The sequence below is a fragment of the Diceros bicornis genome, chromosome 34 (assembly GCF_020826845.1).
Source record: "Diceros bicornis minor isolate mBicDic1 chromosome 34, mDicBic1.mat.cur, whole genome shotgun sequence".
NCBI lineage: Eukaryota > Metazoa > Chordata > Mammalia > Perissodactyla > Rhinocerotidae > Diceros > Diceros bicornis.
The window spans coordinates 20,137,123-20,196,407 of NC_080773.1; the positions used below are offsets into that span (position 1 = coordinate 20,137,123).

Here is a 59,285-nt window from a genome sequence, read left to right on the forward strand (position 1 = left end):
TTTAGATCCCGAAGTCAGTGGAAGTAGGGGGCCCTTCCTTGGAATGGATCGTTGCTAGTATTCAATGTTCTCTGATATGTGAATTTTCTTCTCCTTGGATTCCTGGTCTCCAAGGATTCTTTCCTTCCTAGGTCAGCCAGAGGCAAGATTAGGCTCAGAGGGGGCCTGGATGGGGGTAACAGTGGCAGCTGGGGGGACCCTCCCTCTGCTCCATCCCACTCCAGCCTCTCCCTTGCCATGCTCGTAGGTCCCCATGATGCGGAGGGTAGCAGATGGCCTGGGGTGGATAGGGTGGCCGCCCATCTGTCCCCTCCCCCCCACTGTCCTCAGAGCCAAGGGGAATGGGAGGGGGTTGTGGTCCACTGCAGTCTGGATCCTCCCCCTCCATCTTCCTGGAGGGAGCTGAGGAGCTGGTTGCCATGGAGACAGGAAGAGGCAGAGAGGGATGCAGGGAGATACTGGGGTCAGGCTGAAATCCACACCTTAGACCCTTTGAGTCACATACACTTACACCACACAGGTACATATCCCAGCATCTATGGAGTCAGGTGTGAAGTCCCCCCCCCCAACACACACACATACACACGCACACAGTCACACTGGCCCTCCTGCAGACACACAGGTGCACACTCAACAGTTTCGCACAGCACACTCCAATGTATGAAGAAGAATCATGGGGGACAGGCACACACACACACACTCACCCGTAATGCATAACGCACATTCAGTCATGCAGACCCAAAGCCACATCACAGGCACTCACACACAAATAGACAGACACACATCTAATATCCGAGTATGTCCCAGGTGCACATATTCAGAGCCAAAACAACTCCACACTTGGCCACACACCCTAAGAAGTTACAAGTACATGATCACAGCCACAAGACATACATAGCCTATGTTACATAAGGCATACGTGTTAGTGACATGTGATATACAGACTGACAAACAGACTCAATAGCATCTTCCACACAAATTGGGTAATCACACACATTTAGATACGCGGCCCACGTAGTCTAATGCACACAACGCACGGGACCTCACAGGCCACTCAGCGACACACGCAACACACATGTAGTCCGCTGCGCTGCTCAGCCCCCACCCCCAAGTCATGTGTGCAGCCCCAGCTCCACATCACCCCCACCCAAACCCACCCCTTTGGACACACCACAGCATGGTCGGTCACGCACTCACACTCACACACAAACACAAACCTCCTCCTAGATATTTTTAAACCCAGGCTAGTTCTGCTGCTATGGCAACCACCCCAAACCCATTGCCATAGCAACCCAACGTCAGCTTCCCAAGCACCAAATCCTGGGGGATTGCAGGGCCCCAGTCAGAAACTGGCGGAGGGGGCTGCCGCACCCTCTGCCATCATGCGAGCCACCCCAGTGCCCCCACTCCAGAGCCTTCAGGGGAAGCGCCACCCTGGGCTGGGCAGGGGCTGGATCCAGGGATACAAGACCCCCAGACCCAGCTGGGACGAGAACAGCCTTCAACCTGCTTCTTCTTCCTGCCCCGTCAGATCTTTACGGAGGGGCTCACAGGGTAAAGGTCAGCCTGCACCTGGACATGCACAAGCCTGGGTTCGAATCCCAGCTCTGCCATTTACATGCTGTGTGACTTGGGCATGTCCTTACCTTCTCTGAGTCTCATGTTCCTTAATTTGGAAAATGTTGTTGCTGTTAATACTAAAACCCCAAAGGACTATTGTGAGTTGGTGGTTAAAAGCACAGGCAGATTTGCATCCAAATTCTGACTTGCCCACTTTCTAGCTGTGTGAACTCAGGCAAGGGCCTCCCCCCTCTATGACAAAGTTGCGGGGGAAATAGTAGTCCAATGACATAGGGCTGTTGGGAAGATTCTCAACAGAGAGGTGTGGCCACTGATCTAAGAATTTTGCATGTATTCTAACTTATTTAAGTTTTAAGCATGGCTTGTGGGTGGGTACTATTATTATTATTATTATTATTATTATTATTTTTTGTGAGGAAGATCAGCCCTGAGCTAACATCCGTGCCAATTCTCCTCTTTTTGCTGAGGAAGACTGGCCCTGGGCTAACATCCATGCCCAGCTTCCTCCACTTTATATGGGACGCCGCCATAGCATGGCCTGACAAGCCGTGTGTTGGTGCGCTCCCAGGATCCAAACCCGGGCCGCCAGCAGCGGAGCGTGCGTACTCAACCATTACACCACTGGGCTGGCCTCAGCTATGAAGTTTTGAAGAATGGGATTTGAACCTGGGCAGTCAAAGACACGTCCTCAGCCATTTCTCTCTCTTGCCTCCCAAAGAGGAGAGTTTGGAGAAGGGTGATAGACTGGTGGATCCTCGGAAATGCTTTCTCGCCTGCAAAATGGGAGTTCAAACGTTACTGCCAAAAGGAGGCAGCTTGCACCTGGGGGCTCTGAGGATGGGCTGGTACCCCTGAGTGTTTCGATTCAGTTGGGAAAAGATTGGAAGGGGCAAGACAAGTGGGCAAGTTCACAGGCTTAGAGGGGAGCTTGGCTGGAACTCAAGCCCTGCTTGTCTCCTTCCCAGCTGGGTGACCTCAGGTAGGGGCTTTCTCCAGTCTGGGCCTCAGTCTCACCATCTGTCAACTGGGAATCATCACAGTGCTTGGGGTGTGGCGAGGAGTCCAAGAACCAAAGCAGGTAAAACCACTTGGCATGTGTCCCAGCGAAGAGAGAAGTCTGAGCTGGTATTAATATCACCCATCCAGTCTGCACAGGGGATTCAGGAGAGGCAGGACTGGGTAGTGAAGGGTTTTGCAAACTTTTTTGACCCACAGTAAGAAATATACTTAACATCACGATTCAATGCGTATAACACTGAGAAAAAAGCTTCATGAAATCATACTCCACCTATGCCTTAGTCTATACTGTGTCTACACTCTGTGCACAGACTCTGATCTTTATTCTATTCAAAATGTTGGTTGATTTCACAGTCCACTAACCAGTCGTGACTGACAGTATGAAAAACCCTGGCGTGGCGGTTACGAGGTGGAATCCTGGAGCCGTTGGAGGATTTTAAGCAGGGGAGTGACAGGGGCAGCGAAGGAACGATGGAGGGGAAGGGACCAGGCTGGGGGCTGGGATGGAGCCAAAACAGACTCTAGGAGGAGGGGCTGTTTGTCTGGACCCAGCAGGGGCAGAGGAAAGGGAGAGATGCAATCAGAAGCCAGCACATAAAGCAGTTAACGCAGTGTATCCCACACAACATATAGCGGTTCCCAGCATCAACCCCGAAGGCAGATCCTTACGCATCCATCTGACAAAAATATTTATTGAGCGAGTTACTATGTGTTGGGCACTGTTCTAGGCACTGGAGATACAGCAGTGAACAACTAGACACAAATTCCTGACCTGATGAGCTCACATTCTAGGGAAATAGAAATAAACAAGCAAAAGAACATATAGTATGTTAGATGATGGTAAGTGCCATGGAGAAAAAATACTTCAGGGAAGGGGGATGAGGGATCAGGGTGCAGGGGGGCAGAGGGGGCTGCAGTTTTAAATAGAGTGGACAGGGGAAGCCTCACTGAGGAGGTGACATTTGAGCAGAGAGCTGAAGGAGGTGAGGGAGTGGGCCATGTGGGTCTCTGGAGGAAGAGCGGTCCAGGCAGAGGGAAGAGCAGGTGCAAAGGTACTGAGGCAGGAACGTACCTGGCATGTTGGAGGAGGGAGGAGGAACCCCAGGGAAGATAGACAAGAGTAGGGGAGGACGGAGTGGGAGGCACGAGGCCAGGGAATAGTCAGGGAGCCGACTGTGTCTGCCTTGTGGGCCACTGTAAAGACTTAGCTTTGACTCTGAGTGAGACGGGAACAGTGGGAGAATTTTGAGCAGAAGAAGGATGTGAGTTGACTTAGGTTTTATCACACGAACCTTCTGGCTACCCCTGAAGAACACGGTGTCTGGAGGATGGGGTAGAAGTAAGGAGCCCAATGAGAAGGTGATGGTGTTCATCCAGGCGAGAGGTGCTGGTGGCTGGACCAGGGTGATAGATAGCAGTGCAGGTGGGGACACATCACTGGAGTCTTGGTTCTCCCATGTGGCTTTGGGCAAATCATTTCACCTCTCCAGAGCCTCAGTTTCCCCATTTACAAATGGGGCTGATAATAAAGCATCCACCTCTCAGGGCTCCTGTCTGGTCTCAGCGTGGTGGAGTGTGGACAGCCCTTGGCACAGCATGTGTGCTCCACAAATATCGCCAGCCATCGTCACTGATGTTATGCCCCAGGCTCCCAGACCAGAGAAATTCCGTGTCCTGTCCAGTGGGCCAGGGATGGGCTTTGGGAAGAGGATGAGAGAGGTTTGACTTTGAATAATGATTGTGTGTTTACCTGACCCTGGGGATATTTGAGCCAGAGAATCTTGGAGCAAAAATACTTGCCCTGAGAGGAACTTTAGGGGTCTTTTATTCCTAACAACCTCTTTGTAGGATGAGGAAAGGGAAGTCCAGAGAGTGGTTTTATCTTGCTCAGGAGCCCACAGTGAGTTGGGGGCTGAGCCAGGGCTAGAATCCATCCCGTGCCCTGTCTCTCAGGCGTGTGATCCCGACCGTGGCTGCCTCCTTGGTGATTATGGCAACTGACTGCATCCCCTCCCCGCCCCCCCCCCCCCCCCGGAGCTCCACATCTTCCTGTGACTTCCTACTGCCTCTGGGATAAATTCCAAACTTTTCTAGTTGCTCAGGCCAAAAACCTTGCCTTCGCCCTTGACACCCCCCTCTTTCCCTCACACCCACATCTAATCCATCAGCAAACCTTTGCTGCTGCACCAAATCTGACCCCATCTCGCCACCTCTGTCAACACCACCGAGGCCCAGGCCCCGATCAGCTCCCACCTGGACCCTTCCAGGATCCTCTTTCCTGGGCTCCCCGCTTCTTCCCTTGCCCATTTTTGCCAACCAGCAGCCAAAGTTATCCTTTTAAAAGGCAAGTCAGATCATACTCTGTGTTGTATCCAAGAGAAATAAAAATAGGATTTCTGTAAGAACATTGAGGAGCAATATAGATTTCTCACCTCAGGTTTGTGGAGGAAGAAGGAACTTTCTGGGCATCTCTCCACAGGGTGTGGCTTTACAAATATTAGGGATGGGGAAACTGAGGCACAGGGCGGCTAAGTCACTTGTAGCAGAGCTGGGATTCGAACCCTGGCAGCCTGGCTGCAGGGGCTACCCTCTTAATGACTTTACCACACTGCCTCTCTTTCTCACTTGTCCCTCTCCTCTCAATAAAGATTCTCCAAGGTTCCTGCCTACTCCCCCATAATCTCTCCCTTCCCTGGGAATCTTGATGCTTCCCTAGCTTAGAACCACAAGTGCGTAGACTTGGGCTGATTCTGTGCAATCATCTTTGGTTGAATTTAATTTTCCCTCCTTCATCTGCCCCCCTCCCAAAGTCACCGACTCTAGCGTGCTTAATTTTTGCTCCCTTTTTCTATTCTTTTATTAAGATCCATGTGTATCCTTACAGTTAGTTTTACTGTATGCGTGTTTTAAATTTGGAAAAATATGGTTGAGCAACAAACCTCATTATCTTTCGTTGCGCTTTTTGAAAGCTCTCTGCGTGGCTACGCTTATTTCTAACTCATGATGAGTGCGGCTTAGAGACCTTGAAGAGGCTGCCTGGGATCAAGTCCCAGCCCTGCTGCTCAGTAGCTGAGTGACCTGGGGCAAGTTACTTAACCTCTCTGGGCTTCAGTTTCTCCATTTGTGAAATGGAGGTTGTTAAATAATGATATCTTTCTCAGAGGATGGTTGCAAGCTGGCATCTTAAAGCACTTAGCATCAGGCATTTCCTAAGCATTGCACTGGCATTAGCTTCTCCCTCTTTTAGATTGCTCTGGAGCATTCCAATTCTCTTTTTTTTTTTTTTTTGTGAGGAGGATCAGCCCTGAGCTAACATCCATGTTAATCCTCCTCTTTTTGCTGAGGAAGACTGGCTCTGAGCTAAGATCTATTGCCAATCCTTCTCCTTTTTTTCCCCCCAAAGCCCCAGTAGATAGTTGTATGTCATAGTTGCACATCCTTCTAGTTGCTGTATGTGGGACGCGGCCTCAGCATGGCCGGAGAAGCGGTGCGTCGGTGTGCGCCCAGGATCCGAACCTGGGCCGCCAGTAGCGGAGCACGGTGCACTTAACCGCTAAGCCATGGGGCCGGCCCGGGGAGCATTCCACTTCTTGAGCCTTAATGATGGACATCAAATTCCCTCTAACTCTTTGTTACCTAAACTGCACTCAGTGATAATCCTCATACATACCTCATTTACAGGCCTGTTGGAGGGCGGGGAAATTGGGTTGTCAGGCATCCTCATACTTAATTTCTCAAAGTATTGCCAGATTACTTGCCAGAAAGGCTGCATCTATTTATAATCCTGCCATCAGTGCCGAATGACCCGTGCTTCCATATACTTCTCCAGAACTTGGTGGTCTTAGACTGTCTAATTTTGGCCAATCTAATGGATGCGAAAGTATTGCTTATTAACTTTGTTATGTAGACAGTTTAGCTTCTTTGGGCTTCTTTAGTCTTCGTCTCCACCCAGAATTACCAGAAACTAACACGTGTCTCCCTGTGTATGTGTGTGTGAGACTTTGAATATCAACACTTTAATATTTTAGTCTCTTTAGTAAACAAGGGATCATAATAGTACCTCCCTCCTATATTGTTAAGAGGATTCAATGAGATGATAATGGCCACTGTTTATTGACAGTTTATTGCACGGCAGGCACTGTGCTAGGTACTTGACACGTATTAATTCATTTATTCCTCGCAAAACCACTATGAGGCACACGCTGATGTTATCATCCCCACTTTACAGATGAGAAAACTGACATGTGGAGAAGTTGACTCTAAGAAGCAGAGCTGAGATTCAAACTCAGGCGGACAGGCTCATTAACCACCTCGCTGCCTCTCAGTGAGATGATGCAGGAAACGCATCAAGGGCTTGATGAATGCCATCTGTGATCACAGCTGTAATAATCAGGGCAATCTGGGGGCGGGGGCTTGGGGAACGTTAGCTGATTGCCTCAGCAAATCTGATAATGGGTTTAGCTATTGGGACATTTTACAAGCATGATAATAATAGCACCTCACATTAAAAAAAAATCCTGCTAGAGTGTGTGAAACATGGAAGGGACTCACCTGGTCTCTGTTTCCCCATCTGTAAAGGGATAGGGTTGGACAAGACCCCGATCTCTACCCTTTTCACAGCCCCTCCATTTTCCAAATTCAAGGCACTTGTCACTATCATAGCTTCCCTCCCTTCCAGCATTCACCGGGTGCCAGGTCCTGCTCCCAGCTTTTATGTGAATGACAGTGGCAGGCAATCCTCTCCCAACTCTCCTCTGAGCCTGAACCAGCTGAACATGGCTGGACGAGAACACACACTACAGTGAGAGTGGACTCACCAGAATTTCATGATCACTCACCCAGGGGGCTGCCCGGAAGCCCTGTTTGTGTCCATTCACTCTCCGACGCTCCTGGAAGACGATTTCACATCTTGTCCTCCCTCCTTCAACCTCTACCACCTCCTCCCCATCCTCACTCACCTTTGATCCTGCTCCCGTTTCACGGAGAGAAGAGAAGCCATCAGAAGAGAAATTCCGTAGGTTCCCAATACATCTACCCCCGCTACCTGCCCCTGAGACCCTTTTCTCTGCCTTCCCTCTTGTTAATGACGGAAACACTTCTAGCCAAGGCCACTCCTTCACGTGTGCGCTGCATCCTACCCTTTCTCGCCTACTCAGGGACATAAATCCAGCCATTACCTCCCTCTCTCTGGTATCATCAATTCTCCCCTCTCTTCTGGGTCATTCTCATTGGCGTAAAAATACGCTGTAATACAAACGTGTTTTATTAACATTGTCCAGCTGCAGACTCAAAGTTCTGCTGCCTTTTACAACAAAACCCTTCAAAAGAGTTATCTGTACTAGTGTCTCCAATTCCTTTCCTCCAATCCTTCTTGAATCACTCCAATCAGGGTTTGGCTCCATCACTTGGCCAAATCACCTCTTGAGGTTAACCGGTGACCTCCACGTGGCTCAACCCAATAGTCCATTGACCTGCCCTCATGCTACTTGAGCCTTCCCACTGTAGTCGCAGAAGTTTATTTTCTTCCCTTGGATTCCAAGACACCCTACACTCATGATTTCCTTTTTTTTTTCAGTGGCTGCTGCTTCCCAGTCTCCTCTGCTGTTTCTTCCTCATCTTTGGGGTCTTTAAACATTGGAGGGTCTTGGGGCTCAGTCCTGGGTCCTCTTCTCTTTTCTCTCTTCACTCGCTCCTTTGGTGATGGCCTCCCAAATTTATATATATCTCTAGTTGGACCTCACCTCTGAATTAAGACTCATATATTCACCCATCCTCTCAACCTTTCCACTTGGAAGTCTATTAGGTACCTCAACATGTCCAAAACCAAACTCCTGATCCCCACTTTCCCCCCAACCCCACCTGCTATTCATGTAATCTCAATAAATGGAAACTTCACCTTGGCAGCTTCTCAGATCAAAAAACCTTGCATTCATTTTTGACTCCTCTCTCTCTCCCTCCCAACATCCAATCCATCAGCAAATTCTGTCAGCTCTACCTTCAGAATATACAGATTCTTACCACATCTCACCACCTCCACTGCTATCACCCTCGTAAAAGCTACTATCATTTCTCATTCGAATTATTTTTTTAATCTTTTGCCTTAAATTTCTTTTTTATTGAGGGGAAAGCCACATAACATAAAATTAACCATTTTAAAGGGCATAAGCCAGAGGCATTTAGTACATTCACAATATGAAAGCATCATCTCTATTTAGTTCCCAAACATTTTCATCATTTCCAAAGGAGACCCCACATCCATTAAAGAGTGACTCCCCATTTCTCCCTCTCCCAGCCCCTGGCACCACTAATCTGCTTTCTGTCTCTATGGATTTGCCTATTCTGGACATTTCATGTGAATGGAATCATACAGTATGTGACCTTTTGTGTCTGACTTCTTTCACTCAGTATAACGTTTTCAAGGTTCATCCATGTTGTAGCATGTGTCAGTACTTCATTCCTTTTTATGGCTGAATAATATTCCATTGTATAGATATACCACATTTTGTTTACCCATTCATCTATTGATAGACATTTGGGGTGTTGCCACCTTTTGGCTATTATGAATGGTACTGCTATGAATATTCATGTACAAGTCTTTGTTGGAACATCAGTTTTCAATATATACTTGAGTATGTACCCAGAACTGGAATTGCTGGGTCATATAGTAATTCTATGTGTAACATTTTGAGAAGCTGCCAAAATGTTTCCCATGGGTTGCACCATTTTGTCTCATTTGAATTATTTTAACAGCCTATTCTTCTTTTTTTTTATTTGGCTGGGGGGTGGTGGCGTGGTGTGTGTGTGTGCGCGTGCGCACGCGAGTGCACGTGTGGAATTGCTCTGAGTGGCAGGGAGGACAGAGAGGAATGGGATATGGAGACAAAGCCACTTCTGTTATTAATATAACAAGGCTAGGGAGTCCTCAAACCCTCACGTGGTGGCTGCAAAGACAGAGAACCTGTGTCTACAGCACAGGGCAGGAAAGCTCTTCTATGTCCAGTGGTACTGGTGTCATGTGTGTCAACGATGGCTCATGGATCGACTATTATCTACATAAACATTACTCGACGCCTTTTGATATCTTTGTTTCCCAAATGTGTTCTAAAAATCTACATTAAAAGTAATATTCTTCTTATATAAGAAATAAATATCATAATTTATGATGAGGAGTAGATTGTGAAGTGCACATGAAAACATAGCTAATCAAAACATGCACCATTGCTGCTACCAATTTTGCTACTATTATTTTTATTAAAAAGCATGCACGGGGGCCAGCCTGGTGGCATAGTGGTTAAGTTCGTGCGCTCCGCTTTGGCAGCCCAGGGTTTGAGGGTTTGGATCCTGGGCGAGGACCTACACATTGCTCATCAAGCCATGCTGTGGTGGCGTCCCACATACAAAATAGAGGAAGATTGGCTCAGATGTTAGCTCAGGGCCAATCTTCCTCACAAGAAAAAAGGAAGAAAAAAGCGTGCATGTGTGTGTTCAAACTCTTTCTATCTTCTGTACTCATTCCTAAACAAGATCATATTCTGTCTCAGGCTTGCGACTAACATAAAAGAAATTGAATTTAAACGTCAGATTAAGTTTTTTCTTTTATTGAAGTACCATTGGTTTATAACATTATATAAGTTTCAGATGTACAACATCATAATTCGGCATCTTTATCAGCCTATCCTTTTTAAAAATTTTATTGAGGTCACATGGGTTTATGACATTATGTGAATTTCAGGTGTACATCATTATAATTTGGCTTCTGTACAGACTGCATCGTGTTCACCATCAAAAGTTTAGTTTCTATTCGTCACCATACATATGTGCCCCTTTACCCCTTTTTGCCCTCCTCCTACCCCCTTTTAACAACCTATTCTTTTTTTTTTTAAATCACCTTTTTTTTTTTAGGAAGATTGGCCTTGTGCTAAATCTGTTGCCAATTTTCCTCTTTTTTTTTTTCTCCCCAAAGCCCCAGTACATAGCTGTGTATCATAGTCATAGAGTTGTAGCTCTTCTATATGGGACACCACCTCAGCATGGCCTGATGAGCAGTGAGTAGGTCTGCGCCCAGGATCCGAACAGGCGAACCCCGGGCCGCCGAAGTGGAACGCACGATCTTAACTGCTACGCCACCGGGCCGGCCCTATTAACAGACTATTCTTAACACAGCCACGAGAATGACCACTTAAGACTTGAGTAAGATTATATCCTTGCTGCCCTCCGCCTTCAGTGGGTCCCATCTCACTCAGAACAAAACCCAATACCTCACAAGTCTCTCTGACCGCAAAGCCCAACTTCTTAATGGGACTGTTTAGTGAAGTTTGTATCTGGGCCTCATAACAACCCTTTATGTTAGTCTTTTAGCAACACTCAATTTACAGGTGGGAAAACTCATACCCAGAGGGGCAAAGGGGCCCCACACCCAGTCGGTGGCAATGTCAGGACCGGCTATCATAATTCAGGGCAGGATTTCTGCCACTGGCCCTGGCACACGGTGGACATTCCATAAATGCATGATGACTGGTGTGCAGGGTGGGTTTATAGTAAAGCTCCTGTAAGTTTCAGGGCCCCTGATTTGCATAGGACCTTCCAAGGCCCTGGCAATGCGTTCCCATGGTCTGATGTTTTTGTAAAACTTGCAAAAGGAGGATATTTAAAATGCGATTCCTTAAGACCACTGTCTATTTCCAGCTCTCCTTCCCCATGTGGCACTTCTTACCATGGGTGGTACAGCAGTATCCTCAGGCATTTATGGGATCTAGCTGAGGGGAAGGTGAATTGAAGATACATTTAGGTTGGGTTTCATGGAATATTTTGATGTGGTTCACAGACAATTTCAGATATACTTAAATTACCTCACTAGTTGTCCTGGGGTAGGAATGACTTCCAGGAATGCTCCTACTGTGCAAGGAGCTAACTCACTAGGTGTAAGGCCATGGTCTATTATGGCATGAACGTGTCCTCTAGTGGCCCACTCCAGAAGCACCTGTGTAAGGGCGGTGAGTCAAGGATCAAAAGGACTGAGCCAGAAGCTAGTCAGTGGAAACATTTTCCAAAAGGCACAGCTAACACATGAGTTAAATCTCACAAAAGTTTTCACAAATTTCAAAAAATTTAGATGATGTCACCAATACTGATTTGTGAAACGGAAACTTTTTCTAAACTATAATGACTAAAAACAGTTCCCTCAAGCATGCTAAAGATAATTTACTTTTCTCTTCTCTCCGTAGATAAGGATACTACGAAATAAGCATACGCAGCCAAAAAAGTAGGAAACATATCACAGAGGTGTGTCAGGCAGTAAATTAATAAAAACATTCCGCTATCTTCTGGGATTTGGTAATATTTGTCAGCTCTTTTAAATATGTAATTTCTTATTTCATATTCTAAGTAAATTTTCATATTCATGCCCAATTTTGTGTTTGTGATTTTGTATTCCTTTTCTTAAAGAATGCTCCCTTCCCCTACGCCGCTATCAAATTCTATAGAATTCTTATAAGCTGTATTCTCCCTGTTGATGACTCATTGACTCAAAATAGGAGTCGTTCTCAAGCTGTGTGATCCCGGGCCAGTGGCTGTTCTTCTCCGAGCCTGTTTCCTTAGTGGCAAAATGGGGATCACAATAGCGCCTACCTTACAGGGTTGTTAACTTTAAATAAGCCAAGGCCTGCAAAGCGCTTAGTGCAGGCTTGGAACACACAGAGCGATGACAACCGTCAGCCAGTCTGTTTGCTGAGAACGTTTCCGCAGCTTCCGGACCCCCCCGGTCAAGACCTTTCTGTGCGCAAGCGCGCCCGACTCTCCTCGCTAGGCCTCCCCTCCTTTTGGGTGCGGCCTATTCGCTGCAGGGGGTGGTGGGCGGAGTCAAGGGGCTACTTCCGGGATCTCTCCCTCTCCGAGAGACTACCCTCCTTATATGACTGGCAGTAGTGGTCAGCCAGTAGCGATTAGAGAGGAGACCGTCGACCCGACCCATTTCGGAGCGTCTCTTCCGAGTTGGCCAATTGCAAGCTTCGGAGGGCGGGTTCTTTGGGGCGGGACGGAGTGACGAGCGTCTGTTTTGACTAATAGGAACTTGGCTGCGAGTGAGCCAGAGCCAATCAGAAGTGAGAAGGCCGGATCCAGAGGCGGGGCTGGAGCTTCGGCGGTTGAACCGCTCGCGAGGAGGGGTGTCCGAGGAGAAGGTGAGAGGCGGCGAGAGCGGCGGGTGCGCGGGCAGGGACGGCGGTCCTGGGGGGAGGGGGTATCCCGGGGGAGAGTGGGCTGCGGCGGGCAGCTGAGCCGGCAGTGTGGGAATCGGGAGAGGGATGCCCTTTAACACGGGTAGGCGCTTTAATGAGGGGTTGTGAGTCAGAGGGCAGTATGTGAGTCGGAGGGATTTTGTATTTCACGGGAAGGGTCTTTAAGGGGAAAGTGTATAAGGCAGTGAGACAGCAGGTGGTAAAATTTAGAAATGCCCTTCTAATATAGCCTTACGATTTAGTGGAAGATTTTAAGGCGGGGGGTTATTATAGCGCAGTATGGAGGAGTAGAGGTCCCTGCGATGAGTTGTAAGATGTGATTTGGTGGAGGGCATATGAAGACGCAATATTGAGGAGGGAGGGAGGGAGACCTCCAAGGATGAGGATGTGCTTTAATGAGAGGTGGAGGCGTAGTGTTAACTGAGGGCTTATTATGTGCCAGGCACGTGCTAGGTGTATTATGTGAATTAACTCTTAAACTTTCTAACAGTCCTACCGTGGTTAAGAGCACTGCTTGAGTTTGAATGTTGGCTTTGTTGCCGGCCCTGCCATTGAACATCACGGTGGCTTTGGCTATCAGAGTCTTTTGCCCCTCTGTGTCTCAGCTGCATCTCCATTAGAGTGACCTCGTCTCTTCTCTTGACTATATTACCCGCCTAGTGGCCTCCCTGTCACTTGGCTTCCGATGGTCTTTACATAGTGCTATTTCCAGTCTAGATCTCTCCTCTGAACTCCAGAGTCATATATCCGGTGGCCAACGCTTCTCTACTTGGAAGTCCAGCTGACATCTAGACTTTAAAAACTTGTCCCAAACCAAACTTGTGGTTTCCCCCCTACAACCTCCAAACCCAGTTGAGGGCAGTTGTGTGCTTGTACTCAGGACAAAAACTAGAGTTATCCTTAATTCCTGCTTTTCCTGCCACCCACATACGGTCCATCAGTTAGCAGATCTCATTGGCTCCACTTTCAAAACACATCCAGAATCTACCCTGGTCTCACCATCTCCCTTGCTACTGCTTGGATCCAAGCCATCCCCTGCTCTAACCTGGTCTGCTGCCGTGGCCTCCTCACCGGGCTCCCTGCCTCCACCCTTGACCCCACACTCAGGGGGATCCTGTGAAAACAGAAGTCGGATCATGTTGCTTCCCTGTTCAAACCCTCCCTTGACTCCCACCTTGTGAAGTAAAAGTCCTCTCCAAGCCCACAAGGCCCCACCCAATCCGGCTCCCCCTCCCTGGCCTCAACTCCCACCATTGCCCCTTGCTCACTCCACTTTAGTCACCCTGGTCTCCTCGCTGTCCCTCAAACATAGCAAATACATTCCCACCGCAGGGTCTTTGTACTTGCTCTCCCCTCTGTCTGGATCGTGTTCGTCCCAGAGGTCTATTTACATGGCTGCTTCCTCACCTCCTTCAGGTCTCTGTTCAGATGTCAGCTCCACAGACAGGCCCTCGCTGATCACTCAGACTAAAATACCTCCAGTCACTGCCTGGCCCTTCACTGCCTGGTTTTATTTTTCTTCTTACCACGACCCACATATGTTAGTGTTTGTTTATATCCACTCAGTTTCTTAGACCCCCCCACTAGAGTATTGGCTCCATGTGGAGAGAACTCAGCACCTAGAAGCGCACATAGGTGCTTGAAAGGTGTTACTTGTAGTATACCCCCATTTCTCAGGGGTCTCCCTGTGGTATAGGGCAGGGTTGTTAAGCTGGGAGGGTCTTGGGTTGAGTGGTGGGGTGTAGATGGGGTAATAAATTGGGCAGACTGTGGTGCCTGAGGGCAGAAGATCTTGACTCTAGTTAGTGCTGCGGGGAGGGAGGGGTACTTGTGGGAAATGCAAATTCCTGGGCCCTCCCCCAGAGATGCTGCTTCTGTAGGTTTGGAACCATGCCCAGGATCCTGCATTTTCTTCAAGTCTCTGTGGTGATGTTGAAGGTCTGCGACCCTCACTTTGAAAAATAGACTGGTTCAGAGCTTGGGCTGGAGCTCTCACATCATTAAACTCCTCCTTGGGGCCGGCCCCGTGGTGTAGTGGTTAAGTTCGGTGTGTTCTGCTTTGGTTGCCCAGGTTTGCGGTTCAGATCCCTGGCACAGACCTACACCACTCGTCAGCCACACTGTGGCAGCGACCCACATATAAAGTAGAGGAAGACTGGCACAGATGTTAGCTCAGGGACAGTCTTCCTCAAGCAAAAAACAAGGACGTTTGGCAACAGGTATTAGCTCAAGGCTAATCTTCCTCAGCAAAAAAAAAAAAAAAAAAAACCCAAAACACCAAACTCCTCTTCTGTGTCCAGTTCTCTGCTGGGCAGTGCTGGGGACACTGTGATGATGGAGACAGTCCCTCACCCAGCCTGGGAGTCAGTGAGGGCTTCCTGCAAGAAGGGACATTGGAGCTGAGACCTGGAGGATGACAAGGAGTGCACTGAGGGGAGAAGACCTTGGCCGTTTCGCCAGTGCCTGGAGCCCCGTTTCCGGGCATCACACATTAATTCACAAGCAGCCCTTGCTCTGTGCCAGGCCCAGGGTGCTGAAGATACAGGCATGATCAAAATGGCTCTGCCCTCACGGGCTCCTGGTCTGTTAACTATTCATCAGCTAGTTGAACAGCTGACCGAGTGCCAGGCACTGTTTGAAAAAGCTTATATGTCTTAACTAATTTAATGCCCACAACAATCCTGTGAGATGGGAGCTCTTATTATCCCCACTTTACTGAAGGGGAAAGGCCTAGAGAGGGTAAGAGCCTTGCCTGGGGTCACATTGTGGGTCAGTGGTGGAGCCGGGATCTGAACCCAGCCTGCAGCGTGTGCCGTGTTTAAGGTGTGAGCCCCATTTGGATTAGTGTTGAGAGGGAAAGGAGCGGGGAGGTGTGAGAGGAAATGGAAGGGGGTCAGGGAAGGGCAGCTGGGTGATGAGTAGGGGGACAAATGTGCCAGTCCCTCACTGCAGGATCCTAGGCAAGCCTCAGTTTCATCCTCTGTAAAATGGGGGATGGATACAACACCAACCAGAGAGCAGAATTAAGGGTGAGTCACTCACTGGTTGATAGGTGTGCATGGTCCTTGTCTAAGGCAAAAAGCACTTGAGGGACAGTAATGGAGGGGTTTGGATACCCCAGGGGGTGGTGGTGGGCTGCAGTATGCACTGTGGGGGTCCGGATTGTGGGGTGTCCTAAAGGGTTTTTGTGTCTACATTCCAGGGGGACAGTGTGGAAGGCTTTAGTCTGTATTCTGGGGAAGTGCAGGGCGAAGGAGGAGAGGGTTCTATCCAGCTCAAATTCACCCACGTGGTGGGAGGTGAGCTCAGATTGGGGGCGAGGAGGAGTCACTCAGGCCGGGCCGTGTGTGTGTGTGTGTGTGTGTGTGTGTGTGTGTGTGTGTGTGTGTGAGAGAGAGAGAGAGAGAGAGAGAGAGAGGGAGAGAGGGAAGTGGGGGTACGCTGCACTGGAAAATCCAGCTAGGTCATGGCTGGGCTGGAATATGTGGTGGTGGTAGGGCTGCCGAGTGTTGGAAAACAACCCTTAAGGGTCGGGGCTGCGAGGGGTGGTGATTTACTTCTGTCTGGTGTGGGAGATGGTGATGTGGATTTGTTTTGCGGGAGCCCAGCCTGGAGGAGTCTCAGCTCAGGCCTTGGCGTGAGGGCTGTGAAATCTGAGATATCCAGGGTGCGCAGTTTGGGAGGAGGAGCCCCGGGCAGCGATGGAACACTGGAAATGGAGAGGGGGTCCCCTTAGTGCAAGATGAGAGGGAAGGGCTGGGGCCTGGAAAATGGTGCGTGTGTGCTGAAGCCACGATGTCATGAGGCCACGTGGAGCGCGCCCTCAGGTGGTGACGTCATGGGTGGGCGAGGGCGGGGCCTCGAAGGTGAGGCTGGGACGCGGGGTCAAGAAGCTGAGGCGGAGCAGAGCTGGGAGAGACGTGGGACTGGAACGAAACCAGCGACCAGGATGGGCCACTGGTCACAGCAAGGATGGAGGATGCAGGTAGAAGGATAGAGTCAGTGGGGGGTGGGGATGAGGGGGGAGGGAGGGACTTGGGGAGTCCCAGAATTGGGTGGGCGGTGCTCAGGGAGGGCTCCCCGCAGGGAAGAGAGGCGGAAAATGTGTGTGTGTGGGGAGAGGGGATTTACATAGAATCTGGTAGGAAACGGAATCCAGGTGACATAGGGGGGCGATGGAATACAGGCTGAAAATGGGGTATATGTGGACTAGCACCTTGGGGAAACATGCAGGCAGAATCCAGGCGGAATAATGGGGGGTAGCAAAATTCAGGTAGAATATGGGGGGAACCCCAGGAGAACATGGGAGTTGGTGTAGGGAGAAGGGGAGTGTGCCCCCACCCCCAATCTGGGAGAGCAGGATGGAAATAGGGACTTGGGCAGGGGAGTGGGGCGAGGGCTGGTCGCAGAGCTTAGCAGAAGGGGGCGGGGCTGGAATCTGGAAGGAGGGAGGTTCTGCAAAGGGGAGGGGAAGGGGAGCGCAGAATCTCGAGGCCGTGTCGGGAATGAGTTTTGGGGAGCTGGGGTCAGGAAGGGAGGGTCAAGCTGTCAAGAGTGGAATTTATTCCATTAGCAATTGTTGAGCGCTCACGACATTCCTGGAAGAGGGGATGGGAGGGAGAGGGGAGGGGCGCGGGCGAAGTTGGTGGAGGTGGGGGAGGCAGGTGTGTGTAAGGGGTGAGTTGAATTCGGGGAAAATGTTCAGGGGCATATGTGGGACTGAGGTGGAGGCTAATGACATCAGGGCAGTTGGATGCAGAAAGGCTCTTATCTAGTGGAGGGCTGCTATTTCAGGGTGAGAATAGGGGGTTTATGTGGGGGAATGGGGAAGGAAGAGAGCAGGGCCAGGTTGGCAGCGGGGATGACCCCCTTCCTCTTCTGTCTTCTGCCGGGAGTTGGGTACCACGAGTGAGGTGGTGAATGGAGCGGGGAAGCGGCGTGGCTCAGGTGTTCCTGTGTCTTGGTAACCGGGATGGCGCGACCGCTGATTGGCTGGCGGAGTCTAAGGGGCGTGGCCTGTGGGTGGGGTGTAGGACACCTAGTGGGGCGGGGCCAGCGCTGCTTGGCGCCTGCCTTAGGGGCCAGGGGATGAGGGATATGTTGATATGTGTAGCTGTTTGTTTGCCCATAGGTCAGGGATTATTAACCTCGACCTCTGACCCTTGAGAGAATGAAAGCACAATTTCGAGAGTGTGAATTTTCAGGGGGAAGAGGTCTCCAGATTTCATCAGCCCATCTAAAGCACCTGAGACCCCTCCCCCAAATAAAGTTAAGAGCTTGGGTCTAGAGACAGAGATGCCTGTCAAGACGTCTGGGGGTCAAGTGGTTGTCCTTGGGCCTTTGAGAAAGGGGATCTGTGGATGGGCCTGGGGGTGGTGTTCTGGGAGCCCCTGAAATTACTTGCAAAAGGTTATGGGCCTGTTCCTTTATCTGGGGAGAGTTCAGAGATCTTAGATTCTCAAAGGCTCTAAAAAGGTTAAAAATCACTGACCTTGAGTTTCAGGGCTCATCTTTCTCTGCCTCACAGTATTATATTTTCCAATATCAGACTTTAGCCAGCCCTGGTGGTCTAGTGGTTAAGATTCAGGGCTCTCACCATTACGGCTGGGGTTTGTTTCCGGGTCAGGGAACCACGCTACCTGTCTGTCAGTTGTCATACTGTGGCGGCTGCGTGTTGCTGTGATGCTGAAAACTATGCCACCGAGATTTCACATACCAGCAGGGTCACCCGTGGTGGACAGGTTTCAGCAGAGCTTCCAGACTAGACAGACTAGGAAGAAGGACCTGGCCACACACTTCTGAAAAACGTGTCCATGAAAACCCTGTGAATAGCAGCAGAGCATTGTCTGATATAGCACAGGAAGGGGAGAGGATGGTGTCAAAGGCCAGGCAGGGTTCTGCTCTGCTGTCCACAGCATCACTAGGAGTAGGAATCGACTCGATGGCACTAACAACAACAAATCTTTAGGAAGGACTTCCCGGGGGAAAGTGTGAGGACTAAAAGAGGCGCTGGGGAGAGAAGGAGCCCAGGCGTTGGAGGGGTCCTCATGATCTGGGTTGGGTGCATCCCTGGGTGGCCCTGTCTTTGGAGCAGCTGTGGGACTCTGGACAGGGCCCTTTTTCTTGCTGAGCCTCACTTTCCCCATTGGTGCACTGGGGGAGGGAATGGACTTGCCTTGTCTCTGTGGTCCCCTTCAAACTCAGAAACAACAACAAAGTAATAATGATGATGATGATGATGCCAATATGTATTGAGTGCTTGCTGTGTGTCAGGCATGGCTTAATTCTCCAAGGATTTTAACGTGATTAACTCATTTGATCCTTACGCCAATCCAAGGAGATGGGCACTATTATCCTCTTATGGGCTTATAAAGGCCTGCATGAAGATCAACTGCCCTGTTACATCTCTGATCTCATCATTTTCCCCTCTCTCCCTCCTTCATGCTGACCTTGCTGTTCTTAGAGCAAACCAGGACTATCGCACCTTGGAGACTTTGCCTGGCTGTTCCCTCTGCCTGGACACTCTCCCCCAGATATTCACTTGCCTCCCTCCCTCCAGGCCTCTGCTCAGAGAGGCCTTCCCTGGCTACCTTGGCTAAAAGAGCAACCCCCACCCCCTAGCATCCCCTTTCCCCACTACTTGGCATTTTTATACCTCTGACTGTTGCCACGCTCTTGAGAATGGGGACATAATCTGGTTTCCCATCATATCCCCAGCACCAGGATGGCACATGCTTTAAAGATATAGAATCTGGCTCCAAGAGAGGTTAAGTAACTTGCCCGTGCATGTGCACATACTGAACCTGGATATGAGCCCACGCAGCCTGGGGCTCCCATTTTGAACACCCCCTAGAATCCAGGTGAGGGTGGAGGCCTGGCCCTCTCCTCCAGCTGCTGGTAGAACCCACAGTGAGAAGGTACTTAAGCTTGAAACACACTAATTAATAAAATCAATTATAAATTCAATATAAATGCTTTCAGTGTATCATTGATGATATATTATAAAGCACTGGCTGTTCTATTGACTTGGACCCCTTTCCTAGACAGCCACGTTTTCCCTCCGTGACCTCCTTCCATTCTCTGCTCGTGTCAGCTCCTCAGAGAGGCCTGCTCTGACCCCCTCTTTAAAATCTCTGTCTCGCCTGACCTCAGTACTCTCTTGTCCCCCTTTCCAGCTTGATTTTTCTTCACAAACGTTTCCTGAATGAATGAATGAATAATAAATATGTAATCAGTATAAGGATTCATCAATTCATAATCAATAGTATTAATCAAGATTCTCTTGTTGGAAATCATGTATTCTATTAGCCAGCACGTATTGCGCATAGTAATGTGCAGGACACACTTTTGAGTGCTTTTGTGTGTGTTGTCTAATTTAATCCTTATGACAACTCTATGAGGTAGGTGCCATTATTATACCCATTTTCCAGATGAGGAAACTGAGACACAGAGAGGTGAAGTGTCTTTCCTAGGTGCCACAGCTGGTAAATGGTGGATAATGGTAAATATGGATTCTGGCCTTCCAGCTCCTGAGCCTGGGCTCTGAGCCCCTCTGAGTCTGTCTCATCCTTCTTTCCAGCTGCACTGGCCATGGACCAGCCAGCTGGCCTGCAGGTGGACTACGTCTTCCGGGGTGTGGAGCATGCCGTACGGGTGGTGGTGTCTGGACAGGTGCTAGAGCTGGAGGTGGAGGACCGGATGACAGCCGACCAGTGGCGGGGCGAGTTTGATGCCAGCTGTGAGTGTGCCTGCCTGGGTGGGCTTGCCTCTCTGTCCCCGGGATCAGCTTCTCCCAGAAGATGAGGCCAACCAGGATCCTGCCCACCTGCCTCTTCTACCTGAACAGAAGCTCTCTAAGGTGGGGAGGGGGTGTAGGGCCCGTCCCTCAGGCCAGAGGCCCCGGAGTAGGGGAACGTCAGAGAGCTTGGATGCATTGCTCTTGGGCTGGGCAAGTGGTCAGACCTCAGGAAGGATTTTTCTCCCTACCCAGTCATCGAAGATTTGACTCACAAGACAGGGAACTTCAAACAGTTCAACATCTTCTGTAACATGCTGGAGTCAGCCCTCACTCAGGTAGGGGCCAGGGTTGGGGGCTGGGGGAGGTTTCTGTCCCCTGGATCCCTGGGGGGGTAGATGCCCATCTGATGTATACAAGACCCGCTACCTTCTCTTTCCGTTGAAGGGACAGGGCTTTTTCTTTTTTCCTTTCCCAGATGTAAATGGCTTATTCTGATTCTAATGATAGTTATTCTCATGTAGAAAATTCAAGTCACAGAGAAACGTAAAGGAGAAAGTAAAAATCACTCTGCTCCTAATACTCACTCCTGTTGATGTTTTGTTAATATTTTGATGAAAATCACTCCAGCCATTTCTCCATTTCTCTATTCATTTGTGAATGTGTGTGTGTGTGTATTTGCAGATCTATAATTTTATAAAGTTGCTATATCTCCCAAGGTACTCTGTAACCTGCTTTTAAAAGATTCACCAATATTTCATAAAAATTTTGTCACATCAGTGAATATTGCCAATCTTCATTTCATTTATTGAGCATATACAGTCTGCCAGGCACTGTTGTTGGCACTGGGGATACAGCAGGGAACAAAAGAGACAAAATCCCTGTCTTCGTGAAGCTGACATTCTAGTGGGAGAGACAGACAGTTGAAAAAACACATAATGTCGAGTAGCTAAAAGTATTGATAGGAAAAAAAGAGCAGGTTGGAACTTAGAATGACAGGGATGCTATTCAGGCATCATTTTGAAACTATGAACTACATTATTTCTCTGATTACAGATAAAATATGCCCTCCTAAAATTATGACAGTAGTAATGTGTGACTTAGAAAGTGAGAGTCCCTCATAATCTCCTTTCTATCCACCACCAGAGACTGTTAACATTTTAGTATCTATAGGCAGTACAGCGTAAGACTCATTATTGCCATTTACTAGCTGGGATCCCTGGACCAGTTACTTCCCTTTTATGCCTTAGTTTCCCCATCTGTAATGAGGTGATAGTAGTTCCCATTTCATAGTGTTGTGAAGATTAAATGAGTTATACCTAAAAAGTTTAGAATAGTGCCTAGCTCATAGTAAGTGCTCTGCAGGTATTGTCTATTTTTATTGTTATTATCAACTTTTGAGTTTGTCATCCTTGTTAGTGGTTGCTTAGTATTCCATTGTACCCATGCATCATGATTTATCTAACCTAGTGCTTCTCAAACTTTTTGGTCTCGTGACCCTTTTATACTCTTAAAAATTATTGATGGGGCTGGCCCAGTGGTGCAGCGGTTAAGTGTGCGCGCTCTGCTGCGGCAGCCCAGGCTTCACAGGTTCGGTTCCCGGGTGCGCACCGATGCACTGCTTGTCCAGCCATGCTGTGGCGGCGTCCCATATAAAGCACAGGAAGATGGGCACGGATGTTAGCCCAGGGCCAGTCTTCCTCAGAGAAAAAGAGCAGGATTGGCATCAGATGTTGGCTCATGGCTGATCTTCCTCACACACACAAAAAAATATTATTGATGACACTGTTTATGAAGGTTATAGTTATCAATATTTGTTTGCCATATTAAAAATTAAAACTGAGAAAAATTTAAAGATATTATGAATTCCTTTAAAGATAACAGTAATAAACCTGTTATATGTTAACCTAAATAACATTTTAATAAAAAATATATTTTCTAAAACAAAAAAAATTAGTAAGAAATGTAGCATTGTTTTACATTTTTGCAAATCTCTTTAATGTCTGGCTTAATAGAAAACTGGATTCACATATGTGCTTCTGCCTTCAGTCTGTTGTGATATGTTTTGGTTGAAGTATATGCAGAAAAATCTGCCTCACACAGATATCTAGTTGGAAAAGGGAGTCCTTTAATAGCTTTTCCAGATAATCGTGCATATCCTTCTTTGTTAACACACTAAAACTGAATAGGTGGTAATGTGGAATCTGAAACCATATCAATGAACTTTTTGCATTCTGTTACGTTAAAATCTGTGGATGTGTCTTGCACTTTGAATGGATCTTTTACCCATTCTGTAACATCGTGCATTGCTCATTTGGAAAATATTGGTTCACTGAGTTGTGCAGATCTTCCACATGTTGACATATTTCATTATACAATATGAGGAAGTCACATTTGTTAATATCCTCACTGATCTCTCTAGGGAAAGTCTTTCAACTTCAAGAAGCTATCAATCCCATGGTAGCACATAGAAGTTGTCCAAAATTCTAATTTTCGCTTTGAAGTTTGAATTTCATTGTTGGCGACAAATACGGTTAGCTGTTTTTCTTGAAGTGACAGGCTCCCTTGGTTCATTTTTGAGAAAATGCCTGCCAGACTTCCAAGTCTGAAAAACCATAATTTTGTCTGTCAGTTGTTGTTTCAAGTAAAAATTATGTTCCATGAAAAAGTGGGTAATTTAGCTCAAAACTCGATTACAGAAGAGCTTTTCCTGGGACAACCATTATACTCTGGTATGCTGTGGAATGTGCGTTTCCTATGTTGTCACACAGAAGGGTAAAAAGCTGTGTACTCAAGGGTCGAGATTCAATAAAATTAATAATTTTTACAGCTTCATCAAGCACATTCCTATGTTACACTTCCTACGATTGATTGGTTTGTTTGTTTGTTTGCTTATTTCTCTCTCTCTCCCGGCCCCCCACTGAGACAGCATGGAGATGGAGAATACACTGACTACTAGTACAGTTAGTGCACTGGCTTGATTTCTGCTGATGGCACCAGCAGTTTTACCCATTAGTTTTGCACCATCGGTGCAAATGTCAACACAGCAAAAAAGGCAAATGACATTTTAGTATTATTATGCAAATCGTTTTGACCTCATGGACTCCCTGAAAGGGTCTCTGGGACCCCCAGGAGTCTGCAGACGACACTTGGAGGGCCACAGCACTAAGCTGTCCCCCGTGGTTGAGCATGTAGGTTCTTTCTAGTTTCTCCCTGTGATGATGCCCTTGTGCCAGCACCTGGGACAGGGCCATCTTGATCATCAGCCTCAGTGCAGGAAAGCCTGGCTAGCCTGGAGGATGGTGCATGGTGGCTCACCTGTGTGGGTTGTGTGCTCTAGGGACGGCCACAAGACAGCTCCTCCCCTCCTCTCCCAACAGAGCAGTGAGTCGGTCACCCTAGACCTGCTCACCTACACGGACCTGGAGTCCCTGCGGAACCGCAAGCTGGGGGGCCGCCCAGGCCCCTTGGCCTCGAGATCGGCCCAGCTCAACTCCAAGCGTTACCTGATCCTCATCTACTCCGTGGAGTTTGACAGGTGGGGACACGGGGCTGACCCCTGGTACCCAGGGCAAGGTGGAGGTGTTGCTTAAGCCTTGCCTTTGGACTCTTCAGTGTTGATGTCTGTATCATTTAGTATTGTGTTTGGCTACGAGTAGCAAAATAGCTGTTACCAGTGCCTTAAAACAAACAATAGTTTATCACGTAACAAGGTGTCTAGGTAGGTGGCTGCTACTCAACAGTTTCATTAGGGACTCAGGCTCCTGGATTTTTTTCTTTTGTCATCTTAATGTGTTGGCTTTTTGACCTCATCCTTATCTCTTCATGGTCACAAGATGGCTGCTGGACCTCGAGGTATTGCATCTGTATCAATGCAAGAGGAAGAGGACCAGGGCTGTGCTTGTTAATGCATCTACTGTTTTTATCTGGAAAACAAAAGTGTGCCCAGAAGACTCTTAACAGATTTCCTGTAATATTTACCCAGAAATGCTCACGTGTCTTTTCCCATAATATTTGGTCAGACGTGGTAACGTGCAAGGGAAGCTGGGAGAATGAATGTCTGGCTTTCTAGCCTTTATAGTGGGAGGCAGCAAGGCAGAAGGGAGTTAGGAATGGCTGTTCAATAGCCAGGGGATAGTGCCCTGTTTGTTAATAGCTGCTGGATTTCCTAGTGGGAAGTTATCAATCCTCTATGACTAGCATCTGGTGGGGCAGTTAATCAAGGTGCCCTACCTTTCCCCAGCCCAGAGGTGACTCAGGTCAGGTCATCTAGAATCTTCCACCGTGGAATCTGAATTAGAATTATGCTTGGCTGCAAGTAACATGACACCAGCGTCCACTCCACCAGCGCTGTGTGACAAAGAAGTTACTTCAGACGCCACCAGGGCCGTCAATCCCAGTGGTTCCAAAATTGCTGTATAAGAGGGTCTTAGGGGTGGCTGACGGGTGCAAGGTGTGTGGGGGCGGGGGGGGGCTTGAAACTGCGTGTAGAACTTCAGCCTCTAGGATTGTGCCTCTTGGAATTGTGTGTTCTCGTACTCTAAGGCTCTCAGGGTCTGGTACTTACCCTCGGGTGGATTCTTGGCCTCTGAGATGCCACGGTTCTGATCCTCCTTCTCAGGATTCACTACCCGCTGCCCCTCCCGTACCAGGGCAAGCCGGACCCTGTGGTCCTGCAGCGCATCATCCGCTCGCTGAAGGAGGAGCTGGGCCGCCTCCGAGGGCTGGATGGCCAGGATGCTCGGGACACCCGGGAGACGGAGATCTGGCACCTGCGGGAGCAGTGAGTCTGCGAGGGGCGGGTGCAGGGGCTCTGGGGGCGCATCCCATCGTTTGCTGTGGGGGCCCCACGCTCAGCACTGTAGGGAAGATGGCCACCTTTTCACCAAATGTTATTTCTGAGCCCCTCCTCCGTGCCCGCCTTGTGCTGCGTGGTGCCGGGGACACAGTGGTGACTGAGACTCCCAGTCCAGGGGAGGAGACAGATCTGTGTGTAGATAGTGGAGACTCAGAGCGGGCAGGGTGGGGGACCCTGCCTGGTAAGCGGGGGTGTTCCAGGCAAAGGGAGCGTGTGCAAAGACAGGGTGGGAGGTCGGGCGGTATGCAGCGCCTCTTCTGTGCTGGCCCCCTCTCTGTTCCCTGTAGTGGTCAGCCCGGGAGGCACAGATGTTGATCACATTACCACTGAGTATGTCATTGTGGATGGAGATGGGGTTACGCAGGAAAGGGAGCCTGGGTTGTGGGATGCTGTAACAGGCACCTGATGGGGTCTTGGGGTGGGGCAGGCGGAGAGGGTGGAAGAGTGTTCTGGGCAGAGAGAACAGCACGTGCAAAGGCCTTGTGTGAGGTGGAGCGTGGTGAGACGAGGGGACAGAAAAAGGGAGTGGGGAAAGCAGAGGCTCTTGGCCTGTTCATTGAGTGCCTGCTGTGTCTCCACCTGGAGGAGGCCCCACCCATTGGTGAAGGCTAATAATATTTTTAGTAATAATAATGATGATAATAATAATAATACTACTACCAGTAGCTAACGTAGCATTTACCTGTGTCCCAGGGACTCTGCTCAGTGCTTTATGATTTAATTCCTTGAATTCTCATGAGTTAGGCATTACTATCATCCCCATCTTACAGAGGAGAAAACAGAGGCCCAGACAAGTTAGAGACCTTGCCCCAGGTCACACAGTGAGTAACACGGCCAGGCTAGACCTTGAATCCAGGCAGCCGGCGCCAAGCCCCCTTAGGTTCCCCAGCCACTGTGCGCTGTCCGAAGCTGCTGACCGGGACTGAGCGCTCATTGCTGATTGGGGACCAGCGGTCTCCCTTCCCAGGAGTAAAGCTTTATCCTCAGTTCATCCTCAGGGTCAGCCCTCAGGCCTTGAGAGAAAGTGTGTATTTCCCTGGATGGCCACAAGGTGGCGCCCTCTGCCCTGAGAGCCTGTAGTGGGACAGTCGCTTCTTCCTCCTCCCAACTTGGAGTTAGGGAGTTTGGGAAGACTCCAAGATTTATTTGTTCATTCATCCAACATTTATCGAGTTCATACGGTGTGCCAGGCACACTACCTGGCACGAGTTAATGTTTATTGAGCCCTTACTCAGTGCCAGACATGGTCTGAGCCCTCTTCGTGGATTCCTACCCCCTTATAGGTAGGTATTATTATATCATCCCACTTGACAGAGATGTGAAGTGAGACTCCCCAAGGTTACCCATCTGGTAATAAGAGGAGTAGAGCTGGACGCAGTCAGCCCAGGTTCCTACACAGTGACCAGACAGCTGGAGACTCTGTCCTCACGGGATGAGGATCCAGACAGAGAACAGATAGTCACACTGAAGAATGCCAACTAGGAAGCTAGGAGGGAGATGTACAGAGAGCAGAGGGACATGACCTAGCCTGGCTCAGGGGCAGGCACGCTTCCCTGGGAGGTGATGTTTGAAGGATGAATGAGGTCATTCCTGCCAGGAGGAGGGAATCGCATTTGCAAAGAAAAGCTGGGCTGGAGCACTGTGGGAGAGGGAGGTGGGAGGAGAGGAGGGGAGGAGGGAAGTCAGCTGAAAGGGGCCGAATGGGAACCTCCTTGGAGAGCGTGGGGGAACCACAGACTTAAAAAAAAAAAGTTTTATTAGGAAAAAAGTCCAAACACACGCAAAAGTAGGCGATCGTCTAATGTGCCTGTACTTAGGCCCAGCTTCAATGGTTATCGACATTTTGCCTATCTTGTTTGATCTATGCTCTCCAGTCCCCCCGAGAAGCAAATCCCAGACATCATTTCTCTTCTGTAAACACTTCATTACATATCTTTAGCATATAAGGACATTAAAAAAAAAAACACTGTTATCCCATCCAACAAAATTAACAAAAATTTCTTAATGTCATCTGATACCCAGTGTGTACGTGTTGACACTTCTCTGATTATCTCACAAATGTCTTTTTGTAATTGGCTTGTGTGAATTAGTATCCAAATACCGCCACATGTCGCAATTTGACTATGTGTTTCTTAAATCTCTTCTGATTTTTTACAGTCCCCCGGCCCCTTTTTTCATGCTACTTATTTGTGGAGCCAGGTTATTTATCCTGTAGAGTTTCCCACAGTCTGGGTTTTGTTGATTTCATTTCCATGGTTGTTAGACCTATAGGCTAATCAGAGTCAGGTTTTTGGCAAGACACCTTCCTCGGTGGTGCCGTGTACTTGCCTACTGTCACCTGGTGTTGGGACTGATGAGTTTGGATGTTGACAGCTGGATCCCTGTCTTATAAAGTTCCCATCAGCCCAGCAGCGATTCATCCTGGCCGCATATTAGACTCACCCCGGGCAGCTTTGAAAAATCCCCGTGTCCAGGCTGCCCCCGAGACAGACCACTTACATCACAATCTCTGGGGGTGACAGTGAACGGCAGCTGGGCTGATGGGAACTTTATAACTTTATCAGTCGTATTTCTCAATACTTAGGTTTCTTATTGTGAAATGCCATACACATAAAATAAAGAGTATAAAATGTGGATTTACAGTTTAACAAGTTGTGATAAAGCCAGCATCCATCTAACTACCCAGGTTAAGAAATTGGAAGCGACTGTTTCCCCAAAGCCTCCTTTTCCCGGGAAAGACACCTCCCCCTGCCCCATGCCCGGGTCACCACTGTCCCAAATGCTCTGGCTCTCACTCACTTGCTTTGTTCCTGGTTTTGCCACTGAACTATGCGTCCTTAAACAATATAATTTAATTTTCTCTTTCTGTACTTTAGATAAATAAAATGATACTGTATGTACTTTTTTGTGTCTGGATTAATTTTGCCTAGCATATATTTAAGATTCATGTATGCTGTGTCATGTAGCTGTTGTTCACTCATTTTCATTGCTGAATATTAACTCATTGAAGGAATCTGCCACAATTTATATAAACGTCCTATGGAAATTGGTATTTCCAGTTTTGGGTTATGACACCCACATACACACACACAAAGTGCTTTGAGCATGTATCTTAGTGTAAATGATCATGTGTCTCTGTGGGGTAGACCCCCTCAGGAGTGGAGTTGCTCCTCAAAGGGCGTATGTGTCTTTAAGCTCCTGGATAATGCCAAACCCAGACTGTTTGTCAAAGTGCTGGTAACATTTTGTGGCATCTCTTGGTAGTTGTAATTTGCATTTCCCTAATTACCAATGAGGTTGAATTTCTTCTTTTGTGATTGCCTGTTCTCCTATCTTGTCTATTTTTCTTCTGGTCCATCTTTTTCTTATTGATTTCCAGGAGTTCTGCATATAGTCTGAGCCCTTTGTTGATTTTGTGTTTCAGAAACCTCTTCCCCCTTTATATCAGGCCTTTTCGCTCTCTTAATACTGTCTTTTGATAAACAGAGGTTCTTAATTTTTATGTAGACTAATTTATAAATTTTTTCTTTACAGTGAGTAATTTTTATGTCTTGTCATAGAAATCCTTTTCTTCCAGTGTCTTGAAGACATTCTCCTATATCATCCTCTACAATTCTTTGTGTCTTGCTTCTCACTATATCTACAGTCCCCCTGGAACTGATTTTTGGTGAGATAGACATCCTTTAATATTTTTTTCATGTGACTAGTCCATCCTCGTAATGCTGTTTATTGAAAAGAGTGTGCTTTCCCTATTGGCACTTTTATCACAAATCGTGTTTATATATAGATGAGGTTCTGTGCTCTGTAGTCCATGGTTTATTTGTTTAATCCTTGTGCCAACACCGCACTGTTATAATTACTGTAGCTTTTTTTTTTTTTTTGTGAGGAAGATCAGCCCTGAGCTAACATCCATGCTAATCCTCCTCTTTTTGCTGAGGAAGACCGGCTCTGAGCTAACATCTATTCCCAATCCTCCTCCTTTTTTCTCCCCAAAGCCCCAGTAGATAGTTGTATGTCGTAGTTGCACATCCTTCTAGTTGCTGTATGTGGGACGCGGCCTCAGCATGGCTAGAGAAGTGGTGCATCGGTGCGCGCCCAGGATCCACACCCCGGCCGCCAGCAGCGGAGCGCGCGCACTTAACCGCTAAGCCAGGGGGCCGGCCCACTGTAGCTTTATAATTTGTCTGATACTGGGCAGAGCAGATCCTCACACTTTTGTTTTTTCTTTTCAAGGATTTTTGTGGTTATTCTTGGTAATTTGCATTTCCATGTAAATTTTAGAATCAAGAGGATTTTCGATATAAACACATAAAAACTTGCTGGAATTTTTATTGGTATCCCATTGACTCTATAGAACAATTTAGGGAGAGCTGACGTCTTTATAAATAGTGAGTATTCCAATCTATAAACAGATCATACCTCTATACGTTTATTTAGGTCTTATTTAATGTCTCAATAATGTTGTTCCATCACACTTTTGGTTAGAGTTTTTCCACCTTTGGATGCTTTTGTTAATGGCTTCTTTACTTTAAATATAAATCATGTTGATGTATGAATAATCGATATTTATATATTGATTTTGTGTCTAGTAACTTCAGTCAGCTTTCTTACTATGTTTTTTTAAATTTTTTGTTTATTGCAGTAACATTGGTTTATAACACTGTAAAAATTTCAGGTGTACATCATTATACTTCTATTTCTGCATAGATTACATCATGTTCACCACCCAAATACTAATTACAACCCATCACCACACACATGTGCCGAATTATCCCTTTCGCCCTCCTCCCTCCCCCCATCCCCTCTGGTAACCACCAATCCAATCTCTGTCCCTATGTGTTTGTTTGTTGTTGTTATTATCTACTCCTTAATGAAGGAAATCATACGGTATTTGACCTTCTCCCTCTGACTTATTTCACTTTGTATTATACCCTCAATGTCCATCCATGTTGTCACAAATGGCTGGATTTCATCGTTTCTTATGGCTGAGTAGTATTCCATTGTGTATATATACCACATCTTCTTTATCCATTCGTCCCTTGATGGGCACTTAGGTTGCTTCCAAGTCTTGGCTATTGTGAATAACGCTGCAATGAACACAGGGGTGCATGTACCTTTACACATTGGTGTTTTCAAGTTCTTTGGATAAATACCCAGCAGTGGGATAGCTGGATCATATGGTAGTTCTATCCTTGATTTTTTGAGGCATCTCCATACTGTTTTCCATAGTGGCTGCACCAGTTTGCACTCCCACCAGCAGTGTATGAGAGTTCCCTTCTCTCCACATCCTCTCCAACACATGTTGGTTCCTGTCTTGTTAATTATAGCCATTCTGACGGGCGTGAGGTGATATCTCATTGTAGTTTTGATTTGCATTTCCCTGACAGTGATTTTGAACATCTTTTCATGTGTCTGTTGGCCATCTGTGTATCTTCTTTGGAGAAATGTCTGTTCAGGTCTTTTGCCCATTTTTTAATTGGGTTGTTAGTTTTTTTGTTGTTGAGATGCATGAGTTCTTTATATATTCTGGAGATTAAGCCCTTATCAGATGTATAGTTGGCAAATATCTTCTCCCAATTGTTAGGTTGTCTTTTCGTTTTGTTGATGGTTTCCTTTGCTGTGCCGAACCTTTTTAGTTTGATGTAGTCCCATTTGTTTATTTTTTCTCTTGTTTCTCTTGCCCGGTCAGACGTGGTGTTTGAAAAGATGTTGCTAAGACCAGTGTCGAAGAGCGTACTGCCTGTGTTTTCTTCTAGAAGTTTCACAGTTTCAGGTCTTACATTCAAGTCTTTAATCCATTTGGAGTTAATTTTTGTGTATGGTGTAAGGTAAGGGTCTACTTTCATTTTTTTGCATGTGGCTATCCAGTTTTCCCAACACCATTTGTTGAAGAGACTTTCTTTTCCCCATTGTATGTTCTTGGCTCCTTTGTCAAAGATTAGCTGTCCATAGATGTGTGCGTTTATTTCTGGGCTTTCGATTCTATTCCGTTGATCTATGTGTCTCTTTTTGTGGTAGTACCATGCTGTTTTGGTTACTATAGCTTTGTAGTCTATTTTGAAATCAGGGAGTGTGATACCTCCAGCTTTGTTCCTTTTTCTCAGGATTCCTTCAGCTATTCGGAGTCTTTTGTTGTTCCATACAAATTTTAGGATTCTTTATTCTATTTCTGTGAAAAATGTTGTTGGAACTTTGATAGGAATTGCATTGAATCTATAGATGGCTTTAGGAAGTATGGACATCTTAACTATGTTAATTCTTCCAATCCAAGAGCACGGAATATCTTTCCATTTCTTTGTGTCTTCTTCAATTTCTTTCAGAAATATTTTATAGTTTTCGGTGTACAGATCTTTCACGTCTTTGGTTAAGTTTATTCCTAGGTATTTTATTCTTTTTGTTGCAATTGTAAATGGGATTGTATTCTTAATTTCTCTTTCTGCTACTTCGTTGTTAGTGTACAGAAATGCAACTGATTTTTGTATGTTGATTTTGTATCCTGCAACTTTACCATATTTGTTTATTACTTCTAAAAGTTTTCTGGTGGATTCTTTAGGGTTTTCTATATATAAAATCATGTCATCTGCAAATAGTGACAGTTTCACTTCTTCCTTTCCAATTTGGATCCCTTTTATTTCTTTCTCTTGCCTGATTGCTCTGGCTAGGACTTCCAGTACTATGTTAAATAGGAGTGGTGAGAGTGGGCATCCTTGTCTGGTTCCTGTTCTTAGAGGGATAGCTTTCAGTTTTTCACCATTGAGGAGGATGATATTACCTGTGGGTTTGTCATATATGGTCTTTATTATGTTGAGGTACTTTCCTTCTATACTCATTTTATTCAGAGTTTTTATCATAAATGGATGCTGTATCTTGTCAAATGCTTTCTCTGCATCTATTGAGATGATCATTTGATTTTTAGTCTTCATTTTATTAATGTGGTGTATTACGTTGATTGATTTGCAAATGTTAAACCATCCCTGCATACCTGGAATAAATCCCACTTGATCGTGGTGTATAATCTTTTTAACGTATTGTTGTATGCGATTTTCTAGTATTTTGTTGAGGATTTTTACATCGATGTTCATCAGTGATATTGGCCTGTAATTTTTTTTTTTTTGTGTTGTCCTTGTCTGGTTTTGATATCAGGGTAATGTCAGCTTCATAGAATGAGTTAGGGAGCTTCCCCCCCTCCTCAATTTTTTGGAAGAGTTTGAGAAGGATAGGTATTAAGTCTTCTTTGAATGTTTGGTAGAATTCACCAGGGAAGCCGTCTGGTCCTGGACTTTTATTTTTGGGGAGGTTTGTGATTACTGTTTCGATCTCCTTACTGGTGATTGGTCTATTCAAATTCTCTACTTCTTCTTGATCCAGTTTTGGAAGGTTGTATGATTCTAAGAATTTATCCATTTCTTCCAGATTGTCGAATTGGTTGGCATATAGCTTTTCATAGTATTCTCTTATAATCTTTTGTATTTCTGAGGTGTCTGTTGTAACCTCTCCTCTTTCATTTCTGATTTTACTTATTTGTGCCTTCTCTCTTTTTTTCTTGGTGAGTCTAGCTAAAGGTTTGTCAATTTTGTTGATCTTTTCAAAGAACCAGCTCTTGGTTTTGTTAATTTTTTCTCTTGTTTTTTTGGTCTCTATTTCATTTATTTATGCTCTGATTTTTATTATTTCCCTTCTTCTACTGATTCGGGGCTTTGTTTGTTCTTCTTTTTCCAGTTCCTTTAGGTGCATTGTTAGATTGTTTATTTGAGATTTTTCTTGTTTGTTGAGATAGGCTTGTATTGCTATAAACTTCCCTCTTAGAACCGCTTTTGCTGTATCGCATAAATTCTGTCATGTCGTATTTTCATTTTCATTTGTCTCCAGGTATTTTTTGATTTCTTCTTTGATTTCTTCGTTAACCCAGTCGTTGTTCAGTAGCATTTTGTTTAATATCCACGTATTTGTGGCTTTTCTGATTTTCTTCCTATAGTTGATTTCTAGTTTCATACCGTTGTGGTCAGAAAAGATGCTTGGTATTATTTCAATCTTCTTAAATTTATGGAGACTTGTTTTGTGGCCTAATATGTGATCAATCCTGGAGAATGTTCCATGTGCATTTGAAAAGAACGTGTGTTCTTCGGTTTTTGGATGGAATGCTCTGTATATATCTACTAGGTCCATCTGTTCTAGTCTGTCATTTAAGGCCAATGTTTCCTTATTAATCTTCTGTTTGGATGATCTATCCATTGGTGTAAGTGGAGTGTTAAAGTCCCCTACTATTATTGTGTTACTGTCTATTTCTGTTTTTATGTCTGTTAATAATTGCTTTATATATTTAGGTGCACCTACATTGGGTGCGTAGATATTTACAAGTGTTATATCCTCTTGTTGGATTGTTCCCTTGATCATTATGTAATGCCCTTCTTTGTCTCTTTTTACAGTTTTTGTTTTAAAGTCTATTTTGTGTGATATGAGTACTGCTACCCCAGCTTTCTTTTCATTGCCATTTGCGTGGAGTATCTTTTTCCATCCCTTCACTTTCAGTTTGTGAGTGTCTTTAGGTCTGAAGTGTGTGTCTTGTATGCAGCATATATATGGGTCTTGTTTTTTTATCCAGTCTGCCATCCTATGCCTTTTAATTGGAGCCTTTAGTCCATTGACGTTTAAAGTAGCTATTGATAAGTATATACTTACTGCCATTTTTTAACTTTTTTTTTTTTTCTCAGTGTTTTAGTAGTCCTTCTCTGTTCCTTTCTCCTTCTATACAGAATTGATGGTCACTTTAGTTTGGCCTCTGTCTGAAAGCTGTACTCTTTAACTCCCCTCCTCCCTCCTTTTATGTTTTTGACATCATATCTAACCTCTTTTTTGTGCATTTGTATCCATTACGTTCTTATCATGGAAATAGATAATTTTTCCTGTTTGTGGTCTTCTCTTTTCCCCTTAAATCAGTCCCTTTAACATTTCTTGTAGCACTGGTTTCTTGGTGACAAACTCCTTTAATTTTTGCTTGTCTGGGAAATTTTTGATCTCTCCTTCCATTTTGAATGATAACCTTGCTGGGTAGAGTATTCTTGGCTGTAAGTTTTTTCCTTTTAGCACTTTAAATATATCGTGCCATTCTCTTCTAGCCTGTAAGGTTTCTGCTGAGAAGTCAGCTGATAGCCTTATGGTGTTTCCTTTGTATATAACTTGACATTCTCTTGCGGCTTTTAGGATTCTCTCTTTATCTTTAATTCTGGACATTTTGATTGTGATGTGTCTTGGTGTGGGCCTCTTTGGGTTTATCTTGTTTGGGGCTCTCTGTGCTTCCTATACCTGGATGTCTGTTTCCTTCCTTAGGTTAGGGAGGTTTTCATCTATTACTTCTTGAAATAGATTCTCTGCCCCCTTGTCTCGCTCTACTCCTTCCGGGACACCTATAACACGGATGTTACTGCGCTTGATGTTGTCCCAGAGGTCCCTTAGACTGTCCTCAGTCTTTTTAATTCTTTTCTCTTTTACCTGTTCAGCTTGGGTAATTTCTTCTAGTCTTTTGTCCAGCTCACAGATCCGTTCTTCTGTATCCTCTACTCTGCTTTTGAGTCCCTCTAGTGAATTTTTCATTTCCAGTATTGTATTCTTCATTTCTGATTGGTTCTTTTTTATATCTTCCATTTCTTTGTTGACATTCTCACTGAGGTCATCTATTCTTCTCCCCAGATCAGTGAGCATCCTTAACACTCTTTGTTTGAACTCTCTGTCGGGTAGGTTGCTCATTTCTGTTTCACTTAGTTCCTTTTCTGGGATTTTGTCCTGTTCCCTTACTTGGAATGTATTCTTTTGCCTCCTCATTTTGCCTCTTTCCCTGTGCTTGTGTCTACGTATTAGGTAGGTCAGCTACGTCTCCTGCTCTTGGATAGGTGACCTTATGTAAGTGATGCCTTAGGAGGCTTCCAGTGTGCTTCCCTCAGTTCTCAATGTTCCAGGGGTGACCCCTATGTGGGCTCGTGTGTCCTTCTGTTGTGGCCTGTTTGCTCTCCCTGTAGGCACCCAGGGAGGCCGAGTTATACTCCTGGCCAGCTGTTGTAATGCTCAGCTGCTTGTAGTTGTTGTGGGCCCTTCAGTCTCTTTATCAGGTGTGGGGAGCCCCAGCACAGTTGGCTGCAAGTTCTAATACCACATTTGTGTTGCAGTATTTCTTTTAAGTGAGTAGGCCCCCAGCGTGGCAGGTTGTTAGGCTCAGGGCCTTACAATTGCTGTAAGCCTCTAGCCTATTAGGTCTCTTGTCAGCTCTCTGAGGATTGCAGCTGGGTGGGGCTGGCCTCAGGCACAGGAGCACCCAATTGTTTCAGGCTTTGGAAGGTGGGGCAAACCCCCTATGTGGGTCTTTGAGAAGCACAAGTCTTCTGCAGCTGATAAGCCCTGCCGCCCACAGGTCCACACACAGTCAACATAGTCCTGCCCCGTGTGTGTGCCCTGACCTCCCCAAGCGGACCCAGTCTCTCCACGGTGGGAGCCCCACATACTCTGCCACTGCCCCACACTCTCCACCCGCTCCTTGTGCATGCCCTGCCCCACTGAAGCTGGCTCAGTTGCCAGGCTGCAGAGAATCCAGTCACCAATCTATGCAGGCCCACAAGTTGCCTGAGGGCTTGTTGTTGGGTGGGGCCAGTCTCTAGGTGGGCTGCCCGCCCTGGCTGAGCTGGGTTAAATCGGTGCTCTAGTGGGTGGGGCAGACCCTGGGCTAGCAGGCCTCAGGGAGAACTCCAATGGCGTCTGTGTCAGCACGCCCACACCAGGCCACAACAATGGCCGCCGCCAATGTCCCAGTCCCTGGAGAGGTCTCACCTCTCACTGAGATGCACTCAGGGCCTATTAGGTGAGTCTCTTTTCACCCCAGCACTGTGCACCTTTCTTTCTGGTGATTTTAGGATGCTTTCTGAAACGGGTGAGTCTGCGTGCGGGCCCTTTAAGAGCCGCTTTTAGTTTCTTTGTGAACCGGGTTTTCTGGGGGTGCTCCCCAGTGTTTTAGTAGCAGGCAAAGTCAGATATTATGCCGCTGGTCTCGATTGTGCTGGGTCCACAAAATGCCCAAAGCGGGGGCGCTCCCGGCTCAGGGCCCCGCGCCTCCAGGAAGGCTGCGTACCTGTGCGCTGCTCCCGGCGGCCGTGAAGCTGTCGGCTTGTGAAGGCGGCGTTTTTCCTCTCCAGAAGGGAGTTTCTGCCTCTTCCACCTCAGTTAGGATTGTCCGTTGTTGCAGGAGTTCCTCTTATCCAGTTTTCAGTTCTGTCTCAGGGGTAATTTTTCCACGAGTAGTTGTGAATTGGCTGTGTCCACTGGAGGAGGTGAGTTCCGAGTCTGCTTACGCCACCATCTTGACTTCTCTCTAGTCTTTCTTACTATTTCTAATAATTTATCTGTAGATTCTTTATGGTTCTCAGTGTTTATAATCATTTCATCTGCAAATGACTGTTTTGTTAATTCCTTCTCAATCCTTATCTTTCATTTCTTTGTCTTGCCTTATTGCACTGGCTGGGACCTCCAGTACAATATTGAGAAGTAGTAGTGATAGGTAGCATCCTTGGCTTGTTCTTGATGGCAAAGTGTAAATTCAATGTTTTGCCAAAAATCTAGGCATCTCTATGTTTTTCAGATTCCTAATTGATTTTAATTTTCAGGCAAGGTGAAAACAACTGAGTTAACATATAGTTTTAGCAGCTATTGATGGTCAGTGGCTAGATAGGTTTTTCATTAGGGGTTGGTAAAGTGTAATGATTTAATTTTAGAATTCTTTTTGCTTTTGTTAGCTGGAATTCTTCAATAAAATAAAGCATTCTCTCATCAACTGTTTAGTTTCCTTGAGGTACCTTTCCTATGGGAAAGGCATGATTGATGCTTGATTTTTTTCCCTTTCTTTAACTTTTGTCAGAATAATGAGTTCGTTCCCTCATATCCTCCATGGAGATCAATGAGTTTTGTTTTGTTTTTAGTATTATTATTAACTCATGAGTTTACGCTTAATTGATGTTATGTTGGTTTCCTATAGCTGCTGTGACAAATTACCACAAACTTGGTAGCTTAAAACAACAGAAATTTATTCTCCTATGGTTCTGGAGGCCAGAAGTCTGAAATCACTTCCTCTAGGCTGAGATCAAGGTGTCTCTGGGCAGTGTTCCCCACAGAGGCTCTAGGGGAGAATCCATTTCTTGCCTCTTTCAGCTTCTGGTGGCTGCCATCATTCTTTGGCTTGTGACCACATCACTGTAATCTCTGCCTCTGGGTCACATTGCCATCTCCTCTTCTGTGTCTAATCTTTCTCAGCCTCTCTTTTATAAGGACACTTGTGACTATATTTAGGGCTCATTCTATCCAGAATAATGCCCTCATCTCAAGGTCCATAACTTAATCAAATCTATAAAGTCTTTTTTTTTGCTGTGTAAGGTAGCATTCACAAGTTCTAGGGATTAGGACATGGATGTATTTTGGGAGGCTCTTATTCAACCTACACAGGTGTGTTTTAGTCCATTATTCATTGCAGGTATTCTTTTTGATGCTCGTATTATCTTATCTTTCGCCAGTAGGAACACCTTCGTGTTGGTTCCTACATGTTGGTCCTTTTGAAATGACCCCAGTAATCTTTGATGGCTTCCTTGTTTTCTGGCATGTCAAGATGTCTCAGACTTTCTTGTGCCTTTCTAGCCTCAGAACTGGTATAAATAATTTTTCCAAGGAGCTCTGGTTTCTTTTAGTGGGAAATTGTATTTAGAGACCACAGTTGGGTCATTAGTGGTGCTCATTGCTGTTGGGTTGACATTGCTTTTACATCTTTTTCCTGGAAAGAGCCAGGAAGTAGATACATTTTCAGAAAGAGAAAAATGATGTCTGTGCTTATCTACCTTTTTGATTTGTATGTCTTTCTCTCATGCTGAAAATCTTAGTTTCTAGTAATAGTAACATAATTATTATTTGCTTTCTCCTAATAATACCAATATAACTGCTAATAATAAGAGTACTGAATGAAGTTTAAGATTTCTTTGCAATTCTTTTTTGTCCTTAGGCTCTATCCTACTTGCTAAAGTAGTCTTTTTTGTCACCTGATATAATGCTCCTCCAGTATGCCACTGACTTTGACATATGCTTAGATGTGTTTGAACCAGTTACTTTTAAAATTTTTAGGGATTGCTTTTGTTAAAATTTATTTATGTAAAATATTTTCATAGTTCCAAAGTCAAAACTTAAAAAGAGGGTACATTCAGAGGGGTCCAACTTATATCCTTGTTGCCACCTGTGTTCCTTCTTTTGCCATAGGTAACCTACTTTTTAAAGTTTTTGATTTATACTTATATATTTTTAAAAATATGAACGTATAATTTTTAATCCCCCTCTTTTCTTTTACATAAAGAGACATACCAAACATTGTTCTGCACTGTTCTTAAACTTATATTCTGGCTATCACTTGGTGACAGGAAGTGGAGATCTTCTTTCCTTTTGACAGTTTAGAAATTCAACTAGTTCTCTGTTGATATCCATTTTGGTTATTTCTACGCTTTTACTATTACAGATAGTACTGCAACGAATAGCCTTGTGTGTACATCTTTTTCTCAAAGAAGAGTTTTGAGCATTGTAGTGACCTGATCGGATTTGCATTTTAGAAAGAGTCCTCTGGTGAATGGGAGGCGATGAGAACTGGCTGGGAGGCCAGGGTGGGAGGCTGGGGCCAGGACCTCAGGGCTAGGCTTTCAGGGTATAGAGGACAGATGGATGATGTATTTTGGAATTAGAACTCCCACGGCTGTGTCCTCCCCGTGGGATGGATGGAGGTGATGTGGCCGTGTCGCTCCTCATGTTGGGGAGGTGGAGGAGGGGAGATGATGTGACCATGGGGGCAGCCGGGAGTGGTGGGGCCGCCTTCCCCCTTCATGGGGGAGGTGAAATGGCGCGTGCCCACACCCGTGGAGGAGTGAGGATGATGGGGACCTCCCACCCCTCGCCAGCTCTGGCTCTCTTTCCTCTCCCCCTCCCCCCAGGGTGTCGCGCTTGGCATCGGAGAAGCGCGAGCTGGAGGCCCAGCTGGGCCGATCTCGTGAGGAGGCGCTGGCCGGGCGGGCGGCGCGCCAGGAGGCCGAGACGCTGCGCGGGCTCGTGCGCGGCCTGGAGCTGGAGCTGCGGCAGGAGCGCGGCCTCGGGCACCGCGGGGCCGGCCGCCGCAGCCAGGATTGCCGCCGCCTGGCCAAGGAGGTGAGGGGCTGGGCCGGACTGCGGGGCGGGCGGCGGGGCGGGGACCTCGGCTTCAGTCTGGACCTCTGCGCCCCTGTCCCCTCCCGGCAGCTGGAGGAGGCGAAGGCGTCGGAGCGGAGCCTGCGCGCCCGGCTGAAGACGCTGAACGGCGAGCTGGCGGTGTACAAGAGGGGGTGAGGGGCGCGGCCGGGTGGGCGGGGCCTCGGAGCTGCAGACCGCCCTGCAAGTGGGCTAGAGACCGATGGACGGGGCAGAGTCTGGAGTGGCGGGGCGGGGCCTGGAGGCGAGTGGGTGGGGCCCGAGTTCGGAACGTGATCACCAGGTAGAGGGAGAGGGCGGGTGGCCTGAGAGTGGGCGGGGATGGGAGTGTAGGAGGGGCCTAAAGGGCTGCCTGGGACATAGGGAAGGACTGGGATACGCAGTTGGAGTCCTTGGGCGGGGTCTGTGGGGAGATGGGCGGGGCTTGAGGCGGCAACGGGAGGCTGGGCCTGGAGGCAGGGACCGGGAAAGGGCGGGGCCTGGGGGGGTCTAATTGAGCCAGAGGGCGTGGTCCAGAAGCTTGGAATCTGGTTGATGTCCCTTGGCACGTATTGGGGTGGGTGGCGGAAACTTGAGAAGGGTTTCCAGGGAGCTGGCGGAGACCTCAGGAAGAAGGGTCCGGGGAAGGGGGTGTGTTGGGATGTAGGGAGGTGACTGACGGGTTCTTTTGGGGGCTCTGTGAGGCTCCGAGAGGGGCGGAGCCTGGGAGAAGGTATCTGTGAGGGTCGAGTGCCAGGGCGTGAATGTCTAGGAGTTGATGGGGGATGGACCTGAAGGTTCGGGGATGGTTGGATCCGGGAAGAGGCTTGGGATAGGAGCCGTCCTGGCCGGCGGCAAACCGACAGTGGGTCCTGGGCTCCAGGAGACGGACTCCGCCGGTGGTGCCGCCCGCGGCGCGGGAGGATCGGGCCTCGTCGTCCCGGGAGCGCTCCACGTCGCGTGGCCGCGGCGCCGCCCGCTCCTCCTCCCGGGACAGCGGCCGCGGAGGCCGGGGTCGAGGCCGCGCTGCCCGCCCCTCGCCCTCGCCCACAGGTGTGTGCCGACCCCCCTACCCGTGGGAGAAGGTGGAGCGGACTAGGACTGTGGGGGCGTGATCCTGTGACCCCGCCTCCATCTCTCTCCATCCCCGCCCCGCCCTAGGTGGTCGCGTGCCCCGTTTCGACCCCACAGCCTTTGTGAAAGCGAAGGAGAAGAAGCAGAGAGAGATCAAGATGAAGTGAGCGCCCACTTCCCCTTGTCCTGCCCACATCCCCGCCCCTTCACCTGGCCGCCTGACCTGTGCGCTGGTTTATCCCCGTTTCCCACCTGTGTCCATCGCCTGTCACCTGCTCCATCTCTCCCCTTCCCGCTGCCTGCTCCCGCTTCTCACCTGACCTTCGCCTCTCCTGACACCCCCCCAGCTTGGTCTGTGACTCCGCATGCTTTTCCCTACTTAGGCCGTGTGACCTCAGGCGGGTCACCGGCCCTGGCTGGGACCCCCAGGGGCGCAGCATCGCCCTTCCCCACATTAGTTGGGCGCACAGGCGGGCGTCTCCCTCCCGCTCCCCAGGCAGCAGCAGCAGCGGAACCGGCTGGGCAGCGGAGGAAGCGGGGATGGTCCATCCATCTCCTGGTCTCGCCAGACCCGGCCCCCCGCTGCCGTGACCGGCCGAGGGGACGCGGCCAACCGCTGCCGGAACCGCAGCTCCTCGGGTAGCTGGGCTGGAGCGCGGGGGGCGGGCGGGTGGGCGGGCCGGCGAGGCCGGGAGGCTCACCCTGTCTCTCTGCCCCTAGTGGACAGTTTCCGCAGCCGCTGCTCGTCTGCCAGCTCCTGCAGCGAGTTGGAAGATTTCTCGGAATCCCTCCCGAGAGGGTAAAACTTGGCCTCGGGGATGGACCGCCTCCAAACGGGTGTCTGGGGAGACTGTTAACAGTCTTCTGCAGGGAAAGTGGGTTCTGGAGGCTGGAGGCTTGAAACCACGGAGGAGGGCGAGATGGGAAGTGCCCAAGACCCCCATTGGGCCTTGATTCCTCCCTCCCCCAGCGCTGGTCGCCGCGGGAAGCCTCCCAGCCCCCCCACGTGGAGCGGGTCCAACAGGGTGAGTGTCCTTCCTCAGGCCTTGGAGGAGGTGGGGCAGCGTGAAACCACCAGAGGTTGCTGTCCCTCTCTCCCATGGGTCCATTCTGGGGGTCAGGTACAGAGGCGGCTCTGAAATGCCTCTGGCCTCAGAGTGTTTTGAGATCCTTGGAGGGGAGGGGGTATGATGGTGGCAGGGCCAGAGGACTCTGGGCAGAGCACCTGCTCCGTCCTCAAATTGCCAGGTCTTAAAACCTGGCTCCCCTTCCTGTCACCTGTGACTCAAGGTGGCTACTTAGCCTCTCTGGACCTCGGTTTCTTTATCAGTTAAGTGGAGATGGTTATAGTAGTCACCTCAGAGGGGTCCGGTGGAGGTGCAAGGAGGATATTTTGCATAGAATAAGTGCCCCTTAGGTGTCAGCCTTTATTTTTTCTGGAGTCCTTAGGTTCAGAATTTCCGGTAAGATTTAGGGGGCAGGAATAGAGGGAGGGTTCCTGACCCCCTTCCTGCCTCCCCCAGCAGCAGAAGTCCACCCCTGTGGAACGCGGCCGCCATCAGAGACGCCTGGCCAGTTCGGGGGGCTGGGTCCCCATCAAAGGTGAGCCTGGGACTCCTCATCTCCCCCTCACCTGCCCCAGAGCTGGCTGGGATGGCACCCAGCGCAGCTGGTTGGGTCCCGGAGCTCCCTGCAGCTCCAGGCCCCTCCCAGCCCCCCACACCCACCCTGCTCCCACAGAGTACAGCTCCGACCACCAGGCGGCCGACATGGCGGAAATAGACGCCCGCCTCAAGGCCCTGCAGGAGTACATGAACCGCCTGGACACGCGGTCGTGACCCCGGAGAGGGAGACCGCCCCTCCGTCCCCCGTCCCCCGGGATTCTGCGTGGAGGTCGGGGCCAGTGCGCCCTTCCAGCCCCGCCCCGGCCCCGCCCCTCCTGGTCTCAGGTGTGTGAGGCCCTGGCCCCACCCTCTCTCCCATGCATTGCATGCTGGGTGGGAGGCTGAGTGCGATTTGTAAATAAACATGTTGGCCCTTGGGATCCCTCAGCTTATGACTGAAGGGTGGGGGCAGAGTGGGAGATGCGAGGAATAAGTCGGGGTGTAATTGGGTCTTGTGTGTGTTTCTTGGCATCTCTGGCTGGGAGTCAGACTGGGGTTCAGGCTCAGGGAAAACTCCCGCCCTTTCTAAAACAATGAGAGTAGTGGTCGGGAGGGGTGATAGTGAGCAGCCCATCCCCAGAGAAGTCCAAGCAGAGATGCTGCACAGAAGTCTTAGGCTGCGTTGTAGAGAGGAGGTGTTTGGCAGCATGATTCACTGCCTGGGAGGACCCCCGAGCTGCTGTGGGTGACATCTGGATTGACTTGGTGCTGATTCCTGGGCGCTGACCTGAGACTTCTGGGTTTTGAGCTGTGATGTTGCTTCTGAGCTGAGTTCTCAAGGGTCTTGGTTCAGGGTCGGGGCCTCTGGGTTCTGAGCGCCCTCGAGGTGGGGGGAACTGTTGTGGTATTGTGGGAGGCAGAGAGGGAGGGGAGGCAGGTGGCAGGACACAGGGTCACAGTGAGTGCACCTTTATTGCAGGGGGGGCAGTGGGGTTTCTGACTGGGTGGGGGAGATATGCAGTGCCTCAGTCCTTGTAGTGTGGCCAAGTCTGGATGATTTCATAGAGCTGGTCGCCTGGAGAGAGCGTGTCCTGCACATCCCGGTGTCCTTTGACCTCGTAGTTGGTCATCAGGGCTCCCTGGGCGACGCCACAGGCCAGCAGACTCTGGGCTGCCCTGAGGGCTCGTAGTGGGGGCGCCCGCTCTGGGGGAGGCAGAGGCAGGAGTGAGGCTGGGGTGCCCTGGAGGGCAGAGGTCATGTGGGGGCTTCCCACAGTGCCCTCCCAGCTGGCCTGCTGGAGCCCTGAACCGGCTCTGCCACTCCCTGGCAGTGACTCCACTTCTCTGTGCCTTAGTTTCCTCACTGTGAAAGGAGAGACTCATGGCACCTGCCCACTGGGCTGTGGGATGATAAAATGAGTTACTTTCTGCACAGAGGAAGGCCTCAGCCAATGTCAGCTGGCGAGATTCTCGCTGATTCCCGCCTCTGCACCCAGACCTCCGGTTCCTACCCATGGCCATAGCTGCCATTTATCCAGCACTTTGTAGGTGCTATGGACTCGCCTAAGAACCTTATATAGATGACCTAGTCCTCACCAGAACCGTGTGGTTGAAAATGGTCACTGTCCAAAGGAGGAAATGAGGCTCCGAAAAGCAGGTCACTTGCCTGAGGTCACAGAGCTTGTAGGTGGCAGAGCCTCTGAACCACCACATACCAGCCCCTCCCATGCCCCAGGCCCCATGTCGCCCCTGTCCCGATGGCTGGACACTCACTTACCCATGTAGTTACCCATGAAGCTGATGCCGATAGACTTGGGGTTCCAGGCAGAACCTGCGTGGGCGCCCTGTCTGTTCCAGCCCCGGCCCTCATACACAAGCCCATCTTCTCCTATCAGGAAGCTGTAGGGGGTGGGTGAGTGAGGGAGGGCTTCCTGGGGGAGGCTCCCTCGCCCTCCACTCACCCTGCCCCTCTTCCTGCCAATCACACACAATCCCCCCACACCCTCCCTCTTCTTTCTCGATCTTCCACAGTATATAATAACACATAATACAATAATAACAATAATAACACGATAACAATGACAGTGGCCCCTGCCATGTGCTAAGCACAGCACTGCATGCATCAATTTTCCATCCTCACAGCAACCCTGTGAGTCACTACTGCCTCCATTCTGTAGATAATCAGAGAGGAGCAGACACCTGCCCAGGGTCACGCAGTGGGTCAGAGGCAGAGCCAGGATTTTCATTCAGGTACCCGTGACCCCCACCCATGTGGGGGTCTCATTCCTTGCTCTGTCCTGCCTCCCTGGAGGATTTGTCCCACTCTTGATTTGATGAGTCCTCGCATGCAGTCCTCTGAGGGAGCACTGTTATCATCTCTGCTTTAAGCTGAGGAAACAGAGACTAAGAAAGAGAGGTGATTCGCCCAAGGTCATGCCCCAGAGACCGCTGCCTCTCAGACTCTCCACCAAGAAGCTCCTCTGCCCTCGCTCCAGCCTGCTTCCTGCTCCCTGCTCTGTGCTGGGTACCCTGAGTGACAGGATGGGGACTCAAGGGCTGGCGCCACAACCAGACCAGACCCTGGAGCCCCAGCATCTGCCTCTGAGGTTTCCAATCCTGGCAGCAGATCCTTCACACTCCCTCATCCAAAATGTCTTATTGAGCGAGTCTGACTTGGCACATTGAGTTAACCAGGGGATCAGCTTCTGGAGCTGCAGTGTCTGCCTCCTCAGCCCTCTGGCTCACAGCTCACCAAGGATGCACACAATGTTGGAACTTTCCAATCTTAGGTCCTGAATCTGCCACTTAGGAAGCCAGACTTGCAGAATCTGGCTCTGAAGAGACTAGAAATACCATAGCGATGCCGGCCCCAGGACTGGGTGGTTATGGCCCGGCCGCAGCCCCGGCCCCTGGAAGGCAAGTGGTGCCCCCTGTGCATTTGTCACACGGAGGCATCTGACTGAAACCTCAGCCACCACCAGGGGGGTACAGTCAGGAGCCCATTGTACCGGGGAAGAAACTGAGGCTCAGAGAGAGAAGGCGACGTGACAAGGAAGGGGGATTCAGAACGTTTGAAGCACACTCTGAATCCTAAAATCTGAGAAGCCGACTTCTCTGCTTCTGTAAGAGGATTCAGGCCAGAGGCTGCGGACCAGGCTCTGGTCTTCTGACTTCATGGAAACACCTAGATGAAGTGCCTGCCTCTTGGAAACAAAATCTTGAAGTTGGAGCCTTTGAATTGTAAGATCTTGAGCCTGAAGAGCTGGGGATACCCTTGGAGGCTTCTAGATTTCTCTCAGTGAGGTCCTCAGATTCCCCGGCCTCACCCAGCCCCACTGAAGCAGTCTCTAAGGGAGGGACCTGGGGACCTGCATCTCCAGGAAGGTGATGCTAGTGCTTCCTGAGCTCTGAGAACCTGTGGGGTTGAAACGCGCTCTCGCTGTGGAAACCCGTGTGCTGGAGCCCAGCCTGTTACCCTGGGCAGGGCGCGGGTGGGTGTGGGCCGCAGAGGCAGGTCTGAGTGTCCCCGTCCCTGTTTCTGCCCTCGCCCTCTAGAGTCTGTCCTCCCCACAGCAGCCAGAGGGAGCTCCTTACACTAAGCAGGCTCCCGTCCCTCCCGTGGCCCCTGTCCTCCTCAGAGCGGAGCCACCGTCCTCGCCGGGGCCCACAGGCCCTGTGCCCTCCGTCCCCTCCTTCTCATTTCCTCGTTCCTCCCAGCCACCTCCAGCCACCCCGACCTCTGTCCTTCAGGGTGATGTGCTCACTCGGCCTTGGAGCCTTTACCCCTCTCTTCCCCCAGCTCACTCACTCTTCCCTCAGCTCCCCCGTCCCAGAGCCATCTCAGCCACTCTTCCTTTTTATTGTGACTTCTGTCACCGTGTGAACTCATCTGGGTGACTTTGCTTGTTTCTCCCTGCTGGTCTTTAAATCCTCCTGGGCTACATTCCCTCAGTTCAAGGCTGTGTCCCCATCCCAGCATCCGGCACACAGCCTGACACAGAGCAGGTGCCTAATGGCCATAGTCCGTGCATTGTGGGGCTCTGACTACGTGCCAGGCAGTGTCCTAAGAGCCTGGCCTGTATTGGCTGGTTAGTGACCAAGTGGGCACAATCCCGTTGACTGTGCAGAGGAGGAAGAAGAGACTGAAGCTGAGAGGGTGAGTGACCTGCCCCGGGTCTCGGCCACCGTGAGCAGAGCTGGGACAGGAGCCCCGCCCTGTGCTTCACCAGCCTGTGTCTGCCTTCTAACAAAGCACAGACTTTCTGAGGGGACCCCAGGGTTGAGGACACCGTGGTGCGTGTTGGCAAAGTCTGTCCCTTCCCCCTGGGGTGCAGAGCTTGGATGTCAGCCCTTTCCCCTCGTCCTGACATCTTTGTGCTGCCTGCACACGCCCAGCCCTCCGTGGTGACCTTGGAGATACCAAGCTGCCCAGGGTGTCAGCCAGGCGGCTCAGAACCGGGTCCCACTGCCCCCCAGGCCTGCGCACCTTTCCCTCCTCCAGCCCCGGCTCCACCTGTGCCCCCTCCGCACTCACTTGTAGCCCACGTCGCACCAGCCCAGGTTCCGCATGTGGTAGCTCTGCACGTTCTGGACCTGCTTCAGGCAGGAGGCCGGGGTGTCGCAGGGGTTTCCCACCGTGTGTGACACCACCACGTAGCGCATGGGCGACTTTAGGCTCTGGTGGCACTCGGACGCCAGGGCCCCCCACTCTCTCCGGGGCACGATGGGGCCACAGCAGTTCGGGTTTTCTCGAGCTGCTCCGGGCCCGAGGAGGGTGAGGAGGGCCCAGGCAAGCAGTGAGCAGCAGCAGGACATGGTGGGCGGGGTGCACAGGGATGTCTAGGAGTTTGTGGCTGGCTGGGCCACCTTTATATGCTGGGATAGAGAAGTCAGGAAGGCCTTGCTTCACAGCCCAGCGGGACTTCCCGGGCGGGTTATATGGGACCCAAGACTCTGCTTCCTTCCCTGGCAGGGCCGCAACAGGATGCGGTGTGGTTGAGCTGGGTGAGGTGGGTGGGGGGAGCCCTGACAAAGCCAAGGGGGTGGGGGATGCACACAGGCCCCTGGGCGCTTCACCCTGTGGTTCCTGGAAGACCCAGGGCCCGGATCCCTGCCCCGCTTTGTCTCTCAGTGCAGCGTTGGGCAATTCAACAGGAACTTAACACCAGAGAAACACCCGGGGCCTCATCTCCCTCCTCCTGCAGAGATTGAGGTGACAAGAGTCTCGTTTTTAAACACTGCTCCCAGGTCCACACGCGATGTCCTTAACCCTTTCAGCAAACTGAAGAGGGGAGTACTGGGAGGCCCATTTCACAGTGGAGGAGAGTGAGGCCTGGAGAGGGGAGTCATGTTGCTGAGACACAGGAGATAGTAGAGTCTGGTGGTCCAGAGCCCCGATTCAGAGCCAGGCTGCCTGGGATTGAATTCTGGCCACACTCTCGTGTTGAGCTCAGGCAGGCGCCCTAACCTTTCTGTGCCTGTTTTCTCCACTGCAAAATAAGGGGATAATGTACAGTCCCTAACTCCTAGGGTGGATGTGGGATTAAATGGGTTGACAAGGGTGGAGCACTTAGATGTCTGCCTCTACTGCCCCACAAGCACCACTGGTACTGGAGCTCACATCTGCCCTTGGTAGTAAGTCACGTGCTTACGAGGGGCCACTGGCAGCTCCACTGTGCACGGGAGGGAACCTGACCTCCAGAGAGGAGCAGCCATTTGCCCAAGGCCACCCGGTGGCTGGGGATCCACTGTTGGGGAGGAAGGCTTTCCTGGGGCCTCTGCCCTGCCCAGGCCCCCATTCCCACTCCCTTCCAGAGCGCCTGGTGAGTTCAGGGCCGACTGCCTGGGTTGTTTTTCCTCCTTTCCTTCTACTTTAGTGGATTTTAAAAATTACAGACGAAACACATGCCAGCTGTAAGTAGTTGAACAGATAGGAATGTCAATCACCTGTGGCCCTCCAGCTCCGCCCACCCGAGGTCCCCAGTGAGACCAGTGTTGGGTGTTTCTCCCACCATATTCCCCATGCTCAGGTAGACCATGCTTACACTCATGACGTCGTCGAATAGCGCACCAGGCAGCTCTAAGCCCTTTCCGTGAATTATCTCGTCACCTGCTCCCAACGGGTTTGTGAGGTGGATGGTATTAACCTCCTTTCATAGTAGAGGAAACTGAGGCCCAGAGGTGTTACCACATTCAGGTAGAAGGTGGTGATGTCAGGGTTTAGCGACAGGCTTCCTGGCTCCAGAGATGAAGTTCTAAACCATATTCTGCTTCCTACAAAAATATATAAAGCCGTATTTAAAAAAAAAAAAAATCCAAACCATACACATCAATTTGCCTTTTGGCACCTAATATTTCATATGCATCTCTCCAGGTCAATACATCTAATTCTAATTTATTGTTCATAATAGTTGCATATTAGTTCATAATATAGGCTTACCATTTTGACATAATCTTTTCTTTTCTGAAGGTTTCCATTTCTTTCCCCCAGTGCTGCACAAAATATTATCAAACATACAGCCTGACACACTGGAGTGTTTATAAATTATAAATATAGACTCTCTAGGTCAAAACACATACGTAATTAATAAACATCACCAGATAGTTTTCTCCAAAAGGCTGTTAACCATTCACACTTCCACCAGTAATGTTTTGGAGCTTCACTCACCCCAGAAGTGGGTGTTCTCACTTCTTAAATGGATGGGTATAAAGAGATATCTCTCTGTAACTTTTTTTTTGTGTGTGTGAGGAAGATCAGCCCTGAGCTAACATCCAAGCCAACCCTCCACTTTGTGCTGAGGAAGACTGGCTCTGAGCTAACATCTATTGCCAATCCTCCTCCTTTTTTTTTTTCTGTTTTTCTCCCCAAAGCCCCAGTAGATAGTTGTATGTCATAGTTGCACATCCTTCTAGTTGCTATATGTGGGACGCCGCCTCTGCATGGCTGGACAAGTGGTGCGTGGGTGCGCACCCGGGTTCCGAACCCCAGCCGCCAGTAGCGGAGTGCACGCACTTAACCGCCAAGCCATGGGGCCGGCCCCTCTTTGTAACTTTAATTGGCATTTTTATGACCACTCAGGATATTGAGTATTTTTCTGTGTTTGCTGCCCATTTGGATTTGTCACTTGGATTTGTTTTCTGTCAACTGCCTGTTCATCTCCGTTGCCCATTGAAAAAAAAAAATGGGTTGTTTGTCTTCTTGTTATCAATTTGAAAATGACAAAAAGAATCCCATAACTGGGATTGTTGAGTTGTTGGGTATGTACATTTTGTGTCTCTCAGTTCCTTTTAAAGGCATGAAAGAATAACATACATATAGAAAGACGTACAAATGCACTTTGATAGAGTTACTAGAATTCAAAAAATACAACATGTAGAATTAATAGAATAGAGTGGAGAGCTCTATTAATTTTCACACCATGAATACAGTGTGTATCTAGCACCCAGATCAGGAAATAGAGCTACATATAAAATTGTAGTAGATATTGCCAAATACTATTCCAAAAAAGTTTTAGTATTTCTTTTCCCCCTTAATACGATCAGTTTTTAAATGCTTTACCAATCCAAGGAATGGCCTCTCATTATTGTTATATTTGTATTTCCTTGAGCATCAGACCGGTGATTGTCTTTTTACATATTTATGGCTGTTTGCGCCCTTCTTCTGTGAGCAGTCTGTTCATCTCTCTTAATCATTTTCCTGTTGGGTTGTTGTATATGTGGATATTAACGCTGTGTCTGTCAAATGGGCTGCAAATGTTTTCCTCTAGTCAATCAAAAAAATGTATTGTTTTTTATTTTATAGTTTCTGTGTTTCCTGTCTTGCCTTAAGAAGTCTTTCCACAACAAGATTATAAAACATTTTCTATTAAAAAATGTTATCTTGTGTTTTACTTTCAGTCCTTTACCTGTACTAGAATTTATGATAGCTATGGTGTGAGGTAGGGGTCTAAATTTATTTCCAAATGCTCACCATTTGTCCCAGCACCATTTGTTAAATAGTTAGACCTGGTGTTAAACTGCAGCCCTGCCACTTATTAGCTGGATGACCTTGGGCAATTGGGCAGCATTTGACGTAGTTGACCACTTCCTTCTTCTTGAAATGCTCACTTCCTTTAGGTTTTGTTTCATAAGACTGTCTTGATTTTCCTTCTGCTTCTCTGGCTGGTCTTTGTGCTCCCTTTCAGATCATTCTTCCCTCTTTGACCATTACGCTCCCCTTTTTCTGCCAGGTGATCTTATTCAAAACATGGCTTCAGCCACCACCAAAATGCGAGTGATTTCCAGATTTTTCTGTCCAGCCTGGAGTTCTCGGCTGAATTCTGGATCTGTGTATCCACCTGTCAACCTGAAATCTCCAAGTGGATGTCCCACAAGCCCCTCAAATGCAAGATTTCCAAATGGCTCATGCTTTGCTCCTCCAAAATCCACCCCCTTCCAGGACCCGTGTCAGGGAACGATATGATCATCTTCCAGTTACAGAAGCCAGACATCTGAGCATCATCCTTGGTGCACCCCACTCTCTCCCCAAAATGGCATGCAAACCATGCCCAGCTCATAGCAGGTGCTCAATCTTTACTGAATGAATGAATGAACGTCCAACCCGCCCCCAAGTCATGTTGCTGTTCCCTCCTAAACATCTTATGACTGAGACCACTCCTCTCTATTTCTGCTCTCTGCACTCTGGACCAGTCACCTTCTCCTCGCACCTGGATGTTGCTCCCACCTCCTCAGTGACCTTTCACCACGCACCCTGGTACCCGTGAGTCCAAAGCTCAGATCTGATCAGGTCTTTCCTGAATGTCACCCTCAAATGTGAGTCACATTTTTCTGTGGCTCCTCATGACTCTTAGGATGAGTCCAAGCTCCTCCCCGTGGCCGCCAGCACGGGCTCCCTCCACCCCAGCCTCCCCTCGCTCACTCCTGAGACCCTCTTCCTGAGTCCCCAGCCACCCCGCCCCTCTTGCTGCCCTTGAAGATGATCTGACTTCCCTGACCCCAGGGGACTTTGGACATACTATGTATAGGTTTTAAATAGAGGAACTTTCAGAAATTCAGCAACTTCATACCTTCACTGGAAGATTACAAAACACTCAGCTAGCCTTTTGTAAAAAGACAGGAATATTTACACATCGGATTCCTCAATGATACTAAGAATATAATCAATAGCCAGGTGGGGTGAAGTCTTCTCTTGTTAGAATTTTATTAATTCTTTATCTTGTCAGGTTAATGTGGAGACAGGCCCTTGTGAACACTTCCTGCAACTGCAATCTGTAATTGTTGTATTGCCTTTAATCCTGAGACTGTATTACTTATGTCCTTTTTGGACAGGAGGAAGTTAGATTTGCTCCCTGTATGTTTTAGCAAGTTGAATTTTTAATGATTTAACTCACCAACTTCCTTTATTTGGTCTTGTTAAAATTAATTCAGCCAGTATAAAAAGTCCTCAGATTCTCCTGCAATTAGCAAAAAACACTTGTTTTCTTTGTTGTATCAACAATCATAGAAGTCAAAATAATGGTGATCATAGCAAGGACCAGTTTAAAACACAATGCAGAGTCTTGATGTTTTTCCTTGACGTTCCCAAACCTGGAATGCTCATCCTCCCTACTGACCCCATCCTAATTGTCACTATTCCTTTAGTGTCACCTTCTCAGAGTGACATCTCATTCTGATATCTCAGACTAGGACACATCCCACTATTTGCTTTCCCCACACCATGTCCTCTCCTTCTCCGTATTTATCACAACTGTGGTTGTGAACTTACCTGTGTAATTCTTTGATTAATTTCTGTCTCTCCTACTATACATTAAGGTCTATAAGTAGGGTCATTGTATAATTTATTGTCCAAATCACAATACTTGAGAGTGACAGAGGGACCTATTGATAATTATGCTGGGTCAATACGCATAGATGGAACTGTCCCCAATAATCCAGGATGTATAATTGCCTCGTTTTAAGATAAAGAAAGGGCTATCATTTTTTCCCTCTTGTTCACCATTATATCACCTGTATAGCACATAGTTGGCGATAAATACATCTGAATATCACATATTGAGCCACCCTCAGTTTCTCCATCTGTGACATGGACTTAAGGACTGTCCCTCCCTCATAGGGCTGTTGTAGGCAGGAGGGCTGCCCCTCATTTGCATCTTCCTGGACAAGAGTACAGATGGAGGCCTACATACACTATTGCTAAATATTTAAAACTTATACATCAAGGTTAAAGCTGCTAAACAAGATAAGATTTACCCTCTTCACAAGAACTCCTTCAAAAGACAAAATAGAAAGATGTGTGCAAAGAAACAGTCTACATCAAGTGACTGTGGACTGTGCCGTTTCAAGTGGGTTTCTTTTTCTGCAGAGACCATGGTACACCCTGGGCAGTTGGGGTGTGAGGAGGAGAGAGTGAAGCTTTCTCCCACATTTGTTGAATCCGTCCCTCTTTCAGTGATTTGGGAAACTCACGTGATAAACACTCATTTTCCTTCCTCTTTATTGGGGGAGGGGACTGCTCTCCCACTGCTCCTCCCCCATCCCCCTCCAGGACGTCCTATAGGGGTCTCCTCCCTCACCTGGGTTAACTCAGGCAACCTCCGTTCACAAGGTGCTCCCACCCCCTATCCTGCAGCCAACATGCTTTTAAGTTCCTCAGAGGAACCCGAGGATGGAAGACCCCATTGGAATTTAGAATTCTTGGACACCTTGGAATTCTGCCTAGGAACATGGAGGCTTCCGGAGAGCAGGGCCTAGGCTCCCAACTCGCAGCCCACCTCTCTGCTTTTGTAAGTCCCCTTCCCCCATCCCACCATGGGGCCTCCTGTGCACCCCACTTGCTTGGCCCAGCTTTACCTACAGCCTTGGAGACAGGGTGCCCCTCCGGTTTAGAGGTGCACGCCTGACTCCTTGCATCACTGACTCATGGACCAGGCCCCTGAGGGTTCTGGAAGGAGACTAGGGCTGCCTGATCAGGGAATTCTGGGGTCTTGAGGTCCCAGAGCATGTCCAGAAGCGGGGGCCCATCTTGCTCCTGGGCATCCCTTGCCCTGTGGGGAGAGACTCTGGCCTGAGTCTAAGGGCAGTGTTGATGCTAATTCCACTCCACATAATTTATGGAGCACCTACTGTGTGCCCCACCTACCTGTTGTAGGTGCTGGGGATTCATCCCTGAACAAAACAGAAGTTCCTGCACCCGCGTTCTAGTGGGGAAGACAGGCAGAAAATAAAGAAACTAATGACTATTTTATTTTCTATTTATTTATTTATTTATTTATTTTTTATAGGAAGAACTGATTTTTTTTTTTTTGAGAAAGATTGGCCCTGCACTAACATCTATTGTCATTCTTCCTCTTTTTCTTTCCTTTTTTTCCTCCCCAAAGCCCCAGTACATAGTTGTACATCACAGTTGTAGAGATGTAGCTCTTCTATGTGGGATGCGGCCACAGCATGGCTTGATGAGTGGTGCATTGGTCTGCGCCCTGAGTTGGAACCAGCAAACTCCCGCCCGCAAAAGCAGAGCACGGGAACTTAACCGCTACGCCAGGCCCCTAACAATAATAACTATTTTAAAAAACAGATATACTATATTTCACGTGGGTGACGCGATTAGTGTGGTGCCTGACAGGTACCAGGTGCCCAGGGAGCATCATCGTCAGCTCAGACCTGGGGTTGGTCTTGGCGCTGGGAAAAGATGCTCCATCCTCCTCCGCGGTTCCCTCCTTCCGCCGCCAGAGGGCGCGCCGTGCCCCCCACCCTCGCCCCGCCAACCCCGGCCTCAGCACTCTCCGCGGGCTTTTCCCTGAATGTTATAGTCACGGGGCGGCCTCAGCCTCACAGGGGTCCTGTTCTTTGATTTTCCTGGGGGCCTGCCTCTCCCAGGGAGTGAATTGCTCCTAATGACAGTGGTTTGCTCCTAATAACAGTAATAGAAACCATAATATGAAGAACGAAGAGCCAAGAGTTCCTGAGTTTACGTTGATGTCGAAGATCACACAGCACTTTATCTCTGAGCTGAGTCTATAGGCACAAGTAGCCAGAGAGAGAGAGGCTGTCGCTGCAGAGGGACTAGCATGAGCAAAGGCTTGGAGAAGAGAAGAGGCAGGGGAATGTTGTGGAACTATGATGGAAACCAAGCACCAAGAAGTTAAAAAAATCTTCCTTAGTGGCCGGCCGGTGGCATAGGGTCAAGCGCGCGCTCCGCTTTGGTGGCCCAGGATTTGCAGGTTCCAGACCCCCGGTGCACACCAATGCACCGCTTGTCAAGCCATGCTGTGGCGGTGTCCCGCATAAAGTGGAGGAAGATGGGCACTGATGTTAGCCCAGGGCCAATCTTCCTCAGTAAAAAGAGGAGGATTGGCATTGGAGGTTAGCTCAGGGCTGATCTTCCTCACACACACACACACAAATCTTTCCTAGAGCAAAAAACTTTGAGATGAGCTTTGCTAACTGCAGCTGCGCATACTCAGCATAATCAACTCTTGTGTAAAACTAACCAGGTCTTTCTGTCCATCTTTAGTATACGAGTGAGCTGTGTTTCCCAGGAAATCAAGGTCCAGACGTCAAGATTCAGCCTCACAAGGCCAAACACAGGCTGAAGATGACAACTAAACAGAAAAGTCCAGACAGTCAAGGGAAAAGAAATTCAGTCTTCAAGGCCAAAGGCAGGCTGATGGGAAGGTGCCAACCAGCACAGCCACACACTCCCCTTCCCCTACCTAAAACCCCAGCATATGCTCTCCCTCCCCTATCTAAAACCCCATATTAAAATCCCTACCTTTTTCCCTTTGAGAAGGTGGATCTGAGTTCTAACTCCCATCTCCTCGTCTGGCTGCCTTTTGATAGTAAACCTCTTTCCTTGCAACAAGACTGGTGTTTCACTTTTTTCTTTATTGGCCCTACTATGTGTGGGTAAACGAACTGTGTTTGGGTTTGGTAACAATTTGGTGAGCCAGGCAGGGGACTCTTTGCCCGTGGCTCTGCAGGCCTGGGCCAACTGGGATTTCCTGGGCAGCAGTCCAGCAGCTGCCTAGGTGATTTGTCCTGGGGACTGTCCCCAGTACTTTCCATCTGACCAGGCACTGCTGGCCCTTGGGCCATTTTTCTTGTGGTAAGGAAACAGGCTCTAGATTTGTTTGTCTGTCTTTGCTTCTGGTTTGGACCAGATGTCCTTGTGGTGAGTTTCCTTGTTAAAAGTGACCGAGTCCTATTTTCTCTTGCTTTGTTTGCCTCTGTTTCAGGGGATTTGTTCCAGGTTACTGGAGTTTGTTCAGGGAGGGCCCCAATTATCGAAAGGACTAACTCCGGGCTCCAACCGTGTTACTTGTGGAGTATCCACAGCAGGAACCTAGCCTCCCTGCAGGAGGCTAGGCCGTCTGGCCAGGCATGACGGGAATCTTCATCCTGACTGCTCTTGATCTGCCATTTCTTAGGGTTATGTTGACAACAAGCCGCCTTGAAGGGTGAGGGAACATTTCCCCCAGGTAGAGCAGGCTCACTCACTGCTTCTGTAAAAGTGGAGGATTCCCCAAGCTCGGTGTCTTCAGGTGGGAAATGGCCCTAATGCACGTGCATGGTGGACTCTGGCTCCCTCTGCGTCAGCCCCATGGTACTTGGGGGGAAAACAGGAACCAAAACATACATGCTAATGCTCATACCTTTGATGTGCTGTGAGTACCAAAGTCCTTTGTCTCTGACCCAGGTGTTTTGTGTCTTCTGCCAACATTTATGAAACAGTTACAGAAGAATTTGTTGGCTTGTAAGTGGAGTAAATTCCCAGACCCTGACAGTTCTATTGGTGAATTCTATCAACCATTCAAAGAAGAAACAACAACCTCATACAAACTCTTTCTGAGAACAGAGGTAGGGAATACTTCCCAACTTATTTTATGAGGCCAGCATAATCCAGATACCAAAACCACAAAAAAAAGATTATTACAGAAAAAGAAAAATCACAGACCAATGTCCCTCATGAAAATAGATGCAAAAACTCCTAACAAATTGTGGAAAAACAGAATCCAGCAGTGTTACCATGACCCAAGGGTTAACCCAGCAGCACAGGTGTGCTTAACCTTCAAAAATCAATCCGTGGACCCAAGCATCTGTCCCTGTGCCCGAGAACAGCTCTGGGCAGCTCTGAGGGGGAGGGACAGGTTGTAATTCCCACCGTGACTGTCAGTTCCAGTTAATTAAAGATCATACTGGCCTAGCAAGAGTATCCTCATTCTTAAAGGGATTAATGTGCTGCTCTGGCAGAGGATGGAAATTAAGTGGAGATCAAATAACTTTGCCAACTACAGTTGATTGTTCATAGTTCCTGAGGAGATAGATGTTGAAGAGTGGACTTCCCGGGAGGAAGATGCACCCACAGTGTAGAGACTGAAGGAGGGAATGGCAATGTGGCCACACAACGAAATACACAACTGGAACCTGGCAAATTAAGGACATGAGAACAACTAGAAGGAACCCCCAGAAAATGAGTATTGAGAAGAGTGAACCATCAGATTTTCACTAGTAAATTGGTAGCCCTGATTTCTCTAGTAAATGAGCAGCTACACAAGATATGCTTTTTATTCATCAGTCTCCAGAATTAGGTGACAGAGATACCTGGCAGGGACCTACAGATGCTGGGAAGAAGGTGTGGCCTGGCAAGCAGAAGTTCTGAAGCAGCAGAAAAGAGCAGACAGAGAACAGAGAGCAGCAGAGAACAAAGGAAGAAAATGGGAAAGGAAGCACAGTGAGAAATAGGGAAGGAACGATTGAAATCGACTTGAAACTTCCATAGCGAATGTTCTTCAAATGTCGTAGCGCCAGTAGCAGAAGTCTGAGCTCCACAATCCAAACATTTGTATGTATTTGAGTGTGTTTAGAATGCAAAACTTGATTTTAATACATTCATCAGGCCATCCAGGATCCCCCAAAGTACCTTGAACTCTTAGGGATCGAGACTCCGAAGAACAAAAGACGAATGAGACAATATTTTATTCAACTTGCTGCCGATATAAGACAATTGTTTGCGGAAGAGAAATGATCATAAGGGGAATATGCCAGTGCCTCTTCAAGTTACTTTCTAGCTAAATAAATGGGTTTAAACAATTTTATGGTGGAAAAACTCACTGCTGTCTATTATGCTTTCCATCAGTGTTTGTAATGATAAAATAAATAATTTAAAATACTTTTTGTTTCCGTGATTATGGAGAGGCCTGTGAGACTGCGTGGGACATAGGGAAGGACTGGGATGCGCAGTTGGAATCGGTGGGCGGGGTCTGTGGGGAGATGGGCGGGGCTTGAGGCGGCATCAGGAGCTGGGCCTGGAGATGGGGACGAGAAAGGGGCGGGGCCTGAGGGTCTAGTTGAGCGAGAGGGCGGGGCCGGCAGGTGGGAGATCCGGTTGATATCAGCTGGCATTTATGGGGGTGGGTGGAGGAAACTTGGGAAGGGTTTCAGGGAGCTGGCGGAGACCTCAGGAAGAAGGGTCCGGGGAAGGGGGGGTGTTAGGATGTGGGGAGGTGACTGACGGATTCTTTTGGGGGTTCTGTGGAGCTCCGAGAGGGGCGGAGCCTGGGAGAAGGTGTCTGTGAGGGTCGAGTGCCAGGGCGTGAATGTCTGGGAGTTGATGGGGGATGGACCTGAAGGTTCGGGGATGGTTGGATCCGGGAAGAGGCTTGGGATAGGAGCCGTCCTGGCCGGCGGGAAACCGACAGTGGGTCCTGGGCTCCAGGAGACGGACTCCGCCGGTGGTGCCGCCCGCGGCGCGGGAGGATCGGGCCTCGGCGTCCCGGGAGCGCTCCAGGTCGCGTGGCCGCGGCGCCGCCCGCTCCTCCTCCCGGGACGGCGGCCGCGGAGGCCGGGGTCGAGGCCGCGCTGCCCGCCCCTCGCCCTCGCCCACAGGTGTGTGCCGACCCCCCGCCCGTGGGAGGAGGGGGCGCGGACTGGGACTGTGGGGGCGTGACCCTGTGACCCCGCCTCCTCCTCTCTCCACCCCCGCCCCGCCCTAGGTGGTCGCGTGCCCGGTTACGACCCTACAGCCTTTGTGAAAGCGAAGGAGAAGCAGCAGAGAGAGATCAAGATGAAGTGAGCGCCCACTTCCCCCTGTCCTGCCCACATCCCCGCCCCTTCACCTGGCCCCCTGACCTGTGCCCTGGTCTATCCCCGTTTCCCACCTGTGTCCATCACCTGTCACCTGCTCCATCTCTCCCCTTCCCGCTGCCTGCTCCCGCTTCTCACCTGACCTTCGCCTCCTCTCCTGACAACCCCCCAGCTTGGTCTGTGACTCCCCGTGCTTTTCCCTACTTAGGCCGTGTGACCTCCGGCGCGTCACCGGCCCTGGCTGGGACCCCCAGGGGCGCAGCATCGCCCTTCCCCACATTAGTTGGGCGCACAGGCGGGCGTCTCCCTCCCGCTCCCCAGGCCGCAGCAGCAGCGGAACCGACTGGGCAGCGGAGGAAGCGGGGACGGTCCGTCCATCTCCTGGTCTCGCCAGACCCGGCCCCGCGCTGCTGTGACCGGCCGAGGGGACGCGGCCAACCGCTGCCGGAACCGCAACTCCTCGGGTAGCTGGGCTGGAGCGCGGGGGGCGGGCGGGCCGGCGAGGCCGGGAGGCTCACCCTGTCCCTCTCCCCCTAGTGGACAGTTTCCGCAGCCGCTGCTCGTCTGCCAGCTCCTGCAGCGAGTTGGAGGATCTCTCGGAATCCCTTCAGAGAGGGGAGAGCTTGGACTGGGGGATGGACCGCCTCCAAACGGGTGTCTGGGGAGACTGTTAACAGTCTTCTGCTGGGAAAGTGGGTGCTGGAGGCTGGAGGCTTGAACCCACGGAGGAGGGCGAGATGGGAGGTGCCCAAGACCCCCACTGGGCCTTGATTCCTCCCTCCCCCAGCGCTGGCCGCCGCGGGAAGCCTCCCAGCCCCCCCACGTGGAGCGGGTCCAACAGGGTGAGTGTCCTTCCTCAGGCTATGGAGGAGGTGGGG

The 59,285-nt window shown here is 49.0% G+C and overlaps 2 protein-coding genes and 1 pseudogene across 9 annotated transcripts; 2 read left to right on the forward strand and 1 right to left on the reverse strand.

Annotated features, from left to right (window-relative positions):
- The first annotated feature begins 12,724 nt into the window (after positions 1 to 12,724).
- CCDC61 (coiled-coil domain containing 61) lies at positions 12,725 to 43,191 on the forward strand. 8 transcript variants are annotated; one of them, XM_058529627.1, is made up of 14 exons: positions 12,725 to 12,776; positions 20,413 to 20,571; positions 20,824 to 20,906; positions 23,949 to 24,106; positions 25,190 to 25,351; positions 39,421 to 39,631; positions 39,722 to 39,804; positions 40,533 to 40,702; positions 40,811 to 40,886; positions 41,220 to 41,362; positions 41,444 to 41,522; positions 41,694 to 41,748; positions 42,247 to 42,325; positions 42,464 to 42,658. In XM_058529627.1, exons 2-14 carry the CDS (start codon positions 20,424 to 20,426, stop codon positions 42,559 to 42,561), a joined length of 1,545 nt encoding a protein of 514 aa, XP_058385610.1. In that variant the 5' UTR covers positions 12,725 to 12,776; positions 20,413 to 20,423; the 3' UTR covers positions 42,562 to 42,658. The 8 variants fall into 8 exon arrangements, with proteins under 8 accessions (XP_058385610.1, XP_058385611.1, XP_058385614.1 ...); XM_058529628.1 differs by lacking the exon at positions 12,725 to 12,776 and adding an exon at positions 12,791 to 12,799; XM_058529624.1 differs by lacking the exon at positions 12,725 to 12,776 and adding an exon at positions 16,752 to 16,818.
- An 89-nt stretch (positions 43,192 to 43,280) lies between these two features.
- PGLYRP1 (peptidoglycan recognition protein 1) lies at positions 43,281 to 47,142 on the reverse strand. Its single transcript, XM_058529632.1, has 3 exons — positions 46,862 to 47,142; positions 44,105 to 44,226; positions 43,281 to 43,531 (listed from the first exon to the last, which is right to left on the reverse strand). Exons 1-3 carry the CDS (start codon positions 47,140 to 47,142, stop codon positions 43,353 to 43,355), a joined length of 582 nt encoding a protein of 193 aa, XP_058385615.1. The 3' UTR covers positions 43,281 to 43,352.
- An 8,839-nt stretch (positions 47,143 to 55,981) lies between these two features.
- On the forward strand, positions 55,982 to 59,081 carry LOC131397594 (receptor-binding cancer antigen expressed on SiSo cells-like; annotated as a pseudogene).
- Positions 59,082 to 59,285: the final 204 nt, after the last annotated feature.

Bases quoted from the DNA above. Each gene is read 5' to 3' on its own strand.
- CCDC61 (XM_058529624.1), top strand. The intron at 39,805-40,532 runs GTGAGGGGCGCG...CCTGGGCTCCAG, and splicing joins CTGGCGGTGTACAAGAGGGG to GAGACGGACTCCGCCGGTGG. The intron at 41,523-41,693 runs GTAAAACTTGGC...TCCCTCCCCCAG, and splicing joins TCGGAATCCCTCCCGAGAGG to CGCTGGTCGCCGCGGGAAGC.
- PGLYRP1 (XM_058529632.1), bottom strand. From the start codon at position 47,142: ATGTCCTGCTGCTGCTCACTGCTTGCCTGGGCCCTCCTCACCCTCCTC. The intron at 44,227-46,861 runs GTGAGTGCGGAG...CACCCCCTACAG, and splicing joins TGGTGCGACGTGGGCTACAA to CTTCCTGATAGGAGAAGATG. The intron at 43,532-44,104 runs GTAAGTGAGTGT...TGCCTCCCCCAG, and splicing joins CTTCATGGGTAACTACATGG to AGCGGGCGCCCCCACTACGA.